The sequence below is a fragment of the Gastrolobium bilobum genome, unplaced genomic scaffold (assembly GCF_033153095.1).
Source record: "Gastrolobium bilobum isolate Gb01-03AN ecotype WA unplaced genomic scaffold, APGP_CSIRO_Gbil_v1 utg1221, whole genome shotgun sequence".
Taxonomy (NCBI): domain Eukaryota; kingdom Viridiplantae; phylum Streptophyta; class Magnoliopsida; order Fabales; family Fabaceae; genus Gastrolobium; species Gastrolobium bilobum.
Window position 1 is genome coordinate 736,047 of NW_026897257.1, and position 71,717 is coordinate 807,763.

General features: G+C 33.8%; 6 protein-coding genes across 10 annotated transcripts; 2 read left to right on the forward strand and 4 right to left on the reverse strand.

Moving 5' to 3' along the window:
- Positions 1-2,132: 2,132 nt before the first annotated feature.
- LOC133305335 (villin-4-like) lies at positions 2,133-14,919 on the reverse strand. Of its 3 annotated transcripts, none has more exons than XM_061505521.1 (22): positions 14,814-14,919; positions 14,543-14,642; positions 14,347-14,415; positions 13,997-14,233; positions 13,677-13,854; positions 13,460-13,592; positions 12,641-12,803; positions 12,406-12,553; positions 12,173-12,273; positions 8,569-8,724; positions 7,858-7,926; positions 7,689-7,757; positions 7,451-7,588; positions 7,191-7,319; positions 6,582-6,729; positions 6,441-6,451; positions 5,443-5,583; positions 5,053-5,178; positions 4,904-4,969; positions 3,190-3,514; positions 2,906-3,090; positions 2,133-2,762 (listed from the first exon to the last, which is right to left on the reverse strand). In XM_061505521.1, exons 1-22 carry the CDS (start codon positions 14,867-14,869, stop codon positions 2,649-2,651), a joined length of 2,862 nt encoding a protein of 953 aa, XP_061361505.1. In that variant the 5' UTR covers positions 14,870-14,919; the 3' UTR covers positions 2,133-2,648. The 3 variants fall into 3 exon arrangements, with proteins under 3 accessions (XP_061361505.1, XP_061361506.1, XP_061361507.1); XM_061505522.1 differs by having other exon boundaries at positions 3,175-3,514; XM_061505523.1 differs by lacking the exon at positions 6,441-6,451 and having other exon boundaries at positions 5,443-5,599; positions 6,587-6,729.
- A 5,651-nt stretch (positions 14,920-20,570) lies between these two features.
- On the reverse strand, positions 20,571-21,965 carry LOC133305446 (spermidine hydroxycinnamoyl transferase). Its single transcript, XM_061505672.1, has one exon. It carries the CDS (start codon positions 21,951-21,953, stop codon positions 20,571-20,573), a length of 1,383 nt encoding a protein of 460 aa, XP_061361656.1. The 5' UTR covers positions 21,954-21,965.
- Positions 21,966-24,252: 2,287 nt separating this feature from the next.
- Positions 24,253-27,494, forward strand: LOC133305365 (18S rRNA (guanine-N(7))-methyltransferase RID2). The gene is made up of 9 exons (XM_061505565.1): positions 24,253-24,439; positions 24,529-24,604; positions 24,690-24,773; positions 24,868-24,923; positions 25,141-25,197; positions 25,389-25,438; positions 25,648-25,800; positions 26,561-26,693; positions 26,988-27,494. Exons 1-9 carry the CDS (start codon positions 24,341-24,343, stop codon positions 27,150-27,152), a joined length of 873 nt encoding a protein of 290 aa, XP_061361549.1. The 5' UTR covers positions 24,253-24,340; the 3' UTR covers positions 27,153-27,494.
- A 1,782-nt stretch (positions 27,495-29,276) lies between these two features.
- On the reverse strand, positions 29,277-38,011 carry LOC133305358 (pumilio homolog 6, chloroplastic-like). Its single transcript, XM_061505556.1, has 11 exons — positions 37,754-38,011; positions 36,561-36,902; positions 36,210-36,385; positions 34,554-35,881; positions 34,325-34,466; positions 34,130-34,237; positions 32,444-32,656; positions 32,249-32,359; positions 31,293-31,487; positions 30,392-30,560; positions 29,277-29,666 (listed from the first exon to the last, which is right to left on the reverse strand). The coding sequence occupies exons 2-11, from the start codon at positions 36,844-36,846 to the stop codon at positions 29,644-29,646; spliced, it is 2,751 nt and encodes a 916-aa protein (XP_061361540.1). The 5' UTR covers positions 36,847-36,902; positions 37,754-38,011; the 3' UTR covers positions 29,277-29,643.
- A 9,276-nt stretch (positions 38,012-47,287) lies between these two features.
- On the reverse strand, positions 47,288-49,717 carry LOC133305447 (auxin efflux carrier component 2-like). The gene is made up of 5 exons (XM_061505673.1): positions 49,705-49,717; positions 48,656-48,709; positions 47,636-47,793; positions 47,468-47,544; positions 47,288-47,357 (listed from the first exon to the last, which is right to left on the reverse strand). The coding sequence occupies exons 1-5, from the start codon at positions 49,715-49,717 to the stop codon at positions 47,288-47,290; spliced, it is 372 nt and encodes a 123-aa protein (XP_061361657.1).
- Positions 49,718-50,432: 715 nt separating this feature from the next.
- Positions 50,433-55,524, forward strand: LOC133305513 (mitochondrial outer membrane import complex protein METAXIN-like). 3 transcript variants are annotated; one of them, XM_061505754.1, is made up of 6 exons: positions 50,433-50,628; positions 50,807-51,144; positions 51,270-51,346; positions 51,504-51,564; positions 53,456-53,639; positions 55,006-55,524. In XM_061505754.1, the coding sequence occupies exons 1-6, from the start codon at positions 50,484-50,486 to the stop codon at positions 55,191-55,193; spliced, it is 993 nt and encodes a 330-aa protein (XP_061361738.1). In that variant the 5' UTR covers positions 50,433-50,483; the 3' UTR covers positions 55,194-55,524. The 3 variants fall into 3 exon arrangements, with proteins under 3 accessions (XP_061361738.1, XP_061361740.1, XP_061361739.1); XM_061505756.1 differs by having other exon boundaries at positions 53,456-53,603; positions 55,006-55,523; XM_061505755.1 differs by having other exon boundaries at positions 53,456-53,618; positions 55,006-55,471.
- Positions 55,525-71,717: the final 16,193 nt, after the last annotated feature.

Sequence of the window (71,717 nt, forward strand, 5' to 3'; positions counted from 1 at the left end):
ACTCGTCATAAATTGGAGCATCCATAACAGGATTCTCATCATCTTGCTCTTCATCATATTCATCATAGATCGGGAACTTCTGGTCTTCTGTCAAGTCTATGATGTCAAAGACCTTTTCGACGATGTGTGACCCGTCGATAAACTCATCTGTATGAGTGATGCCCTCGAATTCCTGGATCTCAATCTTCACCCAATATTAGCAAAAAAAGGATTGATTTCGAGGTTGACTTCGTCCTCGTCGCTCCTCATTCCAATTCCAGAATGAGTTTTTGCTCCTTTCCTCCTCATGAGATGATCTTTCAGATTCCCTTCATTCATCTGACTCGTCCAACTGTGTTTGGACAAACAGTTGTTCGAGCTCCTGAATTCGCCTACCATGTTCTGCCAATGTAGCAGGCATTGCTACAATTATGGTGTGTCGCACGTCAATGTGTGGTTGTTCGCTGTCAACGTTAAGGGTGTTAACATGCCCTCTACTGTCGCCGTCGCCTCGACCCCGTCGTCCACGACCTTGACTTCGACCGCCATTGTTCTGTTCAGCCATTTATGTGACAACCAGAGCAATTTGCCTACCATGTTCTGCCAATGTAGCAGCCATTGCTACAATTATGGTGTGTCGCACGTCAATGTGTGGTTGTTCGCCGTCATCGTTAAGGGTGTTAACATGCCCTCTACTGTCACCGTCGCCTCACCCCGTCGTCCACGACCTTGACTTCGACCGCCATTGTTCTGTTCAACCATTTATGTGACAACCAGAGCTCTGATTACCAAATAATCCTAAAACAGTAACCAATTGACTAAACAGAAATAAGAACGAACACAAGGATTGCGAGAAAATACTATTTCTCTTTTCTTAATTTTATTTAACCAAAAACAACCTCCTAACAATAGAGTTCTCCAAGCCTTAAATAGGCAAAAACAAAATAACAAAAAAAGTAAATAACTATAATCATGCGCAATCAAAGGAGATAACGCACAATCAACGCACACTCAAACATAATCTAAAATAACAAGAAGGAAATAACTAGCAATTATTAAAATTTTCTAAATAAAAAAATAAATAATAAAAAAGTCCAATCCAAGCGAGTCAGCTCAGATGCATCATTTGAATAGAGAAGTCAAAATGACCACTTTTCTAAGGATACTTTTTATTTATATTCACACTTGTATTTAGACAATTATGCTTTTTTATTCACATTCACAAGTTTATTTAGACGATGTGAATTGCAAATGAATTGCAAAGATTATAAAAATGGTGTTATGCTCTTCATTCAGTTTGATGCATCCGCCATATCGAGTCCTTACGCAAGAACTTAACATAATTGTTTGGCTAGCACATGAAAAAATATTATTTATATTTGGAGTAATTAAACTTCATTAATCTTTGCAATGAGGGTTATAGACTATTACTTGGGGGCAAAAAGATAAAGCAAGTTGATAAGAAATATCTATGTTTTCTCCTTAGCCCAAGTGCTTGGACGCACAATCAGGGGTGTTAATTGGCCGAGCCAGACCCGGCTTTAGTCTTAAAAAACTAAGTCTGTGTTTAAATATATCAGTCTGACCTAACCTGTTATCTGTTATGAATATAATTATCGGCCTATGGCCTAGCTTATTTACAAAAAATAAAAGTCTGGTTTAACCTATTAAAAAAATAAGACAACTAAAATTTATCCAAGCAAAATATACAATCAATAGCACTAATAATTCTACAAAAATTCATAAATTCAATATATATTCAAACAACACAATATAGAACAAAATCATTCAAAAAGTTTGTTTAATTAATAAAATGTGGTGAAATGGATTGAGGAGAAAGAGAGAGCTATTATGAGTAGTAAAAAAAATAAAATAAAAATAAAAATTAGTATACTAGGCCAGTCCGAAAGACTCTAAGACCAGACTTTTGAATTGGAGCTTGAAGTTTTTTTATTAAATGAGTTTTTATACAAATTCAAATCTGATTCCAACAATCAATTCTTAGACATATGAGTTCAGATTTTTACGAGTCGAGGCAAAAGTACTCTACACGCATTATATATGATCAAGGTAAAATGTTGAAACACTGTAATTGAGAAGGAAAAGAAACACACATTTATTTCCAAATAAATAACAAGTATTTTTTACACACTGTACAACTTCATCTCAGTTATCATACAACCTAAGTATTGCAAGCCCAATTGCTGCGCCAAATCAATTTTGAATGAAAAAATGGTTAACAAGAAACCCAAAAAGGCAAGCTCACAAACAACCCTTGCCCAATAAATTTAAATCCAAGCAGCTATCATCAAAGAAAGAACCCTAAACATCAAACCAGTGCAAAGAAAACAAACTCTATTTCTATCTTCAATATGAAAAAGCTTCTTGGGAGCAGAGGCAGCTATGTTAAACACTGATGCAGTCCCTTTCATTCCACATGTTCAGTTTCACAGTGCAAAACAGATAGCAAGCTCCCCGAGCTATGCAATACTCTCCAATCTCCATTCAATAAACAAACGAAATCTCATGCTGGTCTCACTAATCATGAGATTCTACCGTTTAAAGGTGTGTTGCTAAGGGGAAAAAAAATTAAACTTTGACAAGCAAATTCCTTCTTCCTGCAACCTGAACTGCACGGAGCAGACAGAAGGCAAAGCATGCTTTAAGATTCAGAACAACTGAATGGCCATTTTGAGTTTGTTCTGTTTCCATTTTGGCAACTTGTAGAAATCGCTCTTAACCATTCCAAATTTCTCTTTGAACTCCGCAGATGACAAATAAGCCTGTACTCGCATGAAGCTCAAACAATTTAGTACTAAAATGAAATAAAGCTTAATTATAAGATGCAATTTCCCAAAGAACGGAGGAAAAACTAGAAAAAAGATGACAAGAAAAGAGATGCTATATCTACATATTTTCATTATACCTCTCTTTTAGTAACGTCAATGTCTTCTACAGGATCTGTAGAAGCTGTATTAATGCGTTCATATGGGTAAACTGGGACACCTTCATCATCTTCAGCTTCTCCCTCTTGCATACCTTCCTGTATACTGCTCATAGAATCCTCCTTGTCATTTGTCTCAGGGTTTGATTTGGAGGTATCTGAACTCCCTGCACATCATAACAACCAAGAGAAGAGAAAAAGGCATTTACAGTTAGAGCAAATTCTAAAACTAATATCAAATGTCAATGAACTCATCCATTGCATACCTTTCACTGATCGAGGAATCAAATTTTCTCGTGCTGTAGGTTCAAAACTAGAACTAAGTCGAGCTATGGCTGAAGATTTAGATGCCAGATTTGCCGAATCCGGTGTCATAGATTTTGGGTACAGTTTTCTAATCATTGGAGGTGGAGTTGAAAGGTTCCTATCTTTTGGGCTCTCGAAGGTAGCTGCTAGTGCATTAAAGGCTGGAGATCTTCCCCTCACACGAACATGGTCAGCACTAACAGACATGCTCCGTGAACGCTGGGATTTATCTGGCACACTAACAGACCTTCCCCCATAAGATACTGTTGCTCTTCGTTTGGGTTTCTGATAATTCAACAACCAAACAGATAAATGCAGATACAAACAAAATATTGATTAATAGTGCTTTCCCTATAAAGCAATAAGGTAGAGCAAATTAATAGATGAAGTACAGTTATGCTTTGGGTGGAAGGGGATTCGCAAACAGTTATGCAGCTGGTGGATGTCCAATGTGAAAGGCACCATCCACAAGCCCCGTTGGTTAACAAGATTAGAGAATTGACACAAAGATCCTGGACTCTGAAGTTCAGCCATGCCTACAGGGAGGGCAATGCGCTTGCGGATAGACTAGCTGACATGGGTTATTGTTTTGATGATTGGGACATGCATGTTTTTGAACAGCCACCTAGAGATTGTGTTGCTGTCTTAGATACTGATATGAGGGGCATTTCTCATTTAAGAATGTGCCCAGCTTTGTAACCTTTTTTCCGTTAAGTTCAAAAAAAATAATAGATGAAGTACATTAGAATCAGAACTCTCTGAGAGTGAGACACATGTCAGTTAAAGCCCAAAAGAGTATGGTTTTTACATCATGTCAGAACCGTATCCACCCTCTCCTCTACAAAGGATCAGCACTTATTTCAGATCCTTGAATTCAATACTAAGATAATATTCTCTTCAATCAACCCTGTGTAGTTCACTTTCGAAATTACCTAATTTTATTCAACGTAGCAATAAGGAAAGCATGTTTAAAAGTTTCTTCAAGCTTTAATATGAGACCAAGCAACAATTAATTGTAGAAAAGAAGCAGTGTCTTTCTATTATATCATTGACTTCCTGCTGTGACTCTTGGTTGACTCATTTCAAATGCTTATGCCACACTTCAGTATTTATTTATTTATTTTTACCAGGATATCCCTACAGACATTGCGGTAAAACTAATCCATCCAGCCTTCTCCATAATTTTAACTTCCGTTCTCACCCTCAGAGAACGCCTCCCTTTCCACCGCATCCAACTCTTTTTGATAATTAATATAATTGGCACTAAATATGTACAACTTAATGACTACTTTAATCCATTAATCATTATTCACACAGCCTTAATTAGTTCCAGTTATAATGAATTGCTATTTTAAAGTTTTATACATTAGTATACCTATAATCATTACATTAATGAATCAAAAATGGGTTTGAAAAATTCCCTTAGGTAGAAACACAGTTTCATTCCTCAAACTCTTAACAAGGAAAAATGATAATGAAAAGTGATTTTGGTTGGAGACAGAATCCTTTGTAGGATAAAAGTATTTCACTCGTAACAGTTATCAAAGAAAGATATAAAATAAGACGTGACAATAATATGGAAATTCAGACTGAAAGAGTTCCCAGTGGTCACTCCTCGTTCTTCAAAAAGCAGTTATTGAAGATTGTGAAGGAAGCAAAGAAAAAATGGCTTACAATCAAAGGTGGAGCACCCCCATTTTTCATGATTGTAAGCTTCCTTTGAAATGAGTTTCCCAGCATCTACCAAAAAAAGGAATTATCGATAGTCAGAATTTTAAGACTATTCAAAGTCATAAATTATGCTATTACATTGAAAAACTTACTGCAGATTTTGCGGACTCCCATTTAAAGAAGCGAGTGAAGAAAGCTGGCTCACTACCTTCCATGACAGTATATATTGGAGCTAAACGAGATAATTTTTCTAGAAGAAAATCATGCTCAAGAAATTTCTGTACAATTCCAAAGAATAAGTTAAGAATTGCCCACCTGACTTAAGAAATACTAACATGTAAAAGAAATTGAAGACGCTAAGTCAAAAACTTATGGTATTCTAATGATAAAGAGTTGTCACAGTTAAATCCACATTTAAAAAGCTAAAGACAACACATGACCAAGTGGTAAGAAGTTAGATTGATAAAGAACTCTTCAAAATACTAGTCAATAAATTATACTAGTATGTTTATAGCTTCCAGCCAAAGCAAAACCAGTTATACCTCACCAATTGTTAGAGCCTGCATTCTACTCTTGGGATCAACCTGCTGGCCTACCCAAACAAAGATTTCAGAGTGACAATCCAAGATGAAAATATCTTCTGTCATCAAATCATCCTGGGAAAAGTTGTATATCTCTTTCGCCTGCAACCATTGCTTTAGATTAATGCATCGCAGCAGAATAAAGCCAAACATGCATCTTCATAAGCAAAGCATAAGACACAGCAGTAAATTCACCCTTATGCCTGCATATACTAAATGTGCTTTTATTATATGAAATGTCATACTAGAAAAGTGATCAATAATAAATTGGCCAGTCTTTCTGTTAGCATTCTACACCCAAAGTTAGTCTATAAAGGAAGCCAAGATGGCCGTAACCACTTTGCAACATATTATCATGTCCTAAGTCATAACATAGTGTTTTATGTGGATCTGGATAGCTGTATTTTGTTCTATTTTTCCGATCATTATGCCAACCAGGTATATGAGTTTGACTTACACCTTTGTTGTCCGTGTCAGCAACATTTTCAATAAGTGTAAAATTATAATATATCACAAGACATATGATTAAGTGATCAGACACATACAGAATCCCATTATAATAACTTAATGAAAACCCAAAAATGCATCTTTTCAGCCACAGATTTGATTGACAGCGGTGCTGATATTGGAAAAAGTGTCCTCCAAAACTGTATGTCATCCCTATTTTGTAGTTTTTCATTGCTCATCATTCTTAAGGACTCAGATTTATGTTTTACCCATATTATCAGTTTGACCAAACTAGCTTGTTTTTCATTCCTTTTGAATTATTGATATCGTGCTGAAAATGGATTGCATCATTGATCTTTTATCAATGAAGGGAAACTTAACAGGTAAAACATTATAAATGAAATATTGACTAAAAGGCAATAACTTCTATAACATGCCTTCATACCACGGGATCAACCTAAGTCAGAATATTCCAAAATCATGCATATCAACAGATGAGTGGGTGTACACACCTTTAAATTTCCTTCACGTTGGGCAATCAGGCAGGGAAAGAAACCATCACAAACAAGTCAGCCATTTGCCTTCAAGAAGAGAGTGGTCTGGGGGGTGGAGATCAGATAAAGCTTTAGAGCTAACAAGAAATTAGTCCTTACCTTCCGAGAAGTTGCAAGAAAACAGGTGAGGATCATTTTCATCATCCCGCACAATCTTTTGACTGGGATATTCGGATTTTCCTCCTAACAAATCCCAAAACTGTTCAGATTCTGCACCTTCCTTTTGTGGTTTGCATTGTAATTCCGGCTGCAGACAATTGGTGAGCATGTGTATTAATTAATAATCAGTGATATATTTTTTATTTGGGAAAGAATCCGTTTACAAACTTTTTTTATAAATTACACTAAGTATGACCGGTCATACATTTTTGATTGAAGTATGACCGCCGACCAGTCATACTTAGTGTAGTTTGTAAACAAAAAGTTTGTAAATATAACTTTCTCTATTTTGGTAAAATTTCTAGTATGGGTATGTGGCTCGGGGAAATGCCACCTAGTGGGACTGAGCCCAGAACCGATCCAATATAGCCCAATAGCAAGTGAGGTAATAACCAGTATAGTTAACTACTTTTAACGTGAAAACATGTTAAATCTCACCCATTTTTAGCTGCTTGTCCAACATGAATATATTGACAAAAGCAAAACTTTTGGTGTTTGTTTCGATGAATCAAATTTTTCACATTAAGTATATCTTGGAACATGACAGACCTTGATGAAATCCAGCATTCTGTCAACAAGTTCCTGGTCATCTGAAGTTGTAAAACTTCCAGACCAAGTAAAAAGAGTATCCCCACTATGTAGTATGTAGCAATAGGAGGAATTCAAGGAGGATGCAACCTTATTAACAAAAGAAATGAAAAGAAAAATTGTGAGTATATAAATAAAATTGGTAAAATTCAAAGGTGTCAATTGCCCATACAAAAATGAGAGGATAGAGATGGCCATTATAAATAGACAAGATGCCATACCGATTCAACTTGTATAGCTTGCATATTGTCCGGTCCAGAGCCCTGGATGCGGAATAATGCAACACCATCCTCGCTGTATGTCTCATCTGGAATTTCCTTCTCCACAATGTAATTCTTGTATCCATCACTAAGTCCACCCTGATAGACAATTGAAATAAATGACCGTAATAAAGAAAAAATAAGTTATTTATATAAAGAGGTTTTTTCTTAGGTACCCGGATATCAGAATCCCACAAACCTTATAAACAATAAAGCTTTGGAGGATGGAATGAAATTGAATTGGTTCACTGCCTTCATAAATACGAGCCTTCAATCAATCACACATGGATAACATCAATAAGAACATAAGCTGTGAGCACACATAATCTCTCAACAAATTGAAAATAACACATTTGAAGGTAAATTACCAGGGAAGGAAGAAACTTCATTGACTCAACCATTTTGCTTGCTTGTGCAAGAGCTGAAGCTCTTTCTTCCTAATTTCAACAAAGAAAGCTTGTAAGGAATGCAGGCTGTTGAGATATATAGTTCCACATTGGTTGTATGTGCAACTAATGTGGAGTTTATAAGGCTTTGGGCACTCCCACCCTTTGAGCTGACTCTTGGGGTGGTGTATCCCAAGGTTCTTTACATAGTATCAGAGCCTCGCCGCCTCCCCCCCCACTTTCTCTTGTGGCATTTCTTAGCACAGGTAGGCTGAGCCTGTTGCATTGTCCACTCTTCAAGCCCAATGGGCTCTTGTGTGAGGGGACGTGTTAAGATATATAGTCCCACATTGGTTGTATGTGCAACTAATGTGGAGTTTATAAGGCCTTGGACACTCCCACCCTTTGAGCTAGCTCTTGGGGTGGTGTATCCCAAGGTTCTTTACACAGGCTAATGCAAATTTATAGCAACACTAAATTAAGTTTTGCATTTATTCAACACTTTCTGGTCCCAAGAACAGTTACCAGTGCTGGGTGTAAAGTGTAACGAAATATATAAGCTGTGACTCACTAATATAGTTTTGAACTCCAGACAAATATTTTGCAGCCAGATTTTTAGTTTTTTTACGTAAATAAATCATCATAAACACACGTTGCAAGAAGAACTAGAATAAATCAATTCAAAGCTTTCACCTCAACGCTATTATTTCCAATCCATGTTCCTATCAGATGCTCTTCCTTATCTTCTCCAGGATATGAATACTGAAAGATGTAGCAATCTCCATTATAAAACTTTGACTGATCAGTGGCTGGAAGAAGAATCTTTTCCTGACCATTCACACGCCAAACCTATGCAGTTACGGTAAAGATCTTGTTAGCAACAGAAGCAATTAAGCAAGAGAGATGTAGCAAATTAAGTACACATTCAAATCATAATCAGTCCATCCAAATAGGGAGAAGCACAGAACATATCTTTTGAAATCCTCAAGGGATACTAATCATCAGATGCTCATGAAGCAATACAAAATATTGGCTAACATATCAACTACAACCATTCATAAAACTCTGGAAACAACTTTCACCTTGATGCCTTAAGTCTCAACAATAATTTTGATAAAAATTAAGATATGTCATTGAACCCTTAAATCCTAACATAGTGGAATGTGGGAAAATTCTTGGACTCACCAAAGTAAAAGGATTCTAGGCAAAAGAGCTTGTGTAAAGCCTTAAAGGAGTTACACCTAATACCAGTAGGAGAAAAAAAATAATTTTAAAGTTGACCGGCACCTAATTGAATCTAAAAAAAAGGGGGTCTAAGTAGGATTTTGGTCCATATTGTTTCCATCTATTTGGGTTTTGGTTCATCAGGGACCAACAGCTTCGTACGTAGAAACTATGAAAACCAATCTTTTGCGGAAAAAATAGGGACTGAATCCTAAATGAGTAGAAACTATAGGGATTAAAACCCAAATGAGTGGAAAATATATGAACAGATACTGTAATCGTAGGGATCAAAACCCAAATTAGTGAAAATATAGGGACCAGTAAGAAAATAGACTACAAGCACTAAAACCCAAATGGATAGAAACTATAGGGACCAAAATCTTATTTAAACCGAAAATAAATATGATAATAAATTGTTTAAGGACTAACAATTAGCAGGTCAATCAAAAAGTAAACTATTTGAATTACAGAGATTTAGGTAGGGAAAAAAATAGAGAGAATAAAGACTGAATAATCTCAAATTCATAATGATTTGATATAAAGGACATGTTACTAAAGATAAAGCAATAACCCTTATTTATACTAATAATAGACTCCTATTTCTGATTAAGGAAACAAATCATGAAGCATAAGGAATTATGGAAACCGATCCTAAGAGATCATCTATGATACTCTAATCTATTTTAAGATATAATGATATTATCATGGAAACCAATCTTAAGATATCATCTAAGATACTCTAAACTATTGTAAAATATAATCATGATAATGTGAAATATCCTCTCGATATTCTAACATAAACTAAGGATCATAGATTTGATATTTATACATCCGATTTGTGTAGGAAGTATCATGTTTTCTATTCTACATTACATCCCTTACCTAATTCTAGATTCATTTCTTACAGAAAATATTAAGCATCTTCTCAGCTTGTTCTAAATGAACCAACATTAATCTAGGTTTCACATATTCGAAGCATATGATAGAATACATGATGCACTTACACAGTTGGCCCATTGTACATGGTCCAACCATTGACAGCTCAGAGTCAACCAAAGTTGTGGCCCAATAAGTATGGCCCAGTTATTGAAAGAAGCAGTGATTTGAAATATAATAAATTACGATCAAATCCAATTCCCAGTAAAGCAACAGATATGATTTTGATTTATTTGGCAAGAAAAAAAAAGCAACACATTTGGTATGATTTGAGATATACGATTTTGGACGTATTTTGAATGATTTAATTGTAATTACTTATTTATTTTTAGAACTAATTATTGTTATATTTATTTTAGGAAGTTTTCTTATTTTTAGGATTTTAGATTTTTGAATTTTGAATCAATTTGTAATTAGTCTATAAAAGAGTGCTTATGACCAAGTTGAATTTGTTATTTTGATAATTATAATTGAGAACCAGAGGTTACTCTTTTGTGAAAATCCTAACTTTCTATTTAGCCACTTTTCTAAGCGCTTTCGGCATCATTTGGTATCAGAGCATTAGATTGCCTTCAACCAAAGGCTGAGCAGAATCATAGAGGTCATCGATGGCGGAGTCGTGAAGATAAGGGACGTGGATTCCTGAAGGAGACAGACAACCGCATCAAATAGACTCGCGTGACATAGAAAATGACGAGCTCGGAAGGTGGATCCAGGATTTGAAGCACCAACTTGAGCAAGCGTTGGATAAGAAAATCCAAGTTTTGGAGCGACTACTTATGCCGGCACAGAGAAAGAGAATTCAAGATTTGGACCGACGACTCGTGCGGGTATGCATGAAAATTCAAATTTTGAAGCGAACTCTTGTGGAGGTGCAGAGCATGGAAATCAAATATTTAGAGCGGCGACTTGCGTTGACAAAGTTGGGCATTCAATCCGAAGAAGGAACGGAATTAGAGGACAAATCTGATAACGAAGAAGAGGATGTCAATCCCTTGGAGATTCTAAACCAGGGACAGAATTGGGAAGTACAACCTGAAAATCTGTTCACTCTTCAAGATATGCAAATCAACATTTCTGTCTTTGATATCCACGATCATAACATAGTTTATGATGATTATCCGATTGATGATAATTATCCCATTTATGATGATTATCCATCTTATGATGAAGATTCAATTTATGATGATTATCCGATTGATAATGATTATCTCATTTATGATGATTATCCATTTTATGATGAAGATTCAATTTATGGTGATAATCCAATCTATGATAAATCTGGTGGAGGATCAGATTATGAAGATCTAATAGAGGAAGATTTATCATTTGAGTTTTTGTCTAAAGAAATTGATATCAGTGAATATGAAGCAGAGATTCAAGGATGAATCTTTTTTTAGTAGGAGAGAATGATGCACTTACAGTTGGCCCATTGTACGTGGCCCAACCATTGACTCGAGAAGCTTAGAGTCAACCAGAGTTGTGGCCCAATTGTTGAAAGAAGCAGTGATTTGAAATATAGCAAATTACGATCAAATCCAAGTTCCAATAAAGCAGCAGATATGATTTTGATTTATTTGGCAAGAAAAGTAAAGCAATACATTTGATGTGGTTTGAGATATAAGATTTGGGATGTATTTTGAATGATTTAATTGTAATTACTTATTTATTTTTAGAAGCTAATCATTGTTATATTTATTTTAGGAAGTTTTCTTATTTTTAGGATTTTAGATTTTTGAATTTTGAATCAATTTGTAATTAGTCTATAAAAGGGTGTTTATGACCCTTATTCTAGGAGTTGAATTTTGTTATTTTGATAATTATAATTGAGAACCGGAGGGAGGGTTACTCTTTTATGAAAATCTTAACTTTTTGTTTAGTCACTTTTCTATGCGCTTTCAGCATCAATACACCTCTTATGTATTGTAAGCTTCTCATTTTGATGATTATATTTAGAATGGGAGACAAGTGGAGTTCTAAGGATACAATGATCGTGATTCTAAAGATTCTCTTATTAGAAGAAATTGATTAGATAAGGGATATAAGACCACTGAAAAATTAAAAGAAATATCAATAAAAGTTAGATCATGAGATATCAGCTCCGATGAATTATTTGCTGTACAAACTAGTAGACTACCTGCAAATGTCCCGTGCAATCTATGTAAGGTTGAGGTTCTTCTTTTACTGGATCAGCTTTCAAAAGACCCTTGACATCCAATCCTTGACGTTTTAGAAGTGCTAGAGAATCATACATTAGACACAAATTAGAAGAACACTAAAACAGTCTGGCAAATGATCTGATGAAACCAATTTAAAGGTGAAGAAACCTATTCAGGCCAACAACAACTGCAAAATTTAATTAAAACTAACCTGCTACCTTGCCGCGACCATCTTCAGACATTGTTACAGGAGTTGTCTCAGGCCAAGAATCAAACTTGGACCTGAACATCACTGTTTCAAATCCTTCAATTATACGGATTATTTGGGATTTTGGTCGATCAGTAACACTGACTAACTCCTGTTTTTTGGTCAACAGCAATTCAAGAGTCATTAAAACTGAGAGCAAAATGCTCAACGATAATGAGAAAGAAACAAGAGGTGTTACATCTGCAGCTCTGCTTGCACTTTTTCTGTCATCAAGAGATGTGTTTCTTCCCATCCACGCAAACACTTCCAACCCACAATCTAGAATATAGCATTTGTTTGTGTCCAGTAATTCCTTAGTCAAAGAATCAGTTTCAATAGGATCTGCCTTCCCTTTTTCGACACTGGAAAGTGATAATTTCATTATAACTTGAGCATTATGGAATCTAACATTTCAATATAATAAATAAAATTCATCTATGTACTTGTCACAATAATTAATATCTGTAAAGAACCACTTCAACCCAAAACCTTAAAGTGTGTTGGGTGAAGGTTTTTTTAATAGTTTATATTATTCTCTAACACACCCCGTCAGGTAAGAGCCATTTGGGCTTGAAACGTGGATATTGCATAGGCCAAATTTTATTTTATTTTTACCTTATGCTTATTTAATTTTACAAGCAAGGGGCGGTGAGGATCGAACTCGTGACGTCATTGAAGCTCTGATACCATGTAAAGAACCACTTCAACCTAAAATCTTAAGGTGTTGGGTGAATATCTTTTTAATGGTTTATATTATTCTTTAACAGTGTCATTACCAAATACTCACATTATCAACATACACAACTTTAGGCTATAAGCATAGTAAATTTATAGCACTCTTACCACAAGTTTGCAGACGAAGGGGAACAAAAACAGTAGGTGAAAGAGTATGATTACAAACACATTCAAACATTGATGAATTGCATCCAAATATTATTTTGCTAAAAAAAGAAAGGAATATGCTGACAGTGCAAATACAAATGAAAATTCCAGTGGGAAAACTGAAACAGCATATTACCAAAGCAACTTTGGAGGATGAGAATCAGCAGGCTTATCATCATCATTGACTGTTTTCCGAGGAAGAGGAGCGAAGCCCCCAAAGAAACCCCAGAATTCTCCAGTTTCAGAATCAGACATCAGCTTTCCGTCCTCTGCATGGAAGTTCAAGTATATACATACAATTAGTGATACGAAGCAATCACCTTTAAAACTTTAAAATATACTTGTACACTTACCAATAGCAGCTACCTCACATTTTCCATCATGGTAGGTATCCTTAATATACTGTACAACTTCCAATGCTTTAGCTCTTTCTTGAATAGATGAATTGGAACCGTTAAATTGGAAGATTTTGGACTCAGTGTCCAGAATAAAAATATCATCATGGTTGAGTGAAGATCGTGCAAATGGAACCTATAATCATCACAAGCAGCTAATCAACAAGCAGAAAATAATGTTTATTTAAATGTGTGGTGTCTGTATACTGGTGCACAATAATAATATACAAGACTCAAACCTCAATGAGTCAATGGCAGAGGAATAATGTCAAACTTGCCTCTTTGACATGTACAACATGTTTCCCTTTGCATACAAACAGTCGTGTCTTATGTTCTTCAGCCTCAACATGTTTGAAACCTGAGGCAATTCCACCTTCTTGAGGTATGATACATGGTTTGAAATAAGAAAGGAGCTTTTCAGTTTCATGACCCTGTACTTCACGATACTGAACAGCACGTCCTCCTAGAGCTGCATCCAACTCAACTGTCTTAAGGGCAGCAGCACCAGCTTCATCCTATTTTGAAGTTATGATCACCGGTGAGCAGACAAACAGAATGGAAATTACATCAAATATCAAAACCAAAAAAGGGTGGAGGGGAATAGCAATATATAAACAGCAAAACTTACCTGACTGGTGTCTTTACCAAGCCAGTAATGGATATCATGGCGCAAAGCACCACTTTTTGAAGCAGTTGTCTACATGAAGAGGATAAGAAAAATGAAAACATTGACACAAATACAAATACAAGCTTCTTGCAAAAATGGATACCAAAATGAGGCTAGCATTCTATGAATGAACAACCATGGGGAAAATATGGCTTACCTTCAAGATCACATAGGAGTCCCCGGTGAAAAACTTCCCATAAGAAGACTGAGGGATGAGAACCGGATTAAAATTCTCAATACGCCATATTTCAAGTCCACTGAGTATGGTTAAGGAGAACAATGCAGAAGCACTGGAAAGTGTGCAGGCAAGAAATAAAAACTAAGCATAGAACAGAACCAAATGTAGGAGCAACCTTGAACTATGTCAGCATCAAAATATGATAAATCAGAAACAGCACAATATATTGTTGTTAACGAGTGCAGGATACGCCTTTTGTCCAGCTCCTTTGAAAGCTGGATCCAAATCTCTCATAGAAACGGCCATAGTATTCTTCTACTATTTGGTCTTCCACAACCTAGCCTGAATATATTAAACAATTACCCTGAAAGAAAAGCATGAATCATATGATGAACGTAGTCATCTAGAAAGGTAAACTCTAAATGGTCTATGGCTGAAGCTGACATATAGTGTGTGAAAAAAGTAAATGCTTCCACTAACTTCTTTCAACTAAGAAAATTTGGCCCAGAATAACTTCATTTGGAAAGAAAACAAAGAGCTATAGATGATATAAAAGCACGTTTAATTGATCCTTCGGTGTAGGGGGACCAATAATAAATGATAAAACTGTAAGCCAAGCCAAATTATGGTTTTATGCTACTATTAAATGAGCTCATATTCCCTGAGATACAATAAAAAAAAACTGCTACTGACTTAAATTTATCCTGGGTAAATAACATTTTAAGTTTGCACTACACAAATTATCTTTAGGCCACTTCTCCACCTGATATTAATGGCCACATAAACTCAAATGTGGATCATAAGTTCTGCACACTGCATTGTTCACCACCACTCATATAACCTCTTCACCTTCAAATGCACCAACTTATATCCAGCATACCACTGAAATTTTGGTAGCTCAACAACTGCAAGAATTATCTATGGAAAATTTCATGACCTTTTTTTGCATTGAATGTCCCCAGTTAAAACTTCCTCATCTTGGCCTGTACAAAACAACAACCACATCATCCGTACCGTAGATTCGTTAAGTTGCCTCAAAATACTTTGCAATCTGATAATACCAGATTATAGCACTACAATTTTGTCAAACTTTGTTTCCCCATCTGTGGATCACCAAGTAGTTTGATTATAGTTGGGTATTATAAGGAATAACATTAGCTGTCCAAAAAATTCCGTATGTATAAATTCCAATTTCCTATATTAACTCTAGAATTACCAATCACAATTAAGAAGTCCAATTACAAAACTTAAAGAACTAATTTACGTATATTAATGTTCCTCAGGTTATGATATACTTATTGTAAAGTTTAAGCTGGAGCAAAAAGAACACACACACATATCCTCACAGGTGCATGCAATAAATACGCTGTACAGAACTTCACAAAAAACATGTAACGCTACATTTTTCAAAGTTCCAACTAAACTTTGATATCCTCTATTTAAACAACAGACCAATCTAGAAACGAAGCAAAATTCAGAAAAAGCTTATATGCACTTAAACCAGTGAAACAAACAATGAAACGCATTCCAGGCCTCAATATTTCCAAAATTCGATAAACCAATAAGAAGAAGAAAAAAAAATGGAGAATAGAGAGAGAAAGGGAGGGAACGATGAATGCCAAACGTGCTTATCAGTTATCACCAACGGCAACAAAACCCAACCAACACGCAAACACACACGCACACATGAACAGTAAAAACTGAAATTCAGAAATTTAAATTAAATTCACCAAAGTTTGTTTGTTTGTCCGGAACGGTCAAAATCACAAATGTGAAACTGAGAGAAAAAGAAACCTCAGCCATTCAATTCAACTCAATCACATTGAGAAAAGTCCCTGTCTTAAGCACAGTGTTAATGCCTTAAAACGGTATCAATATTTAATAAAACTAAATGCAATTGGGATGAGACGTGAGACTTGAGAATTTCGGATGGATTGAAAAGTTGTAAACGAAACACAGTTTCAAAATAACAATAAGAGAATGGAAATTAATGAATTCAAAATGGGGGAAAGGCGAAACAATGAACACAAGTACCTTTTTTTACCGATCACCTACACGAGAAATTTCGTTGTTGTTTCTACTTTTATTTTAGTGGGTAAATACTGAACATGCCTGTAAACAAGTTTTTTCTCTTTTCTTTTCTTTTCTTTTCTTTTTACCTTTGGGGTTGTGAAATTAATTTTTTTTTTTATTTTTTTTTATTTTGAGGAGAAGAGAGTGTGCGAGAAAGAGTTCGTGAATGGTTGGTAACGGAGGAAGCTGACCTCCGCATTGTGAGGATTGGACGCGAGAAAGAGAGAAACAGGGAAACTGAACTGAAGTCACCGATTAATGCTATTATTCATGCAATGCAATTGCCATCCAAGTCTAAGGTGGGGCTGCTTGCTAGGAACTTTGGTAATGGTATGGTAGAGAAAATGTGTCAAGTACGTCTCTCTTGTATAGTTAAATAACGGGGAGACTTATATTTATAAGTTTTTTCTTACAATATTAGGGATAATATATTTCAGTATATAGTGTATTATTCCTAATACATAATATAATTTGTAAGAATTTGTAAAATAAAATTTGTAAATATTATCGGGATAGACAATTTACATAATACACAAATTGCAAACGAAAAGAAAAAGAGGGAGAGAGAGAAAATTGACACGGTGATTTACCCTGATTCATCCAATGTAGATTACGTCTAGCTTGTCTATAGTATATTCACTTCACCGTCACTTTTTACAATCACTCGGTTTACAAAGAGAATATAAATAGAATTGGAAAACCCTAACAATATCTATTTATGGGTCCAACCAAGCCTAAACTACTAAGAAAAAGGAAAAATAACAATAAATAAGAGGCCCACAACAGTACGTGGCCTCTATGAGCTTGGGGGCGCTGCCCCTCGGACCCCCGCCCACTCACCTGGAAAAGGAATTTCAAATGCCTTTCTACTAACCCCAATAACAAAAACTTTCATCAGCACGCAAAGTATAAACCATACCCAATAAATATAAGCCTTCCTGTTAAATAATAGTATAAATATTTTTAGCCAAAAAGTGCATATAAATTAAATTCTTTAACATAAGTTCTTGGCTAGATGGATTTGTAATTGTATAGCATCTTGCTGGAAGAAGAAAACAAGATCAATCCTTTTGATTAACGGGGTGCAGTGACTTTAAAGAATTTTTTAAAAGATTTTTTCTACAATTAAGATTATATAAGATTGGATTTTAAAGGATTTTAATAGAATCTATAAGATTTGAAAGAACAATATAGATTAATAAGATTTTAAAAAATCATATAAATTTTTAACAAATATTCAAAATTACAAGAGTCAATAAAAAAAAAATGCAATGATATTAATAAAAAAGTAAAACTTAATATAATTTTCTCAATCAATAATTTGATGTAACTATGTCTTACTAAACATCAGTTCTCCACATATGTATACTAGTCCTCCACACAATAACATCTTCTCATTCCTACTTTTTGGTTTGACCAATGAGATGAAAATTATCATCTTCATTTGGTATCAGAGCTATGCATATATGATTATAATTCAGAACCATAATTATTTTATTTGTTAAAATAATTCAAAATTTGTGTATAGAACCTAAAGTTCATGATAAAATTTCGTTTGAAATTTTTTTCAATTGATCTTGGAAACCTTGAGATTTTTGTTTTATGTAACGAGAGTTTTCTAATCATATATCATATATGGGTTTGGTGGATGTCATTTAAAGGGACACAAGTTGTGTCATTTTAGTGACTTACACAAAGTATGACTGGTCATACTTTGTGTAATTCTGAAAAGTTACTTTTTCTTCACTTTACACGTCAGCGATGTGATTAGGGAGATAGAAAAGAAAAGCATCTTTTCAGATTTACAAAAAGTATAACCGTCATACTTTGTGTAAATCATCTAAAAGGACACAACTTGTATCCTTTTAAATGATACTTCTTTTTCCCATCATATATATGCATGTTTTCATTGAGTATTTTAAGAAAATTTTGAATCTGAATTTCTGAGTTTTATTACATGAAAGTTTAGAAAAAAAATTTAATTATTGTTAATCGATACATTGAAACCTTAAATTGTTTTGGGGTTTTTGAAAATCAAGCTTCTAGTGATCTATTGATACAAAAGTTATCTTAAATCATTTCTTATAGCAAATGAATTTCGTTCATAAATGTATTATTACGAAACATAGGGTTCATATTATGAAAGTTTCAATCTTTCTTTAAATCAATCTTGTTTCATTGATGTAAAACGAAAATCGATTTGTGGGATTTTGTTCCCTGATTTTTTCCCACTATTTTATGTTGTTTTTAATACAAAAATTACACCATTTTGTGTCAAGAAAAATCATGACATAGCTTGAAAATCATTTTTAAACTTCCAAAATCTCTTAAAATTTTGCTGTTTTTGAGATGGATTATATTAGAATCTTGTTGGATTGTCTTATAATGAAAATCACTAAAAAATATGTTATTTTTGAAATTTAACGAAGCTCTTATGGCGGAACCTGGTTTTGGGCGGTTCAACCCGTCAAAGAAAAAAAAAACACTACAATAGACAAATATCAAAAAATCATAGGATTAAAGTGAGATTGTGAGAGACATTCTATTTATATTTCTCACTAAAAAATCACACGGAATCCACACTAATAAAAAATTCACTAAAATCGTCAGATTTTTTAATACCACAAGATTGTTCTTCTTTTGTTTAAAATTATGATTGAATATCACCGAATTTGGATAACTTTAAAATAATTTTTTAAAATCCTAATCAAATATTACATGACTTTTTTCAATCCTTTAAAATTTTAATTGAATACCAATGGATTTTTTTGTCCAAAAATAATCCATTAAAATTCTTTAAAATCTCAATCCAATATACCTCTAAATTAAAATCAGAAGTACTATTTACCAAAAAAAAAAAATCAGAAGTACTGCGTTAGTTTAAATCATACAATATTTTGATCATTTTTATAAAGTATCTGGATTAAGATTTTAAAGTGTAATATTGATAATTATCAATTAAAATTACGATTTAATATTCTAAATATTTAAAGAAACTCACCCCATGAATTTTTCCATAAATAATTATCACTTTCATTTGATTTATAAATTTCACCCTACACTTTAATTGATTCAATTTCATTTGACCCAAAATTTCCATTAGTGTTAGTGGTATATCACTTTTTTTTTTGGTTCGTATATCATCACACCTGACTCAATTACAGGCAAATTGACTAAACATGCTATGAAAATAAAATTTAAACTACTTCTACATTCAATACCATCCGTAATTTTACATCTGTTTCCTTTTCTTGCTTCTATCATTTTTCTTTGTTGCCTTGAAATATCCTGTTTTTATATAAATAAAATAAAGTACACTTAAAAAGAAGACAATTACTAAAGATTGACTCATTTGTAATTACAATAATGTTATTTGGATTTTCTGTAATAATCTTTTTCTATAGAATATTAGAAGACTACATGAATTTCGATTCATGTATCAAAAAAAAAAAGACTACATGGATAGGAATAAAATTCATAACACATCAAGCATATTTAAGTAACGATTAAGATTGATATATACAATGACATTTAGTCATTTACTATTAAACAAATATTCATTGTTCATAATTCTTCATACAACGTACAGACAAGAACGGCGAACAATTTAAAAAACGAAATTTAAATATAGATCGAATAAAAACCAATGAAATTTTCTTAAGGACAGAAAAATGGTATGGCCTATAAGATTAATTTTCAGTCAGACATATTCTTCTTTTTGGACTTGATATTTGTTTCGTAATTAAGTAATTAAACACGAACCATGATATATTATAATTAAGTTCATAACAATAGTAAACAAGATTACAATGCAACAAACACAATGGTCATATATTTGATTGAATTAATTTCTCCTTATTTTGTTTAGGTTATTTTAAGTTCAGAAGCTGTCCAACAACTTATTTTTATCTTTCCCATGCAATCTTCCCTATGATCATACTCCCATAATGTCTTCATAGAAATGCTTCGTAAACGCATCCATATGGACCACTTGGAGACAAATAGCAACAAGCAAAGATCCATCCCCATCAGGACCAGGAAGAAGCAAAGAATCTCCATCAGACTCATGTGTTCCTGGACCCATATAAACCTCCTTCCCCCACCCAAAATCAAGCCCATAGATTGGTAAAGTCAACCAACTAATCACACCCAGATTTGGGTTCCCATAGAAAGGCCCCTTGTCACTCCCTAATATTGCATGAAGATCTTGAAACCTAGTCAAATCCTCCTGGTTCTTCAAGAAATCAATCCTTGACCTCACATACTCATCATTAACCTTCTCAATCGCTTCCCTTATTCTACTCGACGCATACCCTAATGGCTTTGAAACCAAATCACCCGCAAGACTAGTAGCAACCACATCCAAAGTAGCATTCCCAAAGTACCCTTTTGGCAAAGGAGGTTGCATGCGACACCTTGAGTCAACACAAACACCTAATGCCGTTGGTTGGTCCTGTTTATGCCCCCTAGCCTTGCATGCACTTCTCCATACGTGACCGGTTACCGTCTCATACCGGGTAAAACCACGGTCATTGCTAGGTCTATGCCAACTCTCATTTGCTGTTTTTTTCAATATCTCAACTTGAGTTTTGCTCAGTTTGATGATAGCAACAGTGGTTTTTTCCTTCCTTTCCTCTGTATTCTCAGATTGACCGAGCAACAGAGGAGGGAGATTGAACTCCGAATGATCATGATCATGATCATGATCATGACATGGTGGCACCAAAGGAGGTTCGCCTGCACGCAACACTTTTCGATCAAGAAACGGCACCGTTTGCAAAGCTTCACCTCGTGCAAGCCTTGCCCACTCAGTAATGAAGTGCATGGCACTTGGTCCATCCGCAACAGCGTGTGAAATTGTTGTTCCAATGCTAATGCCACCACACTTGAACCTCGTCAGCTGAATCAGAACTAGAGGCACCTCATGAATTGGGACGCTATAGTCTACACTTGGGACAAGGTAACGGTACTCCGAAGAGGGTGAAAAGTCACCAAGATCATCTAAACTTGATAAGGACTCAGCTTCGATGAACCGAACACCTAACTCATTGCACTCAAGCTCTAAACGACCATTTCCTATCCATTGTAAACGACCAGCTAATGGATAAAACGGCACTAGGACTCGGCTTAGCGAGTCTTTCAAGGTGGTAACTATTGTAGACTCTTGCGAAAGCCAGTTTTGTGAGGGACGGTAGAAGTATATTGTTGGCACGTGAGTTATGATTCCTATTTGATCCCACTCTGATAAAGGTATGCGACCACACCATGTTGGTTCCATTGGCCTCACGGAGTAACAGCCTTTGAAGATTACTTGCATGTTTGCTTTTGTTGTGGAATCAAAGGTCTGAAAAAAGTTAATGATTTAAGAGGTTCATTAGAGATGTCTCATATATAGTTATAGGTCTCTGTTTAGGAAAATAAAAAAAAATTGAAAGTTGCTTCACTCTCGGCCGTAAATGCTGTATTCAGTTAGATGAAATGAATTTCATATGAAGGTTGGTTGTTGCATGAAATAGTCAGAATTTTAGCTACAAACCCAATGCAACAATGCATGCACGCTAGCTTTCGTTTATCAATAAACTTGTTGCTCCGTTTGCGTTAGGCAATAAAACTCAGCTTCTGAATTTGTTCATTTTTCTTTTTCTTCATCGGGTTTCATTCTTCCACACTAAAGAAAACAACATTAATTCTTAATTTCTTCCTTTTCTCCAAGTAGCAATTTTGACGTTCAACGTTAATGATAATACTAATGGCCATTATTTGGAGCTGGTATTTCGTAACATAACATTATGCCTCACTGTATCCAAAAAAAAAAAACATGTATCCACACAAAAAAAAAAAAAACATTATGCCTCACTATGTAGTCTTTTTTTTTTTTTTTTTTGGTATTGAGGGAGGGCTTTAAGCCCAAACAAGCAAAGAAAAAACACAGTACTATGTAGTTTTTAATGATATGGCTTTTGGGAGGCATGACCTTTTAAGTTCTAACCTGTAGATAGCTCCACCACTAATAACATGCATGCTGGCAAATGCATGACGGACACCCAACGATACTATTGATTCTCCAAATATTCACTTGTGAACAACATAATTTCTAAATTATATATGAAAATGCACCAATTTCAATAGTCTCAATGGGTAAAAAGAATGAGTTCAAAGTATATAAAATACTAAGAATTTTCGGGATAATGGATACAGTACTTTGTGCGCACACTGATCCAATTAATGTACACACTATTTTGACATGTATCACACACACGCTTTAGATTATTTAAATTAGGTTATCCAAATAAAAAAAGATCATTTAAATTAGTATAAAAGTGTTATCACCAAAAAAACAGATTAGAAGAAAAGTGATATGTTAATTACTTTATCCTTAAAAACTAAATCCCATCATGTGGATTGTGTCATACGAATATGAATATTATATATGCATTAATAAAGTGCACATACGATTTTTTTTATAAGTATAAATATTTTAGTACATAATCAATTTCAAGAATGACTGGTATAGCTTCTGCCTATGAAGTGACACTTCAAAAATCCTAACGTGTCGTGTCTGATACTCTTCAACACTTCACATTTTTCAATATTTCAACACGCGTTGCAGAGACTCAAAAAAGGTTCGAAGGTTACGTTGCATTGCCTATTTAGTTCCAACTATTAGATTCGTTAGATTACGATTACTATTTTATTGAGTTTAATTTAAATATTTGAGATATTTTATGTTTATTTGCAAAAATTATGGATATTATAAGTTTAGCTTTATTTTTTTTGTTAAATTATTGAATATTAAATATAATATACACTACGTAAATTAAAAATATTATTTGATATCAAAATGTATCCTAATGTGTCGAATCTAACATTTTTTTAGAATTAACATGTTAAAATATAGTATCATATTCCATATTTCATGTCAGTGCAACATAAGCTTATGCAACAACATATATAAATTGGTTATTTACTAATAACTCGGCTGATATGATATGATTTTTTTTTTCCACAAATTCAAGCCTGTTGAATGAGTTTTTGAAAAAATAATTTTCATGTCTTGATTTTTTAAAAGGATTTTTTTAAGTTAAAACTATTTTATATTTAAATGTAATATATGAAAAATATTTTTAATGGAAAAATTATTTAATGTTAAAATTTAAAAATACTTTTTACATATAAAAAAATAAAAAAAAGTATCCTTTTACAATTTTTTTTTTTACAAATTATATTAAGTATGACTGGTCTTACACTTTTAATTGAAGTATGACCAGTTATACTTAATGTAATTTGTAAGAGTTTGTAAATAAAAAGTTTGTAAATATAACATTTCCTACAAAAGAATGAGTAGAGGGTTATATTGACAAATTCGTTTTTTATAAACTTACAAACTACATTATATCTGACCGGTAATATTCTACTCAAGAGTATATTATCAATGACATAATTTAATTTGCAAGAGTTTATAAAAAATTAAATATTATCTGAAAAAAATATATATGAAAATAAATCATGAAAGCAAGATTTTTGTGCCCCGCACAATATGTGTCTACATATAGCATAATAATATACTTTGAAAATCGAAACCCATAATAAAAATATAAATATTAATCGAGGTGTGAATTGGGGCGCGTCACAAAATGGGGGTTTAGGGTTTTTGTCTGTGTGAGGTGTGAAAAATCATAGAAAGGTAATTAATTTCTGTGAGCGATGGGCTCGAGACCAGAGGTGGTAGCGCCACCTGAGATATTCTACGACGATGCTGAAGCACGCAAGTACACCTCTTCTTCCCGTATTGTGGAAATTCAGGTTTTCCTTCTTCTTCTTCACAATTCCATTCAATTCTCTTTTTTTGAAACGAATTAATATTTATTAATCTGATTCTGTATGTGGAAAAGGCGACTCTGTCAGAGAGAGCCGTGGAGCTACTTGCTTTGCCTGATGACAACGTTCCTAAATTACTCCTTGACATTGGTAATTTAATTTAATTTAATTATTCTCTCTCTTACATCAAATTCTCCGTGTATTATTTGTGATTATTAATGATTTCTTTGTGTAGGTTGTGGATCGGGACTTAGCGGTGAGACACTCTCAGAGAATGGACAACATTGGATTGGTCTTGACATTTCACCATCAATGCTTAGTATGTTTTCCATTCTTTTAATTAAAAATTTTCTCATTACTATCTATTTTGCTTCTTCTTGTTTGCTAATATATTTTATTTTGCCAAATCTTAGATATTGCGTTGGAACGAGAGGTTGAGGGTGACCTTTTACTTGGTGACATGGGTCAGGTATATTATTTACATAATTTCTTTCACCTTTATCAGTATTATTGCTATTCCAATTAATTTTAAATCTCAATTTCCCCTTTCCATTTTATTAAATACCCTTTTGTGATTTTTCAGATCATGATGTTGATGTACAGCAAATAACTTCTTTCCTAGGAAATAACATGCATGTTCTGTATCTTGCCTTACTGTTTTTCATTCACTTTATATTTGCTTTCAGGGTTTAGGGATTCGTCCTGGAGTTATTGATGGGGCCATCAGTATATCTGCTGTTCAGGTGTGCTTTCGATAAATGAGAAAATTAAACGAAAAATGATTTGTGTGAATGAGTTCCCCAGGTTGATTTCTGAAAATCAATGCCCCATTTTGTTTTTTTCCCATGTGAATGAGTGATGTGTTTCTACCAAGTTTGGTGGAGTTTGTCTCGTTTTCATTCTTAATTTTCTGGATTTTTATATGATAATGCAGTGGTTATGCAATGCTGATAAATCCTCTCACAATCCTCGATTAAGATTGAAGTATGTTCCTTTTCATATTTATCGTGCTGCTTTTCATTATTTCAATACCTGTATATTTTGAGTCTCTTTAAACTCTAAGCTCAGCGAAACTTGCACAGTTCTTCTACTTATTCTTTCACCTTACAATCTATATTAAGATTTGATTATACTGGATTTTATATTTGATACTCTGTTAACAACTTAACATATAATGCCAATTTCTTTTGTAGGGCTTTTTTTACATCTTTATACAGATGCTTAGCAAATGGGGCTAGAGCAGTATTTCAAGTGTATCCTGAAAATATAGAGCAGCGTGAACTAATTTTGAATGCTGCAATGCATGCTGGATTTGCTGGTGGTATAGTGGTGGATTTTCCACACAGGTATGAATAAATCTTACAATACTACTAGGGCTCATTATTTTCATCAAAATAATGTGTTAGAAAAACATTTCTGAATTTTTTAGTGTTTGTTCTATCAATCTGCGTAATATGTTTTGTTTTCTGTTTGTTACTCTAATCATAAACTAACCGTCAACATTAACATCACCTTTATCTCAAACTGGATGGGGATGTGACAGACTAACAATCCTGTGAAAAAAAATTAAATTTAAGTTTTTGCATTTTGCTGAGAAAAAGTAAAAGAATTTTATGAAGCTCAAGTGTTGTCTGTCATCGATTCTGCTGTTTTCCTGTCAATGCCTGTTTTGTTTAACATTATTTGTTAAGCACCAGCTGAAATTTATTGAATATCTTGAAATGAAATGAATCATCTCAAACTGTATACTTTCCTTGCCTGAAAAGGTGCACCCTTAGCATACACTATGGTAGGAAAGGATGCGACAAGGATTATTACAAACGTGTTATGTATCTGGATATACTTTGTTGCACTGTGGATTCCCTCTCCTCACTTCATGTATATATAGATTTATTATGATGGTCAACCCTCCTAACTCAGTCCTATCTTCCGCCGCTAATATATGTACACTACCACACACCTAAACAAAAGTTATTATATTTGATTCTAAAGGTATTTGTGTTTTTTTCGATGTAGTTTTAGCTATGATTTCTTTTGATAAGCATCATTGCTTAGTCTTCTTGAACATGGTATTCCACTAACTGCACAACAATTGTCTTATGATAGTTCTAAGAGGAGAAAAGAGTTTCTTGTTCTCACATGTGGTCAACGGTCAGTAAATGCATCCATGTCCAAAGGTAAAGATGAAGATGGAGAGAGTTGCTCTGATGATGACAATGAAGATGAAGAAAATCAGACGGTGAGTCTTGCCACATTTATGAATTCAATTAAGGGGCTTTAAAAAGATATACTGAACTTAAAAAAAAATAATAATAATAATAATCCTTCTAAAAGTATAGCTTTCATCCTAGTATTGATTTATGCTTTATTTGATTTGTTGGTTGCATTTATAAATCAGTAACTAACTATTTATAAATTTGTTCCAGATTCTGAACATGCGAAATTTGTTGACTAGTTGCTTATTTAGATGCCTTACTCATGCACTTACTTATAACTAGTTTACTTTATTAAACAAAAAATACAAATACTGCAGGTATGTATCTCAGACAGGCACAGACCCCGGAAAAAACAGAAAAAGAATAAGAGCGGTAAGGGAAGGGAATGGTTACTAAGGAAGAAGGAGCAGATGAGAAGAAGAGGAAATGCTGTTCCTCCAGATACCAAGTACACGGGTCGGAAGCGGAAGGATCGCTTTTGAAGCATTTGCCTCAAAGTCGTGCGCATACCTTGTCATTTATTAGTTATTAATGGGCATTACGAACTGCATCTTGCTTGGGTCACGAAGGATACTCTTGCACGTTCCATCACTCAAATTTGTTGTAGCCTTGGGAGGGTATTTTTATGGTATGTTGTTATAACAGGTGTTCTTGGGGATCCCGGGCCATTTTGCATAAAATTTTGTGTGCTTTGTAAAATCTTTCATTTTTGCAGTACTTAGTACCTACATTCGGTAACCTTTATGCTTTAATTTCAGGGGGCCTATTCTAGAATACAAGTAGTTTTTCAAATGATGAGTATAGTTGTGTGGTGTTACTAATATTTTGAGTTATGCTGCAATTTTCTTAAGGTTTCAGATTTATTACATTTCATATTTTGCTATTTCTTTTTTTGGAGTGGTGTTCATGCCATTGCACGACAGATACACAAGTACTTTTCTTTTCTTTCAACAAAAAAATCATTTAAGATTATGTTAACATCGTTATTAAGGAAAAAATGTTTGTCCTTTTAAATGATACAACTTGTGTCATTTTACTCTTTCACTTTATATTTTTTGGTTCACTCTCTCCTCTTTTATTTATCTTTTTCTCTCATTTACAATGATAGAACTTTATATCCTTTGAAATGATATACATTTTTCTCTTATTTGAATTAATAATTGGCCAATAAAATTAATCATTTGACCACTGGTGCAAGGGAGTGGTTTTAGATTAATATTTATTTATTTAATATTGTAACTTTTTTACATTGTCATTTTAATGATATATTTCGAGGTTATTCGATCATTTGGGGTGTTATAATGTGCATTTTACATGTTTGGTACTTTTCCGAAGTTATTTTTTTTTTTTGGGAGGTGTTCAGTTCCGCGGTCTGGACCTGTGAAATTATTTTTGTATTTTTTAATGAGTATCACATATCTGTTCATAGGAAACTCGTGAACTGTGTCACGTGGCACGATTTTAACCATCCAAAGCCCTTAATACTTAAAATAACATTAATGAATTCCTCAGAATATTTATTAAAAAAATTATAAAAGTAATTTCATGGGAACCCGACGCCTAAACTAAACGCTTCCTATCAAAAAATTATTTTGGGTGTGTACCAAACGGACACAAAAAAAATAATTCATGCATCCCTTAATGGTCAAAGAACCTTCGTTACTATGACTTTTTCAACTAAGTTTAAATATAAGTAAATTTAAAATTTGCAAACGGCTTAACTCATATTAAGTCTATTTAGATCTAGATTTATTTTTTCGAATGAATTTATTTAATAGAATAAAGATCTAGGTTTATTTATCAAATAAGTTTATTCAATATTTTCTTACAAACTTAATAAAAATATTAAGTTTTAAGCTATTAAAAAAGCTTTTTTAGATTTACCAAAAAAATAAAGCTTTTTTAGACTTAGCTTACTTAAATATAAGTAATGTACTATTACTTATTATATTAAATTTGAGACAGGATATACTTACCACCAAAAAAGTATACCACATTAACAACTAACCTAATCACCGTTGATTTCCGTCAATTTAACAGTTATAATTTATTAGGAATTGATACTTATTAATAAATGTGATCCAATAATTTCCAATAAATTATAACCGTTAGATTGACGAAAATCAACAGTGATTAAGTTGGTTGTAAATGTGATAAACTTTTTTGGTGGTAAGTATATCCTTCCTCATTAAAGTTTAGTCATAATATCATAGAAAGATATATTTATTGACTTATTTAATTTATTGGTTTATTTAAAAACTTGGTCTATTACCAAACACCATTAGTACAAGTGATAAGGAGCTTATATTCCTTAACGAAAGGTCTCGAGTTCTAACCCTGTGAATGAAAAAAATGATCTTGGAGAACCACCTCCGCTTAGGATCCAATTAGTCCAAAGGATAAACCGGTTTAGGAGACTAAAAAAAGAACTTATAATTTCCGGCAGAAAGCCATCCTTTACCTATAGAAGATTAACTCGAGCTCCAGCTTATCAAGGATCAGCTCCCCCTATTAACAATGCTCAATTAAATCAACATATAACCACAAGAACAAGGGAGTTGATATTGAGGTGAGGAAAGAAGGGGTGATTGAGTTCAAGACTCCTTGACTGCCCTCAGCCCTTATCTCAAAGAAAACCACAGTAAGCACTAAGCAGAGAAAATCCAGTAAATTTACATCAGGAAGGTTTCCCTTCCAAATAATTACACTCAATAATTCAAACCAATTACTTAAATGACATAATTACATTGAGTTTAAGTTTTGAACATATGTGCATGCACCAATGTTTCTTGAAGCCATGAATGTCGTAACTATGAAGGTCAATATGGAGCCACAGGAGTAGTAGGAAAGGTTTATTCAATAGCAGGTCAGAGATCAACGTCTCATCTATCTCCTGTGATACAGAATACGTGTTAGCTGTGGTGTTTGCATGCCACAGAACAGAAACATTATGCGAGACCCTCTGTATTGCCATCATGATCCAAGTGTTTCATTTTCTGCATGAAAAATATAGGATAAGAAGGAATAAAAGATGGAGTCTTATGGGGGAGTTTGTTGCTCATCTATCCAAGTGTTTCATTTGAAGGCAGTTGGATGTATTAAGGTATTCAGGAATAAGTTTCCTCATTCCACAAATTTAAGCAGTGACTTGTGTCGAATATCATTAGCTTCCTAAAATTAAACACTTAACCGTATATAGATTATTCGTTTTGATTCAGTTTAGTTGTAATAGCTATAATGATGGGATATGATTGTATTTACTCATTATATAAATATACATCTGCTTGGAGTCGTCTCTCAGTGAATTAAGCCATAAACATCCCCAAGTGATCATTCTCAAAATGTTCTCAATACTAATATCTGGCAATAGAAAGAAATTTAACAGTCACTCGTCCCCCTAAAGGCTGAGAGATGCTATCCATATACTGATATACATCACTGTAAACGAGTTTAATCCAAAAGTTCATGACTGATTCTACTGGATTATCTTAACTCAAACCAGAAAGATTAAATATTATTCTTTTATCCCATAATTTAGTTAAACTCTCTTCAATATACCAAAAGAGAGTCAATGCCACTTGGGCAAAGCTGGAGCTTATTTTTCTCAGGAACTCCCTACCTACCCCATTATATATTACTAGAAGAATGCAATTGTGCTTTATTAAAGTACCATGATTTCTGTACTGTCAACCAAAGTAAACCGAAGTACTAGAGAACACACCTCCATGTAGCTGTTCAAACCGAGCCACGATGTGTTTTCCGTAAGTGTATTTCTTCAAAGCATGAGCATGAACTTTAACGCGAGAAAGTAACATTGCTCGCTGATTTTCAGAACAGATTTCAATAACCTTCTGGACCACATAATTTGCAAATTGGTCTTTCATCATTGTCTGCAATGCAAAGAAATTAAGCATGTTTTAGTAAGCAAGAGTACAAACCCCAACATGCACGTCTCACTCTAGTTATAAATGAACATAATGTAATGCTCAAGAATAATTAAGATGGTCAAGAATAAACTTCATAAAATATATGAGAAATAAACTAAGATCGTTCGCTGGTCTACAAAGGACAAAGGAATACTTTAGTGGGGAAAAAGAATTAAAAGGACACTCAAATTTACCGCTAGCAGTCTCTCAAGGAAGACACTTGCAACACTTGAGTTGAGATACGCCTTTTGACAATGCCAAATAGCAAAGGACTCGGGCAATTATTATTAAATTTTCAATTTGAACCATCCAGTCATATAAGGCTGAATTAATGGAGTGGATCTTGAAAAAAATATGCTTGGTAATTAAATTTAATAGTTAGTTTCCCTCACCTTTTCATGATAACAGGTATTTCTTACTTCTGTGCTGGGTATAAGGTTAGAAAACAAAAAACAATGTTGATGTTCAGCCTCCGCTTTAAGGGACAAGCTAAACAATTTCTGCCCATATAATATTTTTCATCATAAAAAAGAAAGAAAGAAGAAGCAAGCAAGCAAACAAAAACTCTAATCTAACAACTTTTTCAAATAACTAGATAGCAATTTTTGTTCGATGCCAGTTTTAGGGGTATAATCCCCTATATGAATATTTTATTAACTAGTAAAATGTGATTAGCCTTGAAAATTTTAGACTCACCAACAAATTATCATTTTGTTCGCCATGCCCAATAATCTCTGCAATTAACAACTGCCGTTCAGTGGCATCACCATGCTTCAAACATTTCTCAACAACATTTGATGCAAACTTATGCTGACTCAATTGTACAATATGTCCTGCCAACTTGCTAATAATTTGGCTCCTTTCTTGAGGCTTCCCTCTCTCCAACACATGCTGTAATGAAAAGGACTGAATATTATTTCTGAATAAATTGATTGAATCTGTACGGCACATTACAAATATAAAGGCTAGACCAAATCATTACTTTCCTAAAATACGGCTCAATCTACGGGAACTAATGACCTATCCTAGCAACAAAATAATTTAAAATTATTATAATATGTGGAACTATTACAATGGGACTGTTACAACAATAAATTATATGAAATTTCTTTGAAATGGGGTAACTGCTTGTATGAGATGATATACAAGAGAGGATGATTGATAAATTATACAAGAAATATAAAAAGCAACAGAAAAAATCATCAAAGCAGAAAAGGAATATGGAAAACCTACGATTACATTTGAGATCGAGTGTTATGTTAAAAAGTGATCTGACAAACAGAAAATTCAACAAAGCTTAGGAAAAAAAGTAAGTGCAAAGTAGAATAGAAAAGGAGTAAAAATACAAAAACTTTGAAGAGTGAAATAGCAATGTAGCACCTGCTGAGACTGTCACAAATCATGCTATTGTAAAGAGAAAGCAGGACTGTTATAGATGTAATCAGAGGTTGGTGGCTTGGAGCCACAAACCTGGTTAATTCAATAATGCAGACAGTGCATATGTTGCTATTTATAATTGTATAAATGATAGGAAAGGCATACATATACCTCCAACTTGATTCAGTTTCTACTATGCATCATAACCACCACCTGCTGCTAATAATCAATATTACAATAAACAGAGAGAGAGAGAGAGAGAGATAGCAACTAACCTGAGTAACATAATTACCATACTGGTCCTGAGCAAGAGCACAAGCTGACTCCAAGATTTCATCCACAATAAACTGACATTGAACCTCATCTGAGCAATTCTCCAGAACTCTCTACAAGAAACAAATCATAGGACTAAATGTGCAACCAAAGAAAAATTAATTTTTTCTTGAAAAAGGAAAATGCAATAACCTTACCTGTATGACTCGGCAACCATAAGGATGAATAGATAGAATGGCAACTTGACCACGAAATGCAGATATTATAAAGCCAATTTTTTCGATTGGAATAGATTCAATGCACTTCTGTATTACATGATTCCCATTTTGGTCACGAACACATCTAATAACATTTCCATCTAGCTCATGAACAAGCTGAGCTTTCTGTACAAGATCAATAACCTCAAGTGCCTGCACAGTCACAAAATTGAAATAAATTCGATAATATAACCTCTCAATTTAAGCTTGATTTGTAGCCAAAACTTTTTTCAAATTTCAACTTTCTTAACTAACAAACGAATCACATTTTGAACAAAAACATTGAAACAACAAAGTTACAGGAAAGCAGTCAGCCAACCTTCAATTGTGCTACTGTACATTCTTCTATAGAATAATCAAAGGCATTAGCTGAGCACCAAGTCCTACAATCTAATACTAGGGGGATAGGGAAAAAGAAAAAAAGACATTCCATTGGCTTTTCCTAGTACTAGCTGTCAAGGAAACCTTAAAAAAAAAAGGAGGATGATAGGACCTGGAAGAATAAGCAGAAGATTTGGAGGGTATATAATAGGAAGAATAAAGGGGATAGAGCAGTTAGAGTACTTAGAAGGGATCAGGCAGTTACAGCTTCACTGTAGGAAGTTAGCCAGTTAATAAAATTTTGGGAGGGGGGCATCGAGATTGATTAGTTAGAACTGAGCATTAGCTTAGTTGTAAAAGGAAAAAATCCCTTGTGAAGGGAAAACCCTTTGGAAGGAGCATCATCTCCATTCTCTGTTGAGATTCAGCTATTAATAACATATACCTATTCATTCTTTCTCTCTTCCCTACTCTCTCTCAGCTCTCTTACTTGTGGGTTCCTAACAGAAGATCAGTGCTAAAAAAGGAGTGCAAGGAACATGCTCATATAATATCATGTTTATCAGTGTCAGCACTATTTGCTTTTGTGAGTTTTTTGTTTTACAAAACTCAACTGTAGTCACAATAAAATAAAATAAAAACTCACTCCCCGTTAAACCTGACTAGCGAATGTGAGTTGAAGGAAATCCTTGTACGCAGCCTTACCCTTGCATAATTGCAAAGAGACTGTTTCCTGGATTCAAACCCATGAGCTTTCAGTCACGAAAGAACAGTGTTACCACTGAACTGTAGTCAAAATGGAGAAAAAAAAACTCTTTGACAAAGTCTTACTTCATTCCATCTTTTATCTGTTGTTTATACAAGAAAAACCACATAAATTCACGTGGACACAGCTTCATCAATCCCTTGCAGATATTACTCTGACTAAATACTTTCATGTATTATACAAGTTGAGGTCTTCGTCTATTGCAAGCACAGTGATTTTGTCAATACTTGGAAACTACACCTTGGTTGGCTACAGGAAGAAAAGACAAATTTACAAAATAAGCAACCCCATTATTAGATTGCAATTTGTAAAAAGCTATAATTCTAGCAAATGCCTAAGTAAGAACTGTACATATCCAAATCATAAATAAATCTCGATATAGATGCTATGGTTCAACATGGAAGAAACAAAGTCGCGCCCCCTACCCACTAAAATCCTTGAGCATAACTTGCAACCAGATTGCAATAGCTTTCAAGTCATGCAACTGAAATAAATATATTAACGTCATACAGCTACATGAATACATATGAATTACATACTTTTTGGATTACACGACAGCCATACATCTGCAGACACAAAGGCAGTATCTGACCAACAAGTCGATTTGCAAGTTCCTTCCTCTGCTCAGGGCTTCCATGCTCAAAAAACTTAGCAGAGAAAAGGAATAATTAGGGCATAACAGATTCCAGACAACCATAAAATTAGCGACAATGTACATCACTTCAAAAACACACCTTCTGGATTACGTAGTTGCCAAACACATCAGTCATTAATTTAGAAGCATGTGGAAGAACCTCTTTGAACACCAATGTCTTCTCTTCAACACCGCAACTTTCCAACTTCTGCTGTATAAATCGGCTTCCATGCTGATCAGCGCTGGATGTAAAAACCATGGTGAACTTAATTCCCAAAGTCAAGGAATTGATAGAGATAGGTGGAAAGATAATTGAAAAGATTACTTGCCTAAATTCAATAATATGCCCAATAATATCAGATAACTCAAATCTGCAACCTTTGCCAGATTTTAATTCTTCAAGAAAATTAACAACTTTGGGGTCATGAGTGCTGTCAAAGGCTTTTTGACCTTGCCATCCAGAAAATATACCTCCATTTCTACCAGAAGCTGGAGAAAATTTCATTTCATTCCTTCCTCCTGGAAGGCCAGGACTGCCTTGTGGGTATCCTGGCAAAACTGGACTAGAAAGTGGGGAACTTAAATAGTGCGCTCCAAAACTCATATTTGGTGGGTGTCCAAAATAACTAGGAATACTTAGCCCACCTCTTCTAGAGTTCAAATTAGCACCACTTCTCTGATGATATAATTTTTTGTCATCCAAATAAGCACCACTATTGGGCCTTTTCTGGGAATCAAAAGGGCCGATTTGGCAACCAACACTTGCTCTTGGTGCCAGCATATGACCAGAAACACCATATCCCTCCACAAAAGGTTGCTGATGATATTGCACGTAAATAGGATCACCAAAAGAAGGCTGCAGAGGATATCCAACTTGTCCAAGGAACTTGTTTGCGTGTACCATTTCAGCTTCATGAGAAATGCTTCCCTCAGTAGAAACCCCTGGAGCTTGCAGAGTAAAACTGGAACCAGTAGCCCCATCAACAAGTGGTAAAGCACCATGAGGAGGGTATGCACCAATATATGGAGGAATAGCTGCAGGATTAAAAGGGTATCCACCTACATATTGCGGAGAATATATGCCTGAGGCCTGCATATTGGGGTAAAATGGATTTGTTGAGGACATATAAGCTGCTGCTGTAGCATATAGTGGAGGACTAAACCCCGATGAATGCAGTACTGGCTGGAAATCATAAGAGTAGTTGCTGGGATTGTGAAGAAACTGTTCCGTACCAACAAATGTACAATTTTCACTTTGAGAATTGGCGCTAGAAACTTCACGTGGATTGTTTTGTTGCAGGCATTGCATCAAATTATTCTGGCAGCTGTTCTTCCATTTATCTTCATAACTCTGGCTTTCTGAATTTGGAAGATTAGATGCACTAAGAGCCCTTAATTGAGACTCAATTGTAACATCTAAGTCACTAAAGCCCATGCTTCCAGTGGATTCAAGAGATGATGAGCTTGTGACAGGGGCAGGGGAATCCACAGTTGATGACAGCCTTATGTCATCTGCAACGACAGAAGGTTTAGGAGCATCAACTGTGGTGACAAGAGGACCATGAGAAGAACTGGAACCAGCATCTAGGTTAATTATTTCATCCACCACTCCAAGAGACTTATTATATACACTTGACATGGTATGGGGAAGATCATCCTGAAAGTTTGAATTTTAAAACAAAACAAAAATTATGCATTCACAATCAAAAAATCAATCTGGAGAGGGCAAAAAAAAAAAGTCAATTGATTCCAGTCAAACCTTGGACTCAACAACTTACCAAAAAATAAAAAAATAAAAGTTCTCACAATTTGCGATCAGTACCCAAAGAAAAGGTAATAAATGCGGAAAAAGGTGAATTTCTGACAAATAAAGTGTTCAGATGTAAGAAGAAATAAGAAATAGAAATAAATGTCTAAACCTATATATTATATGCAGAAAACTGAATTGATCTCACAAAGTCAGAAGTTTATATCACAATAATCACCACTACTAATTTTTTGTGCTGAGATGCCATTGAAGCTGCACTTTGCCTGTGCCATATTCCACTAGTCTTATCTAACTCATTATCATACAGCTGTTGGGGCAAATCATCCTCAGACTCCTCCTTGTGTGTTGCAAGAGTCCCTCGTGACAAATGTGAAGAACCTTTAACGATATCATCTGCAGAAGACAATCCACAATTACTGATTAAAGCCTAAAACTACCAATATGGTGTAAAAGACAGCCATTTTCCCATGATATGAGGGGTGGAGGGGAAGTCTAGGATTTAGGTTGACATTGGAATAGTAATATGCCAAATAAGCAAGATCAGCTAGTAATTGGTTTTCAGACTCACATTTTTGCATAGCTCTGTTAAGAGTTGCCAAGCTCGCATTTTGGGTGGTGTTCTGGAAAATTAGGTTTTCTATGGCCATAAATGAGCCTTCCATGCTTGGAGGTGCACTGCCGCTTCGATTGGGTATGACATCCCTTCCAATGCCATGAAACCTATGGGCCTTCAAAAGTATACCCAAGTCCTCTGTTGCCATGTTACGAGATGGTAAACCAAAAGTTGCAGCTTCCTTAAGAGATGGCCATTTCCCCCCAGCTTCTGAGATTCTAATTGGACTCTCAGTTGCCATACCACTGGAAGATTAGTTTTCCCCTTGCTTTGTATGGATAAATGTCATATCATTACCTAAAGTGCACCCAAAAATTGTGGATCAGCGTAAACTTCTATTTAGAAATAAATTTATTACACTAGAGAAGTAAGCTAGTACAAGAAACAAGAACACTAATGAAATAACATAGTGACAAAAGGAATAGTATCAAAACAGAATACTTTACTGCCGAAGTACAATGCAAAAACTCAATTTTGACAAAGCCACGAACCAATTCACATAGCATTAAATTATGACATTGTATTGTTCCTTAAAGTCATAACTAATCAAACGAAAAGAGAAGGCATTCGCATCACACTGAATTGGAGCTTTGCATGTGATATTGGGCATCTATGCCAATCTTTCGTGAACAACAACAATATCAAAGGCAATATAAGATAAAACTGTGGAAAATACAGTATCGTAAATGTCCAAAAGGAAAAATTAATGGAAATAATTCATAAAACATGTTCAAGAAAAAAATAAAAATTAAAACTTAAGAGACAGAGTGCATTTAAAAAAAAAAAAAAAACTCCAAGGTAGTCAAACCTTGAAGCAGGAGCAGTATGAGTATAATTCAGTTTCAATTATAAATGAATTCCTCTTACAAATTACACGCAAACAAGTTTGTTAGTGAAAATTTCAAACTAAATTAGCCACGATCATAAAACAAGCAACATCACCGAGGACAACAAACAACCCCAAGCACCCCATATTAATTACCAATTCGTAATTTCGTATAAAAAAGCTAAAAAGGAAGGAAAAGATAGTGGAATTTCACAATATATGCTAAACAAAAAAAAAAAAAAAATCAAAATTAAAAATGCGTGAACATAAAGAAAACATGAGAATCAAAATGAATAAGTAGTTGAAGCATGAAGAAATGAACCAATGTTGCTTTTGGAGTTTCCTCAAAGTGAAGATGGTGAAGAATGAGAGAGTTTCAAACCCTAGATTCTTTTTCGAAGCAGAATTTGAGAGAGAGAGAGAGAGAGAGAGAGAGAGATGGATGAATATGAGTGTGACTGAATTGATAATATTATTTTTATTATCATGGGTCAAGTGCAGTGCAGTGCAGGAGATGAAGATTTAAAAGTGCGTTTGTACTTCGTGCTTTGTATGTACATGAAAAAAAAGTATAACCACGAGTTCCAGACACTGTTATGCTATAGTATTCTCGGGGTTGGGTTGTTTTGTGTTTTTGTGTTTCTACTTTGGAGTTTGGTTTGGTCTTTGTGACATGTCAGAGTGTGATGAAACAGAGTGTGACAAAAGTTGAAACTAGGTGGCCAAGTTTATCATGGGCGCATCACAGCGAACTACATATAGGCATACACAGCAGATCATTTTTATGTTTAATTATATATATTTTTTGGCTTTATTATTCTCATGTGACATAAGAGAAGCTCTCTTATATCATAGAGATAGTTATGAGTAGGACTCACTCACTTAAAGAAAAAAAAAAGTAACACGCGAGTCGATGTATGTGCAGGAGAGAAAAATATTTTCCTACAACATAAAATAATAATTTCCCATATTTTTTTATATTTACCTTATTGCACACTTGCGTGCAATACATGGGAACTACGTATGCAACTCCCCTTCCGAGAATTTCGCCTATAGCTAGCTAGATTCTCTGCATTGTTTTTAGAGAGTTTTGTATGCATTGTAAAAGTTGAAAGTATCTTAACTTTTTCTTATGGGTGCTAAAGGGTGGGTCGTGTTGTAAGGAAAATCAAATCCAAACTAAGAATATAAGAACGAGATTGAGTTGTATTAGATTTAGCAGGTTTCTAATGCTCGATTTGAATTGAACTAACTCCATTAAATTTGGATCAGATTTAATTGGATTATAGGATTATTTTTAACATAAAGGCGGGGGAGGGGGAATCTAATTTCTGCAATATCCCCTCCTCTCCTCTTGAGCACATATGGTCGAGAGAGTTCATCAATAAATCATTTATCTTTATATGTATTATGAGAGATTTTGAATGAATCGTATTGAGACAGGAAGATATTTAGCATGAAATGCACAAGGAAAGATCTAGAGATATCCACCTCTATAATCTTTTGAGTCTTTACATTCCCTGTGCTCACGCACACCTCTTAAAATAATGAGCTTTGTGGACAAAAATTTCATAATAGTGTACTTGCTAATATTTTGTCTAATGACCAAAATCGGTAATCTATATAGGCTTTAAAGTTTCCTGACATTATCGTGTTGTTTAATTGGAGGGTTTTATATATGTTACTTTAATATATTTGATATGGGTCCTACTAAAAAAGAAAGAAGAAAAAAAAAAACAAGGTAGGGCCTTCACTTTTTGAGAGAATAACATGACTCTACAAATTTCCTACAACATGATATATATAAAACCCTTAATTGAACCTCAAATTTTAGTTGATATTTTCATATTTACGAGTAGGGGTTTGATTTTCTCATGTTGATTGAGAATTCAATTCTCATGTTGTAGAGATAAAAAGCATGTGGGACCCATGTGTTGAAAAAAATTATATGTAGGACTCATGTCAGCACGGAAATCGAAGGGTGTGTAGGAAAATTTGAATTCTCATGTTGAATGAGAATTATAAAACCCTTACGAGTATTATATAAAGATGATTGGATCATGATAAGTCTCTTTAATGAGACTTAGAACATATGATTTAGAGTGTAATTGGTGAGAAATGAATGACTTTTGTGATTAAAATACCCCAAAAATTCATGTTGAGCTGAAATTTAATGGGCTTAAGTGCTAATGGGCTTAAACTTGTTATTTTACAGGTCCATTTTGTTAACAATCATCAGGAAATGAAGCAAGAAGAAAAGAAAAGGAAAAGCAAAAAGAAAGTGATGGGCCGGACCTAAAATACTAAAGCCCAGAAGAAAAAAGGAAAGGAAGAGAAGAAGATAAGAGGAGGAATTGGGCTGGATCTTTTGTTGAAGGCCCAAGTTAAAGAAAAGAGGAAGCTGAAGGGATCAGAAGAAAAACAAAAGTGAAAGCAAGGATCAGAAAAAAAACACCCTAACGTCTTTTCTCTCTGACCGAACCCTAACCCTCATTCAACCCATCTCCATCGTTTGCACCCTTTCTACCCGATTGACACACCAAATCGCACAATTTCGTAAACCACGGAACCTTAGCCATTGAAGATTAGTGCTTTGAGAAACAACCAGAACCTAGCCACTATTTTGAGTTAGAAAAAGGACAAAAGAAAACCGTTACTGAGTGGTGAGCTGGATACTTTTCGAGAGTGAGGCTGAGCGATTTTTGGGCACAAGTTTACGTACGGGTTGAAGGAGCAACAATCCATTCAGATTGTCTGAGGAGGGAGCTGCTGGGGACCACCTGCCTGTAACGCGCGAGAAGCGCGTAACACCTGCTGAGCTGGAGAGGAAAATCGTGCAAAGAAGGAAAGGAGCCCTATAAAAAGGGAAAGAAGAGTGAGTCAAAGCAGTCTCTTCTTCCCTCTCTGGTTCTGATTTATCGTTTTTTTTAGTTTTTGCTTTCTGAACAATTTTTATTTTATTTTCTTTTAATTTCTATTTTGTAATGAGATTCTGGTTCATCTGATGAACTCGATGCATGTATTTACAGCACTGAAATTGCTGGTTGTTAGGCTAGTGCTGTAATTTATTTTCTAACATTTCTCTTTTGTAATTTCTTTAGTTTGCTGTTACTGTGTGTAAGCCTCATCCATATGGATAGTGGCTAACTTTTTAGAGGTTGGGTTTAGGTGATACCTAACCCTCAGTGCTTGTTAAATATTTGATTTTCTGGTTTTAATTTTTATATTTCAGTTGTTTAATGCTTTTTTCTAATGTTTAAAATTATCTGCATTTTGGCCGAATGTCAGAGGTTTGGTTAGGATTTAGTTGTTGAGAAACAACTAATTCTGGATTCTCCATTAGACACATGGACTTATATGAGAAATCATCTAAGGGATCTCAATTCAGAAATGAATGAGTCCTCATGTAATATTGGACCTGAGTCTCAAGAGTCCTAATCCCACTTGGCATAGAGATATGGAAGTGGGCAACTTTGGGATAAAATAATTTTTAAGAGATTAAAATTAACAATACAGTTCTGTTAACTGAGAATCTTAGGATGAGCTTTTTGTTAATCAAATTAATTTTCAAGCACTGTGGGGAAGGAGAGCCAGAACTCAACCCACCTTTTTAAACCTCTTTATCAACTCAGATTTTCCAATTTCCTTTGTTATTTCATATTTCAATCTCTATTCTGTTTTCAAAAATTTTGTCACATCTGTCATTTAAGTTGCTTCATTCTTACTTCTTATTTTATAACTTAGGAAAGTAATTCAGAAAATTTTAAAAGAAAAGTGAACAGTAGTGTTTTAGGTCCATTCTAGATTATTTTTTACTTTACAATTCTATTTCTTCTATTTTCAAATAGTAACTCAGTTTTAAGCAATTACAAATTTTAGTCATTTCAAAACGCCAACGATCCTTGTGGGAACGATAACTGGGACTATAACAGCCCTATATTACTTGTTGTCGCGTATACTTGCGCACATTACTTGCACAACTGTTAGCAAGGCAACAGATCACTCTCGCTTTTCTCAAAGATAATTAACACCATATTGTTCACCATTATCTCATCTTATAGTATAATGTATCTTCATCCACCACCCTAAACGAAGAAGAATCGTTTTCTTCTGAATCTTGTAGATATCCTATTTCAATTCGAGAATTTCACATCCCACATCAAATAAATGCGTAGACTAGAAATCTAACCCCCTTATTTCTAACCTTAATTTCAATCAAAAGGTTACCGTATAATCTAAAAAAGCTTAAAGACATGTAATAAAGCAATAATATATATGAAAAATAGTATCTTATATCACATAAGTTAGTTGTCTTATGTTGCATGCATAGGATATTGTGCCTATTTTTTCTTTTATTTTTCCTTTTTTTATAAATATTGTGGGCCCACAATTTTATTTCTCTCACATAAAATACTTATCTTATGAGAAATAAGATTAATAACTCCCAACATCTACATAGCAAATAAGATAGGATCATTTTCGTCTTGCACAGATGTTTCAAAACTTTAGATAACATCATCTTCAACCTTGAGACTATTAATGGTTCAAATTTCAGAGATGTTATAAATCTAATATCCTTGTGACTTGTAGCCTTAATTTCCATCAAAAGATTACCTTATAATCTAATTATGCTTAAACACATGCAATAAAGCAATTACATCCACGTATGAAATATAGTATATGATGATAAATACCTCCCATCAATGTAATATTTCAAATTTGGAATTATATAATAAATTATTGGTGACAAAATAGTTAACCGAAGAGAGAAAAAAATCCAACGGGATATTTAAAGCATGAAACTTATCTAACCAATAATGCTGATCATCATTTTAGAAAACATTCGAATATTAGGAAAGTAAACCATTTCATTTTAATATTATAGAATTTCGTTGTAGAAATGATTGAGTCTATAAACCTTTGAGTTGTAAGGCTTTTCTTTTGGTCTAAAACTTTGATTTTTGAAAGTTATTCTTAATCACGATTAATCAGAAATGAGTTGAATGGTCTATTTTAGAAAGAAAAAAAATAGTATTAAATATTCAATGCATCACTGATTAAAATTTTATTTTGCTGCTTACCGAAAAAAAAATTGTTAACTTTTCTATTGTTAATGTCTTGTAAATCTTACTTATTTCTAACTAGTAAATTACCCGTGCGATGCCCGGAGAAAAAAAAACAAAATTGTTGCCGCCGTCGTTGGTTAATCATCGCACCGGTAAGTCTAACATTTTCATCTTGCTATCAAGCTCTGAATGGTATTATGGTAGAGGTATAAACATAAAGGAACAAAAAATAAAAAAGCAAACCTATTATTTGAGAGTTATCTGGAAAAAAAAATGTCTTAATATTTTTGAACTTTAAGAGGTTACAACATTCACACAGAACTTTGTAAATATCAACCTCAAACAATCAGAGGCATTGATTATTATTCAAATTAAATATAGTTATTTACACAATAATTCAGTCTTCAAATATATCCACCAATGAACCTTCTACTTTGCATTATTATTCAATATGTCCCGTCTTATTGATTCAACCGTACACAAAATTTGCTACAAAATAAAATCAATTAATATACATGAAGAAAAAAATTAAATATTGCGCTGATTGCTCATTTTGTTTAGATGAACTTTTATTTATCACAATATGATTATTCATTTTATTTAAATATTTGTTTCTGAAATATTTACAGCAATAAATCTTATTATCTTAACCATACAAAGACAGGTATGTTAGACAGTAGATATAAGCGGGGGAAATGTGTTCGCGGGCGGGGTAGGCTGGCCCTCCGAGCCGAGCCCATTTTGCCACCTCTAATTATCAACGTTTTATATCATTATATAAAAGAAGGATGAAATTTTAATTTAATTATAAAAATGTGTTGGTGGCACAGTTTGTCACCTCTAACTATTAGCATTTAATATTTTTTTATATTTATCCACACAAAAGGCTCTTATAGTTGCATCTAGGTTTTTATATTTTATCTCAGAGATTAACTTTCATTTATTACAATTAGATTTACAAAATAATAATAAATAATTATTTTTTTGCAATGATTTGTGTCGTTAGTATTTGGAATTTTATAAATTTGTATTTACAAAAATTGAAATCTGAATTAGGAATTATTTATAAAAAAAGAATATTGGAATTTTAAATTAATTATAAAAACATGATGGCGGACTGGGCGGGAAGGCCCTCTGGGCCAAGCCCAGTTTGCAACCTTTAACTATCAGCATTTTATGTAAATAATTACTTTTTTGCAAGAATTTGTGTCATTAGTATTTTGAATTTTACAAATTTTTATTTACAAAAATTAAAATTAGATTTAAGAATTTTATTATAAAAGAAGAAGGATGAAATTTTAATTTAATTATAAAAAGGTGTTAGTAGGCCGGTCCTCCGGGCCGAGCCCAGTTTTCCACCTCTAACTATCAGCATGCAATAGATTTTTATATTTATCCACAAAAAATGTTCTTATAGTTGCGTCTAGGTTTTTAAATTTTATCTGAGAGATGAACTTTCATTTATTACAATATTTTTAAAAAAAATTACTTGTACGAACTTTTTTTCTCTTTTTGTATTACGTTTTTAAGTTAAAATTTTAATAAATTATTTACCAAAAAAAAATTTAATAAATTTTATTTTAAAGTATAAATTCATCATTTCTTATTTTTTTATTTAAATTTAAATTTTAAATTATTTTTTATCAACTATACATATATTATATAATTTTAAATATAATTTTTGTTTAATCTATAATTTTATATTAAAATTAAAATTTCTTATATATATATATATATATATATATATATATATATATATATATATATATATATATATATCTTTTTCCCATTATATAAACGTTAAATGTTGAACTCTTTTTTCACTTATCAAGTTCAAAATTTAAAATTTAAAACTTTGAATTTTAAATATTAAATATTTTTTCCACCCAATAGACATAATAATTAATATTATTAATAGGTTTAATAATTTTCCATACACAAAGTAGTGAAAAACATGCATAGAAGGATGTGCACATTCTTCAATTAATAATTTCTAGTTTTCATTTACGACATAGGAAATTGTATTTTTTTTTTTACTCTTACATCAAAAGAATGAAAGTTTAATTTCTTTCTTATATATTAAATTAAAAGTCATATTTTATAGTGATTAAATTTTATTATCATTTTTTACATAATGATAAATGTCATTTTTTTATTTAAATTCTTTTGTATTTCATTGTGCATATTTTTTTTTATATCTGTAACACATTTATAATGAACAAATATGAGTTGATACAAAAAGTATTCTACTAAATCAAATGTTTGGTGAATTGAATTGAATTGTTTTTAATATAATCGAATATTTTTGTATTAATTAGACATGTTTTTGAAAAATTTAATTTTTCTCTTTTGATTTGTAATTTTTATATTTTTTAATATTGGTTATACATATATATTTAAAACATTTATGTTAAAAAAATACTTGTGTGGAAATGTTTTAATTATCTTTTTGTATTAGTTTTTAGGGATTCAGTCTCTCCTGTTGCATCATAAAATTTCATATTCCTGCAGACATACTTATTCGTGGGACCCATTGCTTATTGAAGAAAAAAAAAGCATAAAAAGTATGGCACGCTTCTCCATGAGTCAGTAGGAAAATAATTTTCGATTCCTGTAACATAAGAATTGAATTTCCCTATTTTTTAATGTTAAATTTTTAATTTATTTAAGGTATAAATATGTCATTTCTAATTTTTTCATTTAAATTTCAAATTTAAATTATTTTTTATCAACTATACATATTTTTTTTTAAATAATTTAAATAATTTTTTGTTTAATCTATAATTTATTATATTTTATTTTATTTTATTATATATTTTTTCCGCAGCAGAAACATTAATGCGGAATTCATTTCCACCTATCAAGTCAAAAATTCTAATTTAAAAAGTTTGAATTTTGAAATATTAAATATTTTCCCACCCAATAGACGTAATAACAAATATTATTAATATATTTAACAATTTTCCATACTTAAAGTAGTGGAAAACATGCATAGAAGGTTGTGTATATTCTCCATGAAATGATGGATTTTTCATTTTCAAGTAACATTGGTAATGCACCTTTCACCTTCCAATAGAATAATTAAAAACCTTACAATTCCAATATAAAAATGATAGTAGTACATTAATTTGATGTCTGCCACTAACACTTTAATTTTGAAATTTAATTTACTTTAAACTTAATTTTTAGTTATTTATTTATTTTCAAAATTGGCAAGCAAGTGAGAACACACAGGAGGTAGAAGATTAAGCGTCTGAATGATTTGAAGGTTATAAGAAAACATCAAATGATGAGTTTTCTATTTTCAAGTAACATTAGTAAAGAACATTCCATCTTCCAATACAACAATTAAAAACCTTACAGTTCAAATGTAAAAATGATAGTGTGTCATTAATTAGATGTCTCCCACTAATTTCTTAATTTTGATTTTTTATTTAATTAAAAACTTATTATGTAATTTTTTTTAAATTGATATTTAAGTGTGAACACAAAGCTGAAACTGCATGAGAGCTTGACACATCAGTTTTTTTGGTTCTCCTTTTAAGTATATAATAGATGGATTTTTTTTTTATGAAGATAATAGATGGAAATTTAATACAGCTGCTCCTGCTAAAAGATGTTAAACCCTTTTTCCCACCTATGTTAACTTCAAATTTCGAATTTTAAAAAAGAAGTAGGATATTAATACACTTGTTTGTCACTAATTAATGCTAAACTCTTTTCGCACTAACTATTTAGTTTAAATGGGTGCAGCTCAGTTGGTTCCTTGGCGCTGAGTTAGTGTGGTTGGATATGTGTTCGATTCCCGCTGAATGCATTTTTTGGGAGGGGGTTGAACCTTTAGCCATCACTGACCCCCGCACTCCGGATTAGTCCCATAGCCGGCTCAAAGAGTCGAAGCTTGTGGGGATACCAGAGGGAGCCAACTCGCCTCAAAGAGGTAATTAGAGTTGGGTAACTCCAAAAAAAAATATTTTAAATTTCAAATTAAAATAAAATATCTTTCATTCATCTGTGATTTTAAATTCTATATCTTGTATAATTATTTTTCGTTTTTCATCTTATCATTATGAACATTCCCATCTTTATGAGGATTCCATTCACATCTCATTCATCTTAGGATTAACGATTTCTCTTTTTTATTCATCAGATTGGCAACTCATTTTTATTCATCTTTATGAGGATGTCATTTTGGAATTTGGTATTTATAAGAATAATTGAGAGATGGGAGGAATTGAAAAGTTTTGTTTAGGTAGGATAATTTTCAATATCATTAATAGACTTTTCATTTTCCAATAATTTTCAATTAAGAACCTTACAATTCCAATGTAGAAATGATAGAGGGGCATTAATTAGATGTCTCCCACTAATTCCTTAATTTCGAATTTTGATTTATTTTATTATTATTTATTTAATATTAATCTTTGATTAAAAAAAATTACCAAAAAAAGAAACTTTTCAAACATTTCTCAAGTGTGAACACATTGGTGAAATTGAAGGAGGGAGTGACACATCATCAAACTTTCCAATGTTATTTATTCCCTTAGTATATATAATGATATAATAAAAATATTGATCACTGAAGACTCTCTCGCGCCTCATAGGTTGTAATCTCTTGCTTTCCTACCTAACTAAAAGATTTTTCCATTAACAAATAGAGAGAATGAAGAGTGAGCTGGAAACTTTGAACAAATCTAATACACTATATATAATTTCTCTTTCCTTCTCTAAAACCCAATATCTTGAGCTTGACTTGGATTTACGTACAGTGACAGCATCATACTTCTTTTCTATTGCTTTTGCTTCCCAAGATAGTAGAGTATTGTTATGGGCAATGCAACCAGCATTCCAAATATAACCCTACACAATTTGTAAAGTCTCTTTTAGAATTTATTTTATATGCCATAAGTCCACACAATCACTTGCATCTATTTCATTTTATTAAAAACAGATTTACAAAAGACACTTACGCAGTACTGAGTATATTTGCATGGAGATTGTATTCTTTGGCAAACACAAAGGGAACGATACACTGGGGAAGGGCAGCCTGCAAAAATTAAACTTATTATCATAAATAACTAAGAACAACGACATTGGACTTTGATTAAATGATGAAGTGGGTTTCATATATATTTCACCTGAACAATTGCAACATGTAAAAGAACTTCACGCATACTGGTGCCTATTGAGGTTGCTGCAATTACAGTTGGACCTGTCAAGAACCTAACAACCATAGAAAATGCTGCCACAGATTTTCCACAGGCAATGATCTTGGGTTGTAATGCCATGAACATACCTATTTAAGAAAGCATTTTATTATAAATGGTTCTCATAATAATTAACATAAATTTTTTTAGGACAATGGCAGAATTAAAATGAAAGGAAGGAAAAAAAATTAAAAAATTATAAGGCTCAAGAGAAGTACCTAGACTGAACATGGTTATTCCTAGACCAGCATCATAAAGTATTGAGATGAAACCTTTCACAATATTAAGAATGAGAGTGGATCTTCTTCGCTAAAGATTCTGTCTTACTTCTTTTTTGACTGGAGAGAGGTAATCGAGTCCATGACTAATGTTCAAGAAAATGAGAAATAAAATGAGAGTGGATGAGGGGAAAGGAAATGATGGGTTTGGGTGAAGAATTAGAGTTGAGAAAGGCGCTATGAGAGAAAAATAAAGATGCCATTTTAAAATTTGGTATTTATAAAAATAATTGAGAGATGGGAGGAACTGAAAAGTTTTGTTTAGGTAGAATAATTTTCATTATCATTAATAGACTTTTCATTTTCCAATAATTTTCAATTAAGAACCTTACAATTCCAATGTAGAAATGATAGTGGGCATTAATTAGATGTCTCCCACAAATTCCTTATTTTCGGATTTTGATTTTTTATTATTATTTATTTAATATTAATTTTCGATTAAAAAAAATTCCAAAAGAAGAAAGTTTTTAAATTTTCTCAAGTGTGAACACATTGGTGAAATTGAAGGAGGGAGTGACACATCATCAAACTTTCCAATGATGTTTATTCTCTTAGTATATATAATTATAAATGGTTCTCATAATAATTAACATAAATTTTTTTAGGACAATGGCAGAATTAAAATGAAAGGAAGGAAAAAAAATTAAAAAATTATAAGGCTCGAGAGAAGTACCTAGACTGAACATGGTTATTCCTAGACCAGCATCATAAAGTATTGAGATGAAACCTTTCACGATATTAAGAATGAGAGTGGATCTTCTTCGCTAAAGATTCTGTCTTACTTCTTTTTTGACTGGAGAGAGGTAATCGAGTCCATGACTAATGTTCAAGAAAATGAGAAATAAAATGAGAGTGGATGAGGGGAAAGGAAATGATGGGTTTGGGTGAAGAATTAGAGTTGAGAAAGGCGCTATGAGAGAAAAATAAAGATGCCATTTTGAAATTTGGTATTTATAAGAATAATTGAGAGATGGGAGGAACTGAAAAGTTTTGTTTAGGTAGAATAATTTTCATTATCATTAATAGACTTTTCATTTTCCAATAATTTTCAATTAAGAACCTTACAATTCCAATGTAGAAATGATAGTGGGCATTAATTAGATGTCTCCCACAATTTCCTTATTTTCGGATTTTGATTTTTTATTATTATTTATTTAATATTAATTTTCGATTAAAAAAAATTCCAAAAGAAGAAAGTTTTTAAATTTTCTCAAGTGTGAACACATTGGTGAAATTGAAGGAGGGAGTGACACATCATCAAACTTTCCAATAATGTTTATTCTCTTAGTATATATATATAATATAATATAATATATATAATGATTTAAATAAATGAATATGTAGAGTGCGGAAAATTACTCTTCTAAACCTTAGGATAATTAAGCTATCTCAAGATTTACTTTTTCTATTTACAAAATTTGAATTTAAAATCATTCTTAATTTTTTTTTTAAATTTACTACTCTCTTAAACCTATTATAAAATACAGAGAGAAGTAAGAAAAAAACAAAGGGAAGTATCATATGGGCTTGTTTAAATTTTATTTTCAAAAATAATTTTTTACTTTTTAGAACTAAAAAATAAAAAAATATGTTTAATAATGCTTGTTTTGTAAAAATAACCTAAAAATTAAATTTGTTTTTTAGTTTTTAGAATAAAATTTAGAGAACATATTTAAGTTATATCTGTTTTATGTTTTTACTTTTAAGTTTAAAAAAAATTACAGAAAACATTCATTTCATTGATTACTCTACAATATGATAATAAAAATTTTATTATCACATTAATCATCTCATTTTTTATAAATTATTTTATGTAGGACTCAAACTATGAATAGGGAAATATTACACTTCAATTTATCATTAAAGTGATAATTACAAAAATAAAAAAGATATATTGAGAAACCAAATATTTATTCACATAATTTTTCTTTTTGGAACATATAAATGTTTTACAATAGAACTAATGAATTGTGATGCTTTTCCACTTAACCTCAAAGGGCCCGGATGAGTTTTTTCTTAGCCAAAAATTGCCTTTTTTTCACACAAAAAAACAATTCTACAATAAAATTCGTTTAGATATCTGTTTTAAAAAAAAAATAGAAGTTACAAAAAAAATTGTTTGTTTTGGAAGCTAAAAATTTAACTTCTAAAAAAAATAGAAGTCAAAAATCAATTTTTTTAAATAAAAATTAAATATTTTTTAAATTTAAATAACTTTAATTTTTATAAAAAACACTTCTAAAATAAATAAAGCATAATGCTTTATTTTAATTTTACAAGATCATCTAAACGGACGTGAGTCTACTTGTGTACTGAAATAGTTGAAGTTGCTGTTAGTTTTTGTTTTGGGCTGGGCTGATGACCATTAAGGAGTTCCGGAAATAACAGGCCCATTTACCAAAATAAAATCACAAGAATGCAACGCAAGAAATAAGACCCAATCGCATAAACCCTAAACCTCTGAGGAATTGTTGAAGACGATTGATTATCTCTGTGGATGCATGGCTGAAGTGAATACTCTGGTGGTGAGAAAACCCTGCTTTGGCCTCCCAACCGGTTGCCCTCAATGCCTCTCTGCTTACATCTATCTCAAGTTCGCTCAAATTCCCTTCCACTTGGACTTCCACCTAAACCACCCTCATTCTGGTAACACCTCATATTCCTTAATTTCTCTGTTCTTCTTTTTTGTGTGTTTGAGGCTTCTGGGTTATCATTCTCATCTCATAAAGTTTCCTTTTTTCTCTTTGATTGCTTATGGGTATGGATTTTTTTTTTCAATACTAATACTTGTTCTATTTTCTATGGCATGTGGTGTTTTGTTTAGATCAAATTCCTTACTTCGAGGTTGGTGACTATGTGGCATATAGTAACGAGAAGGATAGCATCATTGAGTGCTTGAAGAAAGATATTGGCGTAGTTGATTTAGACAGTGGGGTTTCTACACTTCCTGATTGGATATCAACCAAAGCAATGCTCACAACTTGGCTTGCAGATGCACTTGACTATGAACTCTGGGTGGGATGTGAAGGTTCCTCTGCTTATAGTATCTATTATTCTGATCTTCCGTGGCCCATACGGAAGGTTCTGTTTTGGAAGAAAGCTCATTGGGTAAAGCAGAAACATGGGATAACTAATGACAATGCTGTTGTAAAAAAAGAAGAGGTCCGTTTCTCTTCTTAACTTATGTTCAGTAATTTCATTTTTTTATCCTGTGCATGATAGTTTTAATGCTTTATATGATTTTCTCTTTGATTTGGTATTTATGTATAGTTATTAGTGATGGACAGATTTATGGGAGAGCAAACTCTGCATATGATTCGCTGTCAAATTGGCTAGGTGAACAGAACTACTTATTTGAAAACAGGTGACTGACTCCTCTTGCTGAGTTATTTGTGAATTTGTTAAGTTTTTTTATTTTAGAGCAATAGATGTGGACATTTTGGTTTCTTTTTCATTTTGAGAGCAAGTATTGACTCAGAACTCCTGCTGATGTATTCACATGCTTTTTTTGGTTTATTCAGGCCATCAAGCTTGGATGCTATTTTTCTTGCACATGGACTAGTTGTTCTTCAAGCTTTACCTGTAAGTATGACTATCAATCAACTGTAGTTCTGATGTTTGTTTTAAGATAATTAACGATACTCTAATGCTTGATTGTGTTATACCCATCAATCAAAGGTGGACTTAGATAGTTACGGTTACATTTTTTATCCTGGGAACTATCATGAAGTTGGTCAGATTCTCAGAATATGAATTAAGTGTTGGTTTTGGCACTCTGTTGACTGAATCAATAAAGCATATTAGCTAATAGTTTGGTGAAAGAGAGATGTGTACACTGTACAGAAAAGGGATTATTTCAGGGAATCCATTTAGAGAATATATGTATAAGAAGTGTGGTTATACGAGGATGTAAATCATAGAATCAGAACAGGGTGGATGAAATGGCGTAGTGCATCTGGGTTTTTGTATGACCACAAAATTCCCCTCAAGTTAAAAGGAAAATTCTATAGAACAGCAGTAAGACCTACAATGCTATATGGAGCTGAATGTTGGCCAGCACATAGGCAACATGAGCATAAAATGGGAGTAGCAGAGATGAGGATGTTAAGATGGATGTGTGGTTATACGAGGATGGATAAGATGAGAAATGAAGATATTCGACGAAAGGTAGGAGTACTACCGGTGGCTGAAAAGATGAAAGAATATAGACTGAGGTGGTTTGGGCACGTAATGAGAAGGCCCCTGGATGCTCCCGTAAGAACAAAAGTTTGTTGCCAAGAGCTCAACACAAAAAAAGGTAAAGGTAGACCGAAACTTACTTGGGGAAAGGTAGTAAAGCAAGACTTAATGGATTGGGATATAGATTGGCGGACGGTGTGCCTTAGAACGAAATGGAGAATATCTATATGCATGGTGGAGGGTTAGACCCGTTGTTATTCCTATTTTCCAGATGGTCCCTTTTTAGTCCTTTTTCCTCTTCATCTCCCCCCCCCCCCTTTTCTTCTTTTCCCCTTCTTTTATCACTTTTATATTTATATATTTATATATAAAATATTATTATTTTGTTTATTTCTTTTTCTTTTTATTCTTGTTATCTTTTTTCAACACTTTCGTATCTTTTATTTGGGTTCATCTACCACCAACCCCAATTAATTTGGGATAAAGGTGTTGTTGTTGTTGATGTTGATATATAAGAAGTGTGTTTCCAAATATTTAGCTGCCAAATTTGGCATTTAATGAGGGACAATTGACTAAGATTGTTCTGAAGGAATTAAAAGTTTTTATCTTAAAGAGAGAACAGTAATGCTGGCTAAGAGCAGCAGCTCAACACTAGGCAATAGACCGACAATCTGCCTGCCAACCTCGATTTCACCATTCTTTCTATACCTGCTAAACTAAGATATTTTGGGCTGTCATCAGCTCCATTTCGTCATTCTTCCTAGACCTGCTAAACTAAGAGATATTTTGGGCTGTCTTCAGCTCCATTTGGAGGTATTTATTCTTGAATACTTGTCTGTGGTATAAGAAATATAAGAGAATGAATGACAGTGTCACTTGAAATAAAAAAATTAATTGCAATGTGGAGCACTGGATGGGAAATTTGCAATTTCGAATGAGATGACTGAGCAAATGGGAGATTGATGATTTGTCATTCCTAGTTTTCTTCTTATTGAGAAATTTTACTTTTTAAGCATAATCTGATTTTGGATAATACTTCTGAACGAGGAAACTCATATTTGGTTTACTCTGGCACAAAAGCCTTGTAATCCTCTGCACTTTGTTGCTTTTGTATTCTTCTACCCATGAGATTCCAGGCTTTTCCTCTTAATTAAGATCATAGATATATGTTTTGATTTTTTTAGCTCCTGTGTTACATGTAGTTTGTGTATCAGCCATTACTTACTAAAATTACTTAAGACATTCTTTTGAGAAAAAAATATTAACTCTGGTTCTTGCATTTATGTACCATCAGGAATCTTCAATGCTGCGGACCAAGTTTTTGGAACATGCTAATTTAGTTAGATATGTTCAACAATGTAAGACAGAACTTATAGAAGCTGGTACATCTCCTTCCTCTGGCCCACAATTTCATACAGATACATCATCATCGACTTCCAGAAGTCATTCAACATCAAGTAAGATATTTTTAGGATTTAGTAAATGCACAATTTTCTTTTTTCTTTTTTCTTTTTTATGGGATTGCCTTGACAACCAACGGTAACTAGTGTAATTTTTTTTTTTTTTGGGGGTTTAGGGTTTAGCTAATAATTTTTGTTTGGAAACTGTGGCTGGAAATATGCTGGCCTAATATAATATTGCCAGGATAATAGCATTTATAGGTCTTTTCCCGCAAAATTGTAGATATGGACTGGAGTATTCTGAAATTTGTAGGTTTCTAGTGACTGAGATGTTATGGGTTGGGGGTAATCAACCAATGAAATAAAGTTAAGAGTACAGTACCTTTTGGGTCTTCAACAAAAATCACGGGGCCCATTTTAATTAATTAGAAAAAAAAAGTCAACTTGTGGTCCCTCTTAAATTCAAAGAAGATCCACGTTAGTTCCTCAGAAGGACTAATATAGGTCTATTTTGAATTTCAGAAGGACCACAAATTGACTTTTTTTTTCTAAGAGATTAAATTGGATCTCATGATTTTTGTTGAGGACCCAAAAGGTACTTTACTTTAAAGTTAATCTTTCAGCATTTCTTGATGTGGAATCTCCTGGTAAATTAGTTGTTGTCATCATACTATTATATGAAAGTTAGCTCATGCAAGTGAAGCCAATGGGACATGTCAGTCATACATTAATTATTTTCCTTCCATATTCATACTTGTTAATGTTGGTCATCAATTAACTAAATCTATTTTTATATGTTCTAATCTTTTAAAACTTAAATTAAATTCAAGTTTTAGTTATAAGTAATTTGATTTCATGTTAATCATAAAATAAATCTTATACCTTTGAACAATAGTAAGTTAATTATTCATTTTTTTCAAATTTAGAATTAATTCAAACATCTATCATATCAGTGAAAAAGGACATAATTTTTTAATTTTTACATTTCTATTGAAATTTTATAATTTATATTAATTACTATGTGCAAAATATTACCTGTAACTGGAATCAATATTTTTTTCTCATGCATATCACGGTTGTTAAGCTACTTGTGTAGTAGCTGAGGTGAAACTTGATTAATGAATCCTTAGCTTAGATTTGTGACCCTGTTACTCCATCATATGCTTTGCATAACAAAATTAGAAATAATTGCTCATAGTAGTTGCATTCTAAGTTTTGACATGTCTTTACAATTTCTTCATGTGGATAATAGGACCAGAAAACCTTACTTCTGAACATATTGAGCAATTTAAAATATAGAAAAATATGTGAGATTTTAGGTTATAACATTACCTTTTATGGTGAAGTAGTTTCCATTTGTGGTACATAATAATATGTAAAAATATATATTTGATATTTTAAACTCATGTTCTTTCTTTTTTATTTTTATATTTATATATACTAGGTTCAAAGCCTAAGAGCAAACCAAAAAGGGAGAAAACAAAGGAGGAGAAAACCTTTAAAAAGAGGGCCAAATATTTTGTGGTAGCACAGATGGTTGCTGTTGTTGTTTTCCTCACCCTTATGACTACATTTGATGATGCTGAATTGGAGGTAGATGATGGTGATGGAGGTTATGATTATGACGTATGAAAATTGAAAAGTCTGGAAAATTACCATCCATTCCAAATTATTAATTACATGATCCATTTTTGTAAACAGATTTGTTATTGTAATTTAGTTATACTAGTGCTCTACTGTTTTGTAGGGAATAAACCATGACTCGAGTGAACTTTGGGAGGTAGTTTTTACTATCTTGACCATATTGATGCAAAAGATTTTTGGGAAATAGTTGTCTTATGCAACATAAGACAACTATCTTATATTGTACACACATGGAATCTTGTGCCCATTTTTTCTTTTTCTTTTTCTTAAAATTGTGGGTACACAACTTTGTTTTACCCACACAAGATACCTATCTTATGCAACATAAGATTAATAACACCCAAGATTTTTTGCACTTTTTTCATTAGCGATGAGTTTATGAAGGATGAGTTCAAAAACAAAAAAAAAGTTTATTTTAAATTTCTTAAAGATTTATTATGTTTAATTTATTGCTGATGTGCTCTATTCTTTGGGCTTACCATATTTCAGTTTTGTCAAAAAAAATTCGTTTTTAAATGGGTTTTAAAAAATGACGAGTGTTAAAACTTTGAATAACTGGACGCAACAAAGTTTTTTTTTTTTTTTGAGTGGTGGCGAGTGTTTTTATTTTGGTTTTGAGAAAGTAATTTGTGACTTTTATATTGGGTGAGATCTTTGTAGATGGACTGATGGTGCAAATTTACTCTTTTAATCAAAAACTTTTACAACTACTTGAGAAAGCTGATTTTGTATAGAATAACAATATTATGTGGGTGGTAGATACCATGAGTCCAAAAAGCATATTGCATGTTTATAAGTGCTTGTTTGCTTTAAATTCTTGGGTTCTCGAAAGAATTGAATTTAGCACAGTTGATCTCGTTTGCTTCCAAATATAGCTAAGAGTCTTTTCACTCCTAATTGATTCTTCCCTTGGTTGCTTTCACCTTTAATGATAAAATTACACATTTTGCCTTATCTAATTTTATTTCACTAACAGTTTTTGAGTGTTAACTTTTTTTTATGATTGTATCTCTAAAGTGATTTTGTTTTATTTCATTTAAATAAAAATATTTTTTTTAAATTGATTTTTAAAATATCTTTCGGAAATACAAATTATTTTTCTAATTAATTCTTTTATAATAAACCAAACAGATCCTAAGCATGTCTGATGTGTAATTTAACAAATGAATTTTTTTATTATAAAAATTTGTCATAATCTAACTTTGATTTTAAAACAGTGGCTTGTCAATTGTATCAGTGCAATTATCCATTTGGAAAACAGGAGGGAAGGGAAAGGAAAAAGTGAGGGAGATTAAGCAATAAGTTTTCTTCCTGCGTTTGAATATTTAAGATTCTCCAAATAGAAGAAACTTTAAAATGTTCAGACAAATTAATAACGAAGGGGTTTTGAGGATTACATGAAAATTCCTCATTTTCCTCGCTTCATTATAAAAATAAAATAAAATAAATAAAAACTCTCAAACAAGGGTGAGAGATTTGCATAAAACCTTTCCCTCCCTTTAGTTTTCCTCCATTCTCCTCTATCCAAACTTACCCTAAAATAAATTACATTAACTTGACACCCATCACTAAACTAACTAATTAAAATAAGCCACAAAATCTAAGTCATCTATGTTCAGTTAATTATTTGTGTTTACCATTTCTCAGTTTTGTCAAAAAAAAAATCGTTTTTAAATGGGTTTTGGCAAGGATGTGCTCTATTCTTCGTGTATATTATCTCGCCCATATTATGAAGGATGTGCTCTAATTATATTCTTCTGTTCAGTTAATTATATTAATAATTTTTTCTTAATATAATTTTAATATATCATAATTATAATATTTTATTATTATGCATTTAAAGATATTAATAACAGCTTCTCAAATAATTTTTTTTAGTAAATAGATTTTTGTTTACACACACAGATTCGAACACATGCTCTCACCACACTTACTTAGCTCCCATGCTACCACCATTTGGTTCTTTTTTTCTTTTTTTGGAAAAGTGATGGATCCCACTATTTTGTTTCTATTGTATGAGATAATTATCTCATGCAACATAAGATAAATAGATCCCTACATTTAGAGCTGTCAAAATGGGCTAGCCCGACCCATTTAGCCCTAGCCCAAGTGGGTTAGGGCCAAAAAGCCCACAATCATATAGATCCACACAGGCCAAAGCCCTATGGGTTAGGGCCAGCCCGCGGGTCTTCTAAATTTTTTATGTATTTTTTACACTACTAAAAAGATCATATTTTTTACAAAAAATCTACGTTGCAAACGACAAAAAATTTCTTCAAAATTTTTTTTTCATTGGAATATTTTTCATTGAAAGGCGACGAAATTTTATCCGATAAATTTTTTTACAAAAATAATTTTTTTGTCAAAATTTTCGAACGAATTTAGTTTCTGTCAAAAGTTTTGACGAAAATGATTTTTTAAATATTTTCGATAAAAAAATTCCACCAAAAGTTTTGACGGAAAACAGAATTCCGTCAAAAATTTTGACGAAATTTTTTCCGTCCAAAATTTTCGATGAAAATGTGTCCCAATGAAAATTTCGACGGAAATATTTTTTCAAAAATTTTGAGGAAAATGTTTTGTGAAACTTTCGACGAAATTTAGATTTCATAAAGAATTTTGACGAAATATTTTTTCGTCGAATTTTTTTACAGAAATAATTTTCGTCGATTTTGACGGAAATGTGTTCCGTTGAAAATTTTGATAGAAATATTTTTTATCAAAAAAATTTATTGAAAATATTTTCCGTCAAATTTTTTTGATGAAAATGTGTTTCGTAGAAAATTTTGACGGAAATTTTTTTCGTCAAAAAGTACGACGAAAATATTTTCGTCGAAAACTTTTGACGGAATTTAGATTCTGTAAAGAATTTTGACGAATTTTTTTTTCGTCAAAATTTTTTACAGAAATATTTTTCGTCAGAACTTTGTACAAAAAAATTTCAAAGGAATGTGTTTCGTTAGAAATTTAAAGGGAAATATTTTTCGTCGAAAATTTTGACAAATATGTTTTTTTGTCAAATATTTTGAAGAAATTTAGATTTCGTAAAGAATTTTGACAAAAAAAAATTTCTGTCAACAATTTATTTAAAAATAAATTTCGTCACAAATTGTTACAAAAAAAAATTTCGTCGAAAATTCACTGAAAATGTGTTTCGTTTAAAATTTTGATGGAAATGTTTTCCGTAAAAAAAATTGGCGAAGATTTTTTCCGACAAATTTTTTTACAGAATTGTTTTCTATCGAAAATTTTTGACAGAAATATTTTTCCTTGAAAAATTTGACGAAAATATTTCTGTTGAAAGTTTCAACAGAATTTAGATTCTATTAAGAATTTTGACTGACTTCTTTTCTGAAAAAATTTATGTCAGTGATTATGGCTAAATCTTGTTTCGTCTCTATTTTTGACGTAATGTGATTTTTGTCAAAAATTTCGTCCCTATTTTCGACAAAATATTTTTTGTCGATAAATTCTATCAGTATTTGACACTTTTTTAATAATGTCACATTTAAAAATAATTCATATTTATGTAATTTTCAAATTTTAATGCTAAGGATAGATATGTCACATTTAAAAATGATTCATATTTATGTAAATTGGGTTGAATATTGTAGCCTGGGGTCAACCTTAACCTAACCTTATAATGAGAGGGCTTTAAGAGGATGTGGTTAAAATGGCCCCATTATATAGAGGGCTAAAATTTTATAGGGCTTAACATTGGGCTACATGGGCTGGCCCTAGGGCTTGAGCCCTTTTTGACAACTCTATCCCTACCTATTCCTTTCGTCCTTTTGTCCAACTATTCTTCCTTCTTCAAGATCAAACTTTGGTCTAAGTCATTCATAGTTGTATATCCTCCGTCCTCTCTTTGTTAACCAATCTTCCTTTCAACACCCCACTTGTGTAAAATGTCTGTTGGAACTTTCACAGCACCAGTTGCTGGGGCTGGCTTTGTTGGCTTGGAGTCCAACATGTCAACTCTTTGGCCTACTACAGAATCCATTTGTTGGAAAAGGAAGACTGTTTCCAATGGTTCTAAAACTCACTGCAGGAAGGTGAAATGATCTAATGAATTATCCATAATTGTTAAGATGGTTATATACTTATATTTATTAGTACCCTCAAACTGTTCCTTTTTTTTTCTTTTCTTTCAACGACCTCTTTTGCAATATGCTTTTGTTGGGCTTCCTCCTTCAATGCTAAGTCCAAGCCCATTTGAGGGGTTTCCTAAAAACCCTAACCCTAATTTCCACCTCCTCTATATATACTCATTAGTTGTGGGTGGAGGCTAGACAGATGAGAGAATTTTATTTGAAATATATTTGAGAGAAAATTGTTTGAGCAAAGCTTTATGCTTTGCATTTGAGAGATCTCTAGAGAGAGTTTGAGTGAAACATCTCTAGGGAGGTTTGATTGTCACAATTGTTGGAGAGGTTGAGTTAACCACCACATTGGTGAATCTTGATATTTGTAACCATTACTTTCATAGTGGATTTTTGATCTGAACTAGGTCCCGTGAGTTTTTACTTCTTCATTGGAGAATGTTTTCCCACGTTAAAAATTGCTTGTGTTCTCTCTCTCTCTCCTTCTCTCTCTCCTGTGTTTTTCATTTTGATTTTTCCGCTGCGCTGCCCGACCTGGTGAAATTCAGGACGAGGTATTGCCGAGATCTGAGATCGAGGATCTCATTGACTGACTTCCGCAAAGGCCCTTGAGCCGAGCTTGAGGGAACCGATATTTCCCAACAATGGTATCAGAGCCCGAGTTCGACGGGTTCTGAGGGAGACGAGATGGAGACCAATGGCATAACTCATGATGGACATATGTTCAAGTTGACCGCATACAACTTCACTTATTGGAGACCGATGATGGAAGATCATCTCTACTGCAAAGATCTGCATGAGCCCATTACCCTTGATGAGAGACCGGCAGGCAAGACAGATAAGGAGTGGGAGATCCTGAGTCGGAAGGCTGTATCCACGATTAGGAAATATATTGATAAAAGCCTCTTTGATCACGTGTCCGAGTTCACGAATGCGTATGAGTTGTGGACGAAATTAGAGTCCATGATTCAGAAGAAGACTCCCAGGAACAAAGCACATCTGGTTCGCCGACTTGTTAAGCTTGAATACAAGGACGACATGAGCAAGATTGAACACCTCAACATCTACAAAGGTATTGTGAATCAGCTGTCAAAGGCTGGTATGAAAATTGATGAAGAATTGCAGGCATTGCTGTTGTTTAGCTCGCTACCAGAGAGCTGGGATACTCTGGTGGTGACATTGAATAATTCAACTCCAGATGGAAAATTGAAGATGGATGTCGTGACAGACAGCCTCCTGGGCGAAGAATACAGGAGAAGAGAACGAGGTACTTCGAGCACGTCTGAGGCCAACGTTGCTGAGAACAAAGGGAAATCTGACTCCCGCGGTAGAAGCAAAAGCCGAGGTAGAGGTCGTGACAGACGAGAAAAGTCCAGAGGTCGGTCAAAGCCGAGATATGAGCTGAAGTGCTTTTACTGTGGAAAGACAGGTCATAAGAAGCCAGACTACTGGACTCTACAGAATGACGAGAAGAACGACTCAGTGAAGCCGGATCAGATTATTCCCAAGAAGAGGGAAGACAAGAGCACCACTGCGGTGGCTGCCAACCCGGATGCCGAGATATTCCTCCTAGGTGAGGATAATTATTTGAATGTTGCATATGATGACTACACCTGGATTGTTGACTCCAGTGCCTCTTTCCACGTTACTCCACACAAAGGTTTTTTCTCCTCTTATCGAGGTGGTGATTTTGGAGTCGTGAAGATGGGAAATCAAGTGACCAGCAAGATTGTTGGTGTCGGTGATGTAACTCTGACCACGAATGTCGGATGCCGACTTGTGTTGAAAGATGTAAGGCATGTTCCTGACATGCGTTTGAACCTAATCTCGGTAGGCAAACTTGATGATGTCGGTTAGTGAACTACTTCGGTAGTGTTAGATGGAAGCTGGCCAAGGGAAACTTGGCCGTGGCCCGAGGTAAGAAGGAAGGCTCCTTGTACGTGATGCAAGGAAAGATCAATGGCGGAGAAGCCAATTCTGTTCGAGATGAACCTAGCTTGGAGCTATGGCACAAGCGCCTCGGCCATATGAGCGAGAAAGGGCTCCAAATTCTGAACAAGAAAGGATTACTGACTGGGTTGAAAGGCCAAGCGTTGGAGAGTTGCACACACTGCCTAGCTGGAAAGCAGCACCGAGTTTCTTTTGTGAGACCAGATCAACCAAGAATACGAAGGAATATTCTTGACCTCGTCCATACTGATGTCTGCTCCATGTCGGAAAGATCCCTTGGAGGAGCTCAGTACTTTGTTTCATTCATTGATGACCATTCCCGCAAAGTGTGGGTATATTTGTTGAAGTCTAAAGACCAGGTACTCCAATCCTTTAAAGAATTTCATGCAATGGTTGAAAGGGAGACTGACAAGAAATTGACGGTGGTCCGATCTGATAATGGTGGTGAGTATTGCGGCCCTTTTGATGCATACTGCAGAGCGGCCGGGATCAGACTTGAGAAGATGCCCCCCAAGACTCCACAGTTGAATGGACTGGCTGAGAGGATGAATAGGACTATTGAAGAGAAGGTCCGAAGTATGCTATCCAATGCCGGATTGCCGAAATCATTATGGGGAGAAGCCGTCAAAACAGCTGTTGACTTGATCAACCTCTCACCATCACGGCCACTTGAAGGAGAAATTCCAGAAGAAGTCTGGACAGGTCGGAAAGCGGCCTATAATCAATTGAAAGTGTTTGGATGCCGAGCTTTTGTGCATATCCCAAAAGATGAAAGGGCAAAACTTGATGCGAAGACAAAAGAATGCATCTATCTTGGTTCACCGAGATATGAGTTTGGGTTCCGACTTTGGGATCCAATCAATAAGAAGATCGTGAGAAGACGAGATGTGATCTTTCATGAAGATGAGAACATTCATGACATCTCGAAACTCAAAGTCCGAGTTACTGTCAGACGCGAAGAACCCATCCCTTCTGTCCGAGTTGAAGCAGGGGGAGAAAATCAAGAGAATGAAGAAATTAATGACCAGCAACAAGCTGATGATGAGTGAGGTCCGAGTTGATGTTGAGATCCGGGATGAGAATGATGAATTGGGTTCTCAAGCTGAACAACATCCGAGATATCCAACTCGAGAAAGAAGACCCTCTACGAGATACCCATCTGATGAATACACTGTTGTTGCTGAAGACGGTGAGCCTCAGAGTTATGATGAGGCTGTGACGAGCTCTGAGAAAGAAGAATGGGAAAAGGAAATGCAAGACGAGATGAAGTCTCTGCATGAAAATCAAACTTATGAGCTGACTGAGTTTCCAGAAGGAAGACGAGCTCTGAAGAATAAATGGGTCTACAAGATTAAGAATGAAGAGAACGGGCAGAAGCCGAGATACAGAGCCCGGATTATAGTGAAAGGCTGCAATCAGAAGAAAGGAGTAGATTTTGAGGAGATTTTTTCTCCTGTGGTGAAAATGACCTCGGTCCGAACCGTGTCAGCCATGGCGGCTTCAATGGACCTCGAGGTAAAACAAATGGATGTGAAGACGACATTTCTGCACGGTGATTTAGAAGAAGAAATATATATGGAGCAACCTGAAGGGTTCCGAGCTTCAGACCAAGAAGACTTGGTATGTCGGTTGAAGAAGAGCCTCTATGGATTGAAGCAAGCACCTCGGCAGTGGTACAATAAATTTGAATCATTTATGATTAATCATAAGTTTGAGAAGACAGAAGCCGACCACTGCGTATTTGTGAAGAGGTATGAGGCCGGAGATTTTTTGATCTTGTTGTTATATGTTGACGACATGCTTATTGTAGGAAAAGACAAATCGAGGATAGCCGCCCTGAAAAAGGCGTTGAGGTCGTCCTTCGCAATGAAGGACCTCGGCCCTGCAAAGCAGATTCTCAGAATCAAGATTATCTGAGATAGACAGAAGAAGCTACTGTGGCTAAGTCAAGAGAAGTATATTGAGAAGATTCTGAAGAGATTCAACATGGACAAAGCCAAAACAGTGAGCATCCCCCTTGCCAGACACATAAAGCTGAACCAGAAGCAATGTCTGAGATCTGATGAAGACAAAGATGAGATGATGAAGGTCCCGTACCAATCCGCCGTCGGAAGCTTGATGTATGCAATGGTTTGCACTAGACCCGACTTGGCGTATACTGTTGGAATGGTAAGCCGGTATCTGTCAAACCCCGGCAAAGAGCACTGGGAAGCAGTGAAGTGGATCTTCAAGTACCTCCGAGGTACGGCCGACTTATGTCTCTGATTTGGAGAAGGCAAAGCCGAGTTGCAAGGCTACTCGGATTCTGATTTAGGGGGAGACGCCGACTCGAGGAAGTCGACTACAGGATATATGATGAGATTTGTCGGGGGAGCTGTCTCTTGGCAACCAAAACTTCAGAAATGTGTTGCACTATCGACAACTGAGGCTGAGTAAATTGCCGCTACTGAGGCAAGCAAAGAGATGTTGTGGATGAAGAAGTTCCTCATGGAACTCGGCCATGATCAAGACAAGTACGAGCTGGGTTGTGACAATCAAAGTGCAATCCATCTTGCGAAGAATTCAACCTATCACTCCCGCACTAAGCATATTGATGTGAGGTATCACTGGATCCGGGATGTGGTGGAAAGTGGAGAGCTCGAACTCGTCAAAGTGCACACTGACCAAAATTGGCCCGACATGATTACAAAGCTGGTTCCAGCAAGGAAATTTGAAGACTGCTGTGAAGGAGCCGGGTTGAGGCTGAAGCCGACGCATTGAAGTCGGAGGGAGAGATTTGTTGGGCTTCCTCCTTTAATGCTAAGCCCAAGCCCATTTGAGGGGTTTCCTAAAAACCCTAACCCTAATTTCCACCTCCTCTATATATACTCATTAGTTGTGGGTGGTGGCTAGACAGATGAGAGAATTTTATTTGAAAGATATTTGAGAGAAAATTGTTTGAGCAAAGCTTTATGCTTTGCATTTGAGAGATCTCTAGAGAGAGTTTGAGTGAAACATCTCTAGGGAGGTTTGATTATCATCATTGTTGGAGAGGTTGAATTAACCACCACATTGGTGAATCTTGATATTTGTAACCATTATTTTCATAGTGGATTTTTGATCTGGACTAGGTCCCGTAGGTTTTTACTTCTTCATTGGAGAAGGTTTTCCCACGTTAAAAATTGTTTGTGTTCTCTCTCTTTCTCTCTCTCTATCTCTCCTGTGTTTTTCGTTTTGATTTTTCCGCTGCGCTGCCCGACCTGGTGAAATTCAGGCCAAAGTATTGCCGAGATCTGAGATCGAGGATCTCATTGACTGACTTCGGCAAAGGCCCCTGAGCCGAGCTAGAGGGAACCGATATTTCCCAAGAGCTTTAATCTGTGATATGTTTAAACTTGAAACAAACATGGAATCCCATCAATAATAAGAAGTTTGAAACACTGTGCTACCTACCACCCCTTTCAGATGACTCCATAGCAAAGGAGATTGACTACATGCTCAAGAAGGGATGGATCCCTTGCCTTGAATTTGATGAGGTTAGTTTAAGATAAATTTAGATTATAATGTAGATTTAAATACAATAGATCTGTTTATATTGATTCAACTGGAATATTTACATGAAAACTAGCAATTCTCAAATTTTCATCATGATCCAATAAAACTTTAATGTTTATTATTATTATGAGGGTTGTTATTAGGGTATATTTATTGAGAGGAACCATTCATTTTATGTTTTTCTATTTATCGAGACAGACAGGGTGAGGAGTCTAAGGTTTTAGGTTTAGTTACCTCCTTCCAAGTGAGCTACGGTTCTCAAATGGCCAAGAATAGAGTCCCCAATATAGGCGTCAAGGTTCTCCCTCTTTTACTCTCCCAAGTCCACGAACTCAGCCACATGCAAGGGAGTTTACCCCATTAAACCGATTCATGAAATATAAAGTAATGAGATGAAGAAGTGTCTCACCTCCTTGATGGTGGTTGCTTCGGTTGGAAAGGAGAAGAAGAGATCGCCGATGCGAAAGGGCACGGACAATGAGCGGCTCATGCCAAATCTTGCAGCTTGGGGGTTCATGAATGAATCGAATCAACACCCGAAAGAGAGGGATTCCAGAGACTGTGCTGGTATGGGACAGTACAGTTGGGAATGACTTATAAGAATTAATTGATACTACCTATACTAACAAGATGCATCTACTTTTCGGTAGCTCGGATCAGAAGAACTCCACAGTTAAGCGTGCTTGACTTGGAGCAATTATGGGATGGGTGACCTCCTAGAAAGTTTTCTCGGGAAGTGTGCGAGTGAGGACAAAGCACACTGAAAAGTCTCGTGTTAGTGTGTGGGAACAGTCGTTGATTCTTGCAAGTGGCCGGGCGTTACAATTGGTATCAGAGCAGGGCCTCTCTTCCAGTACGGTGTGGTTCGAGGATGAACCAGGCGGAATCTGGTGGGCATGTAACATCCTAAGAGCTGACAAGGGCAGGGAGTGATCGCCGGTGTGAAAGGGCACGTACAATGAGCGGCTCATGCCAAATCTTGCAGCTTGGGGGTTCATGAATGAATCGAATCAACACCCGAAAGAGAGGAGGGATTCCAGAGACTGTGCTGGTATGAGACTGTAATCACCAACAAAATAAAAATAAATAAATACGAGGGCCTATTTAATTATACTTTATTTTTTTATTCTTAAAATTATTTTGTAGAATAGTCACGAAAACAAGTGTTTTTTATTTATTACTTTTTTGTTTTAAAAATTAAAAATCAAAACACAAAACAAAAATAATTCAAATATATTCTCTAAATTTAATTTTAAAAGTAAAAAATTACAATTTAAAAAAAAAATTATTTACAAATCAAATCTTATCAAGCGAGTTTTTTTATTTTATTTTAAAAAAAATCAAAAAATTGTTTTTCAAAACGGATTTCAAACAAGTTGGTAATCACTAATCATTCAAAACCAGCCCATAGACTTCGGTTATCAAACACCGACACTTCAAAATTTTTGATGTGTCATGTCCGACACTTCCCGATACTCACTGACACTCTGATACTTTCCGACACTCCAATACTCATCGCAAAGACTCAAAAAAGGTTCAAAGGTGACGTTGCGTTGCATTTTGAGTTCCAACTATTAGATTTGTTGAATTATGATTACTATTTTATTGAGTTTAATATAAACATTTAAGATATCTTATGTTTTTTTGTAAAATTGCTGGGTATTATAAGTTTAATTTTATTTTTTGTTAAATTATTGAATATTAAATATAATATACATTACATAAATTAAAAATATTATATAATATCAAAACATATCCTAACGTGTTAAAATTTAATATTTTTTAAAATTAACGTATCAGAGTATCGTGTCATTTCGTATCTCATGTACTCGTAGGATTTCAGTATGCATCCCAAACAATAGTATTTTTAATAATTAATTGAGTTAGTGGGTTAGGAATAATCATGGATTTGACCTCTGCGCCGCTTGTTTCCTTGGAAGTGAAGCGCGAATGTGGTCCACAAACAATAATTTAAGTTACTGAAAGTTGTCCTTTTATTTTAAAAATATAACGGTGAAGCACAAACGAATAACTGATGCATTTGTTTAATAAGGAAGCTATTGATAAGGAATAAATCATATAAATTCAAAAACATTTTTATCCATTAGAAAACTTAATTTTGAGGCTCAAACCAAAAATTGAATATAAAGATAAGCAACCAAACACTTTTGATACTATTTTTTAAAAAGATTATTAAGAAAAGCACAAATAAATTGGGAAACCATACTCTTTGCACGCACGAAAATTTTAGTGCGTGAGACTTCTACTATTGTGGGGTTTAAAGAGTCAGGGTAAGCAACAAGAAAAAAGTTCTGCTTTCATTACCAGAAATCATGACCAGCGTATCACAGAAAGGTAAACTTACCATTGCTTTAAGACTCATATTCTAATATTGACAGCAAAGATTAAGGAAGCATTTGAGGCAGGAACCAGAATGTGTAGAAAATTATCTTACATGGGTCCTTATCCTATTTTCTCACCAAGAATAATTATCGTATGAGCATCCTCAATGGAGGAATCATTGCGAGTCAACTCATGCTTCTATGGAGTACAAAGCTCTGCCTCACTCAGATTTCAGCACCGCATAAGATGTTTAGCTTTAATCCTCTGCGTTTCTTCCTGAGTGCAGTTCAAAGTTCACAACAAAACCAATCCCCCAATCATGGTCGTCCATTGGTCATGATATTGAAGTCCAGATACCTCAATCAAAGCTCGTGCATCTCATGGGATAATTCTTGCTGCTAATATCAATTTGAGGAATTCTTAAGCGCTCATCAAGAGTAATTAAATGCGTATAACGTTAAATTTGATTCTAAAAATAAAGCTCAAATGAAAAGTTTTTTTGTTCCGAAAAACTTTGAGCGAAATTCCTACCAACCTAACCATATATAAAGCTCGTTCTTACGAGTAAATAATAACCATTAGAAATAGTATAATCGCATATGCAACCAGGTTATTTTTCCACTATATGTAAATAATCCATCTCTATATATCAGTGGTACAAAAAAAAAAATTACAAGATACGGTTGGATTTAGAGGGACACCGTGTGGAACTTGGCTCATGAAGTTGGGTTTTGTACTTTAGCCTAATTGGGTAGAGTGGTTGTAGTTGAACAGTGGCATCACGTGTAAAGTATACAGGTTGGCATTAATGGGAACAGTTGAAGCATATTGTAGCTCATCACGGGGTCGTGTGTGTTGCACTCCAAACGAAAGGCAGCTGGAGTCGTGTAAAGTGTAAAGTGTACAGGTTGCACTCCAAACGGGGTCGTGTAAAGTGTCCTAAAATAAAGGACAAAAAGAATCTCCCCATTTTGGGTCGAAGGCTTATCTCTTCTCTCGATCCAATACCCTCTCCTCATTCTTTAACAATATCCTCATTCCCCCGTTATTCTAGTGCTTTTTTTTCTTTTCTAAGGTGTTATTCTAGTGCTTATTGATCCTTCTTTTCTTTTATACAAAGAGTTGATTTTTATTTATCTAGAAATTATACACTTAGCCTACCAAAAAAAAATATTTATACATTTGCGCTTCATATAAAGCATTGATTTAGTAGAAAGATTTCAAGGAATAATTATAGTTACTGTTCAAGATTGTACATATTAATTAGAGACTGATGTACTGAAATTTTTTTACCTTTATGCACGGTAAAAAAACAGGTGTGTAACAATGTTTTAACACGTGGTTATAAAAAATTAATTACATCTCATGAACGCATTGTAATATTTTAGCCATATTCATTATTTTATTTGACGGTGGTAATTTTGATTTAAATACAATTATTAATATATTTAACATGATTTAAGGGAAGCTAATTCAATGATATTTAAAAAATAATAATAGTTAACTATCTTATACCATTATTTCAATTTTTACCTACTTAAGGGACATTAGTATGATCCCACATGATACCAATTTTGAGCCTCCATTTATTTTCTCTTTAAAACCCTTCTTTTGCATTTGGGGCATCATCTCGCGGAAGGAAAAAAAAAATTACATCACCAACAGAGTCTGGCACAGTTGGTAGATAGCTGAGTTCTTTAATCATGCTAACAGGAGTTCGATCCAATGGCTATGTGTATAGAAAAGACTTTGTTGGGAGAGGCTGTATCACATGATCTCTCTGTTGAGGGGATTAGTCTTGACTTTCGGCTAGAGATACCCTTAAAATAATTTTCACAAAAAAATGAACAAATTCAGTTTGGGACAAATGCAAGATTGGATGTTTTCAAATTTCTACCAATAAGACACAGTATAGTTAATAAGTTTATAAAAAAAATATCAATATAACCCTAAATAACACACATTTTGTTGTTAAAATTATGACATAGTTGGGCCTTCTTCATGATGTTGGGCCTATGCATTTTATGTTCTTTAATTCATCAAAACAAGCAAAACCCATAACACGGTAAGGCTCACAAACATCACATCCTTAGGTGCCCACAGTCTGAATATTGTAAAAGTAATAAATAAAATATTTAAAAAACACAAAAGTTATATAAGTTATGCAGTTTCTATGTGTCGAACGTTAACCTGCATTGAAGAGAAGAGGAGCTTATTGATCATACCAAGTAATGTAGCAGCCAGCAGTAAGGGAAACTGAAGTGGTGAATGATGGTACTAAGAAATGTATCAGTAAGGGAAATTGAAGAAAAAAGGAGATGAAGCCTTTAATAAAGAACTCGTATCCCCTTATGGCAAGGAAGACAGGTCTATATAATATTACGTAGAGAGGATCGACATACATGGGCTCAGCGGCAAGGAAGGCTCTTCGCTCCACCACCTTCTCCTCCATTATGGCCAACAAAATCCTATTCGCTGCCTTCTCCATTTTCTTCCTCGCCTACCTCATCCACAAAATGCTGAATAAAGGGTTATACCTCATCTACAAAGTGCTGTGCTGGTTGTGGTGTCAACCATGGTACGTAGATGATGCCGTGTATGTCAACGTAGGAAGATGCTTGTGGTTGAGGTTGTGTCATGTGTGCCTTTTTTTTTTTTTAGTTATTTACTTTTTCAGTTTTTTGTGTGCTATGTAATATGTATAACTCCTCAAACCAGAGATTATGATCTATCTATGTTTAAGGATGCATATCCAAGTGTGTCTATCTATCTTCGTCTCGCCGTCAGCCGTTTGATCTCAACGCGCCGCCGTTGGATGATGCTGATGAGGCGGCGTACGGAGGGCAATGACCTTCACTGCACCGTTCTCTGCCTCTGAATAAATGAATGTATCAAATGATGTGTTGGTTCGTCCAAGAAATTATTAATTTTTTTTTTTTTTACCTCTTTCCACTTTGAATTTTCTGTCCTTTTTTTCTTCCTATTCTTAACTGCAGAAAAAAATGAAATGAAAATGAAAATCATGATTGATGATCAGTTATAAGATTATGCTAATATGATATTAATTTATGTGAGAGTGATTATTCTGTCATGGTGTATGAAAAAGGGTATTATTGCTCCTTTTTTTTAGTTTTTTCTCCTAAATTAATAAATATTATATATAAATTTATTTTATAAATTTATTTAATTTGAGGATAAAATAAATTTGTATTTTCTTATTCATTTTGTATATAAAATAACTAGTTTCAGGTTTTAAATAATCAATTGCTTGCATTGATTATTCTTTGAGGTTCGATATGACATGATCTAGATCATTTTATGTATATTTACATGCTTCAATGACCTGATTAATTACCAATTAAGTTTAGATTTATTTATGCAATTGGGAAATTAATAATTGATTAATCAGATCTGATTGTAAATCAACATATATGATAATGATCTTGGGATGAGTATTATTATGTATTGGATCTTCTGTAAATTCTCAAGATCTTAAAGCTTATCTAAATTTAAAAAATCTAAGAAATTGTATTTTCAATTTTAGGATAAATAGTTAAAGTCTCAATGAATAAACTTTTAACTATCTCAAGAAAATTTGATCAGAATTAAAAAGCTAGGACTCGCATGAACGTAGTACTTTTGGAGAGCCGAAAATTGTAACACTTATTACTTGCCGATGTCTTATTACTGACATGTACAAATTAACACTTAGTGCGCATCTCTAATGCACGGACATGCCAATTTTTTAAAAAAATATGTGTCGGACACAGACGCGTTCCGACACATGTCTGACATGCAGTTAACTTTTTGGGACACGTTGATTATTCCGACTTGCGACTTTGACCGAGTCCGACACGTAGTCAATATTTTTGGACACGTTTTGAAAATTTTATAAAAAAATAATAAAATAATAATTAAAAAAATGTAAAAAACATTTAATAAAAATTAAAAACTTAAAGAATAGAACCCTATCTCTTTGCAAGCTCGTCTCTTTCTTCCTCGGTTGTCTGTGCTTGACTGTTCTGTTCTTCTTCGTCATCCCACCCACCCCACCTTGGTTGAGCAATTTCTAAGTGGTTTCGTTAGGATCCATGTTTGTTTCCTTAAGGGCTACATAGATATCAGCATCAGAATGATTCCCTACGATTTCCTTGATCGATTGGATGGTTTTGCGCACTCTAGCAGAGAGTATTTGTGTGCCAGTGCCACCTTCAGTTCTGGAAACAGGGACCATTGCACCCAAAACTGAAAAGAACCCAGATAATAAAACACCAACACAAAGGTTAAAAATTAAAACTTGATGAAGAAGAAAAGAAGGGCAAGGGAAGATTTCTTGGTTTTCTTCTTCTCAATCGAGAAAAACAAATAAAAAATAAAATAAAAAGACGAAAAAAACATAAAACTTGCTTTCCGTTTTGAAATTACTTAGCTAACTTGATTATCTAATCGTATAAGCATTGCATATCCGAAGCTCAAGGATCAAGTCAAAGGATGAGCGCAAGCCAAGACATATCTCAACTAAACGCTATGCACAATCTGATCTATTTTCTGATTCTTTATAATTATTGAGTTTTATGCAAGA

Coding starts and splice junctions, on each gene's coding strand:
- LOC133305447 (XM_061505673.1), bottom strand. Junction 47,794..48,655: donor AATAACCATGTTCAGTCTAG/GTACTTCTCTCG, acceptor TTTCTTAAATAG/GTATGTTCATGGCATTACAA. Junction 47,358..47,467: donor GCAAATATACTCAGTACTGC/GTAAGTGTCTTT, acceptor CAAATTGTGTAG/GGTTATATTTGGAATGCTGG.
- LOC133305358 (XM_061505556.1), bottom strand. CDS start 36,846: ATGGCAACTGAGAGTCCAATTAGAATCTCAGAAGCTGGGGGGAAATGG. Junction 32,360..32,443: donor ATGGTTGCCGAGTCATACAG/GTAAGGTTATTG, acceptor TGTTTCTTGTAG/AGAGTTCTGGAGAATTGCTC. Junction 31,488..32,248: donor ATGGTAATTATGTTACTCAG/GTTAGTTGCTAT, acceptor TTTTCATTACAG/CATGTGTTGGAGAGAGGGAA.
- LOC133305513 (XM_061505754.1), top strand. CDS start 50,484: ATGGCTGAAGTGAATACTCTGGTGGTGAGAAAACCCTGCTTTGGCCTC. Junction 51,347..51,503: donor AACTACTTATTTGAAAACAG/GTGACTGACTCC, acceptor TGGTTTATTCAG/GCCATCAAGCTTGGATGCTA. Junction 51,565..53,455: donor TTGTTCTTCAAGCTTTACCT/GTAAGTATGACT, acceptor ATGTACCATCAG/GAATCTTCAATGCTGCGGAC.
- LOC133305365 (XM_061505565.1), top strand. CDS start 24,341: ATGGGCTCGAGACCAGAGGTGGTAGCGCCACCTGAGATATTCTACGAC. Junction 24,440..24,528: donor CCCGTATTGTGGAAATTCAG/GTTTTCCTTCTT, acceptor TATGTGGAAAAG/GCGACTCTGTCAGAGAGAGC. Junction 24,924..25,140: donor TACTTGGTGACATGGGTCAG/GTATATTATTTA, acceptor ATTTGCTTTCAG/GGTTTAGGGATTCGTCCTGG.
- LOC133305335 (XM_061505522.1), bottom strand. CDS start 14,869: ATGGCCGTTTCTATGAGAGATTTGGATCCAGCTTTCAAAGGAGCTGGA. Junction 4,970..5,052: donor GGGAGTCCGCAAAATCTGCA/GTAAGTTTTTCA, acceptor TTTTTTTGGTAG/ATGCTGGGAAACTCATTTCA. Junction 3,515..4,903: donor GGGGTGCTCCACCTTTGATT/GTAAGCCATTTT, acceptor TTGAATTATCAG/AAACCCAAACGAAGAGCAAC.
- LOC133305446 (XM_061505672.1), bottom strand. CDS start 21,953: ATGCAAGTAATCTTCAAAGGCTGTTACTCCGTGAGGCCAATGGAACCA.